Genomic DNA, 72,089 nt, shown 5'->3' with positions numbered 1-72,089 from the left:
CCTTGGTCGTCATGGCTTGCGTCACGGGCACCTCATGAGGTGCCCCGCCTTGATCTCCCCGCCTCCTCGCGAGCCAGCCTGACGAGGCCGTGCTTGAGGAAGCTCCGCGTCGTCCGCCCCGCGAGGCTTGGCCCCTCGCGAGGGTCTTGGATTTGTGTTGGTGAAGATGGACCGTGCTGGCCCCCCCCTTTGAGCCATGCCGTAGGCCGCAGGCAGGCAAGTATGGGGACCCCCGTTCCCAGAACGCCGACAGTAGCCCCTGGGCCCAAGGCGCGCCCGGACTTGGCCGTGCAGGGAGGCGGAAGGGCAAGAGCGAAGCGCCGCGGGCCCTAACAGCCTGCGGCCTTGGGCGCCACGTGGCGGTTGATTGGATGTGGGCGCCTCCACTTCCCCATGGCACCTCGGCAACTGCGCGGACTGGACAAGTCCCTGCATGCGAAGTGGGTCATGATTACCTGCGATCGTGGAGGTCGGCGGTTGGCCTTCGCCGGCCATAAGTACGGAACAGCGCGCGCCCTTCCAGTCTATCCCTCCTTGCTTCTCCTTCTTCCCGGTCCTTGCTCTGTCTTGCTGCGGTGGCTCCGATCCGCCGGTTCTCGACGGCAGAGAAGGGGAAGGCTCCCCGAGAGGAACCAGACCCGCTCCCGCCGAAGAAACGGCTTGTCCTCCGTGGCCCGGACGAGGGGGCCCATCAGGTGGCGTCGAGGCCTTGGTGTGAGCGGGCACCGCCGGGGTTCCCGCTTCCCTTGTACGCCCACATTGAGGGCCCTAAAGGAGCTGATGCTGATCGCCGCGGGCGGCGCCGCCGTCGGCGCCGACGAGTCACGAAGGTGTGGGTCGTCCCCCCTGGGGTCCACACCGAGGGCTCCTCCCGAGAGTTCGTGCTCCACGTCGCCATGCCTCCTCAGTCTTGGATTCGCCTTCCTCCCTTCTTCGCCTCCATCGTCCCGCAGGGAGGACTCCTGGAGCTTTGGCTGCAGCACGCTGGCTGCTGCACCCTCGTGACCGAGGCAGAGATCGCGGTAGTTGCCCCGGGCGAGGTCTTCATGACTTGGGGCTGGAGCGAGATCGCCCGGGTTTGCAGGACAAGGGACGCCCTCGTGATCCACTTGGAGTACGACGGTGCTTCGGTGATGTTCTTCAAGGTCTTCGATGCGAACGGGCGCCGGCTGGAGTGCTGCTCCGGGAGAGGTGGCCAGGACCCTGCTGCGGCGAGGAGTGGGCCTGCCAACCGCTCCCCTGGCGGCTCCTCAGGCGGTGGAGGCGTCGGAGGTTCCAGCGACTCCGGCGAGCTCTTCACGACTCCAGAGACGAGCGACGACAGCTACGAGCCCCCGAGCCGGCGCCACTCCTGGAGCAGGGCGGGCTCGTCAGGCCGCCGCCGACTCTGATCTGGATGGGGTTGGCGCCGGTGCTTGACGGTCCACTGTTGATGATGGCGTCTTTTGCAGGGGCGCGCGTAGTTAGTGTCCCTTTAGGATCTGTTCCCTGCGAGGAATCAAAGACGCGTCCCGTGGGGGTTTGTAAGGTGCCTGTGATCATGTTTTGTTAATATAACTCTTTTCGTAGAATTGTGCGAGTTGCTAGTTCCGTTTTAGCTCAGTCTTCCCTTTCGAACCTCACGAGGGCTTGGTGCTCTGCGCCGACAGGTCCCAGTCCCAAGGCGGCTTCAGCCATCGCTGGTATGCCAGGTCGCGATGCCGTGGTCAAGGCTAGGAGGTGAGCGACCCGGAGTCCGGTAAGAGCCCCTGAGTCGCGATGCTCAGGAGGTCCCCTTTGGCGCTCAAGCAGCCGTCGTTCGGTGAGAAAGGAGAGCGGTGTCGCTAACACGGGATTGCATTAGGTGCGGGGATGATGCCACGGTAGCAGGCGCTCCCGGGCGGTGACTTATCTCGAGAATCAGGGGCCGCTCTCTGGTGTGTCACCGGGCCCGTGCATCGGCAGGCATGAGGTTGCTTGGCGAGGTCCTCGCGTGTCCCTCCCCTCTCGCCTTTGCTCCCCTTTCTGCTCTACGTCCTCGGGTCCCGGCCCTGGAGCGAGTCTCAGCCGTCGCTGGAATGCCAGGTCGTGATGCCGTGGACAAGGCCAGAGGGTGAGGGCTGGAGAGCCAGTAGGAGCCCTGAGTCGCGATGCTCAGGCACCCCCCCCCTTTAACGCGCAAGCGGTTCATGCGGACGAGAGTGAAGGAGACACCGCAAGGGCCTCGCCTGACGCAGCTCCTTCAGGAGATCCTGCAGATCCATCATAGAAAAAATGAGGGGGTTGCCGTGACAATTGACAGTCAGCCGTTGGTTGCTTCCGAGGGGTAATGAGGCACTGAAGGCTTGACGAGGTGGCGCCATGCGGGGCTGCCGCGGCCAGAGCTCAGCCATTCAGGTTTGTCGGCGTTGTAGGGACGGACCCATGCGCAAGCGTCGTGCCGTTTGGGAGCAGTTCCGTTAGTTGAGCGGGCAACTAGGTCAAGCACATTAGTCGCGAGGAGTGGGTTCATTTAAATGGATGCTGGGAAGGCGGACATCGCTGGGTCTGGCCCGAGCGACTTGGGGATCATGCAGCCCGAGGGGCGCCCCCAACAAGGTAAGCTAACAACATGAAATAAAAGGGATACACGCCGCAGGGACGGACCCACGTGGCCTGGGAATAATGCAGCCCTAGGGGGCGCTCCCAGCTGGAAATGAAACTTGAAAGATGTCACCTGATGACGCTGAGGACAAAGGAGTGTTGGTGTAGCAGACTCGGTGGGCAGCGGGAGCCGATCCTCACGAGCCCCCAGGCCCAGGGGCCTCGGGAGGCTCCGGAGGCGCTGGCGGCTCCTCGCGGACCATCTCCATCTCTGCTAGGGCTGCGGAACGCCTGGCCTCCCTTGCCTCCGTGATGCCCCTCATGAGGCGCTGGTACGTGGCAGCCGCGTTCAGCAAGCCGTAAGGCATGCAAACATAGCTGTGGGGTGGACCTCCGCAGCGCCCCACTCGCGAGGGCCAGAGGCGCTCCAGAGAGGCGACTCGGTTGAGCCCTGGTATGTCGATGCAGATGCGCAGCCCACCATCCTCGCCTGGATGGGGAGCCACTGCTGGTAGGCGGCGGCCGCCCTTCATGACTCTTGACTCTTGTAGCTCCTGAATGGCCTTGCTGACGAACTCCTGAGGGTCTGGCTCTCCTTGCCTTGCTCCTTCTTGAGGGAAACGTGCTTCGAAACACGTCTCCATGTGGTGCCCAAGCACCTCCCTCGTGACCCTAGCTAGGTCGGTGGCCCTCCAGGGGAGAACCCCCGAGCCCTGCCTGAGGAGGGCACCGGGCGCGCTTTCCTATGCGATGGAAGGAGGTTCCCCCTGGGCAGGCACGGGCCCAGAGGGGCCTGCCTCCTGAGGGGCCGGGCCGGATGATGTATTCTTCTTCTTGGAGGCGGTCTCGGGAGGCCTCCTGCTTCCGCGATCCGGGTCTTCCAGTGACGCGGCCTGAAAGGCTCGTTCCAGGGAACACACCGCGTCCTTCTCTTCACAGGGCACCATGATGACTCCGCCACTTCCTGGCATCTTGAGGATGTTGTAGCCGTGGTGAGTTACGGCCATGAACTTGGCCAGCGCTGGGTACCCAAGGATGGCGTTATACGGCAGGCGAATGTGAGCGGCGTCGAAGTCGATGAGTTCGGTGCGGTAGTTGTCGCGTGCCCCGAAGGTGACAGGGAGGCGGACCTGCCCAATCGGGACCGTGGAGCCGTCGGTGATTCCAGAGAAAGGCTTGGTTGGCTGAAGCTGGCTGTAGGGCACTTGGAGATTGTTGAATGTTTCCACGGACAGGACGTTGAGCCCTGCCCCGCCATCCATGAGGGTCCTGGTGACCACCACGTTGCTGATGATTGGGGAACAAAGCATCGGGAGGACTCCGGCTGTAGCCGCACACTTGAGCTGATCTGCTGAGTTGAACGTGATGGCGCACACCGACCACCTGAGAGGGCGCGTGGCTTCGAGCCTGGGGAGGACTGCATTCACTTCGCGGGCGAACTGCTTGAAGATGCGTTGAGAGACTGGGGCTTGAGCCCCGCCCAGGATGCAGGCGATCGCGCGCGGCTCCTGGAAGCCCCCAGCCCCCTCATCCTGGTGGCGGTCCTCATTTCTCGTTGGCTGCGGCGGCAGCGGAGGGAGACCTGCGTTGCCTTGCGGGCGATCCTCGCGAGGCTGATCCCTCCAGTCTCCCTCGCGAGGCGGGTCTTGCCAGCAATCATCGCGAGGTTGATCGCGCCACCGTTGGCGCGGGCCACGGTCTTCCCAGTGTCCTGCGTTCCTTCCTCCTCCTTGACTGTAGCCCCGGTCACTGCGGTCGGGGGACGGTCGATCCTTCCTTCTCGCACGGCTCGAAGCTCTTGATATTCGTTGGTGTTGTGGGTGTGGAGGTCGTGGTACACACTATACCGGCTGCCCTTGGAAGGTTCGGGCTGATCTCTGCCCCGCTTGGTGTCTGGTTCTGCCGCGAGCACGGCAGCCCCCTTGCGCTTCACATCCTTGGCCTTGGGCTTCTTCTCTTCTGGGTCTGCGGCCGGCAGCTCGAGGAGGGAGAGACGCCCTTCCTCAGCCCTGGCGCACTTGGTTGCCAAGTTGAACAGCTCCAAGGAAATGCACAGGTCTTCATGCATCGCCAGCTCCTCCTTCATCTTGACATCGCGCACGCCGTCGGAGAAGGCTGAGATGATGGCCTCCTCAGTCACCTTGGGAATCTTGAGGCGTGCGTTGTTGAAGCGCTGGATGTACTTCTGCAGGGTCTCCCCGGGTTGTTGCTTGATGCGGCGCATGTTGCTCACGGCGGGTGGCCGGTCGCGAGTACCTTGGAAGTTGGCGATGAAGCGGGTGCGCATCTCGTCCCAGGAGGAGATCGTGCCTAAGTTCAAATGGACTGAGGAATGTGAGGTTAGTTTCCAGGAGTTGAAGAAACGTTTAGTTACCTCACCAGTGTTGATTTTGCCAGATCAAACCAAGGACTATGAGGTGTATTGCGACGCTTCACATCGAGGACTCGGAGCAGTGCTTATGCAGAAAGGGAGAGTTGTTTCGTATGCCTCAAGACAACTGAAACCTCATGAGTTAAATTATGCTATGCATGATTTGGATTTAGCAGCCATAGTGCATGCATTGAAAACATGAAGACATTTCCTCATTGGAAACCATTGTGAGGTGTACACGGATCATAAGAGTTTGAAATACATTTTCACGCAGAAGGAGTTAAACCTCAGACAGAGGAGATGGTTGAAGCTCATCAAGGATTATGATATGAGATTGCATTATCATCCCGGAAAGGCTAATGTAGTAGCTGACGCATTAAGTCGTAAGAGCCACGTCAATACATTAATGACGGGAGGAATACCAAGGGAGTTAGCAGAAAATCTTCGTGAACTATGTGTGGAAATAGTTCCTAGAGGCTATGTAGCAGCATTGGAGATTCATTCAACCTTGATGGATAGAATCAGAGAAGCTCAGAAGACTGACAAGGAGATTGCCTCTATTAAGGAGAAACTGAGCAAAGGAAAGGCTAAAGGATTTCGTGAGGATGAGCACGACACCCTATGGTTTGAAGACCGTGTTTATGTGCCCAATGACCCGGAGATTAGGAAATTGATTCTGCAAGAGGCACACGATTCACCATATTCGATTCACCCAGGAAATACCAAGATGTATTTGGATTTGAAGGATATTTTCTGGTGGACCGGAATGAAGAAGGATATTGCGGAGTATGTAGCAGTCTGTGATGTGTGTCAGAGAGTAAAGGCAGAGCATCAGAAGCCAGCAGGATTGTTACAACCATTGCCGATACCCGAATGGAAGTGGGATAAGTTAGGCATGGATTTTATCACGGGATTACCCAGGACTCGTTCAGGCTATGACTCGATTTGGGTTATAGTCGATCGGTTGACGAAAGTAGCTCATTTCATCCCGATAAAGACCACTTACACCAGTGCTAAGTTGGCAAAGATATACATGACCAGGATCGTATGTTTGCATGGAGTTTCGAGGAGTATCGTATCAGATAGAGGAACCCAGTTTACCTCAAAGTTCTGGAAGCAGTTGCATGAAACTTTGGGTACTAGGCTAGAATTCAGTACAACTTTTCATCCACAGACAGATGGACAGACCGAGAGAGTCAATCAGATTTTGGAGGATATGCTGAGAGCTTGTGCGCTAGATTATGGATCTAGTTGGGACGACAATTTGCCATATAAAGAGTTCTCTTACAACAACAGTTATCAAACCAGTTTAAAGATGGCCCCTTTCGAAGCTTTGTACGGAAGGAGGTGCAGGACACCGTTGTCGTGGGACGAAGTTGGAGATCGCCAGTTGTTTGGACCTGACTTGATTAAAGAGTCTGAACAGAAGGTAAAGTTGATTCGCGACAGGCTCAAGATAGCCCAGTCTAGACAAAAGAGTTATGCAGATTCTAAACGGAAGGAGACAATTTACGAAGTTGGAGATAGAGCTTATCTTCGAGTATCTCCACTTTGGGAAACAAAGCGTTTTGGAGTTAAGGGAAAGTTAGCGCCACGATTTGTAGAACCATATCGAGTTTTGGAGCATATGGGAGAAGTGGCCTACAGGTTGGAATTGCCTAAAGGATTGTCAGGAGTTCATGATGTGTTCCATGTTTTCCAGTTGAAGAAGTGTCACGCTGAGATGGCTGACATACCCTTGAGAGACACAGTGCCGTTGGAAACAGTTCAGTTGGATAACGATTTGACCTACGAGGAGAAACCAATTAAGATCCTCGAGTTTGCTAGCCGACTCACTCGCAGCAAGGTTATTAAGTTTTGCAAAGTTCAGTGGAGCAACCACACGGAGGATGAAGCCACCTGGGAGCGAGAGGAAGATTTGCTCAAGGACAACCCTCACCTATTTTCTAGCCAACCCGAATCTCGAGGGCGAGATTCATCTTAAGGGGGGTAGGTTTATAACATCCCAAATTTTCAATTTGGAATATTATACATTAGATCATCATTGCATATCATATTTTATTTGCCTTTGGTTTTGATCCTAGAATTTCTACGCAACTCAAGGACCCACAGAGAGAGTTGGGGAATTCATTATTTTCATATTTGCGTTTTCTCAAATTTTGAGAATAGGATCATTTGATTTTATTTATTTTATCATCAATTATTTCTATTACAAAAATTATGAGAGAGGGAATAAAATGAATTTCCCAAGATAAAGAAATATTGAAGATTTAATAATAAAATAAAATAAGATTTTATTTCGGAGTTTTTCGTTATTTTATTTGAATTTAGGAAAAATGTGCGTTTTTCAAAATTGCATTTAGGCCCCAAATAAATGTTCACCTTGTGCGGCTTGATTTTAGAAGCCCGTGAAAATTTATTTCGGAATTTTTGGAGTCCGTTTAGTATTTCTTTTTATTTTTCTTCTGCGTGTAATATTAAAAAAACGAACCGACCTAGGGCCGTGTCCGACTAGGACTCCCGGCCCGTTAGGATATATAAGCCGGGGGGGGAAGAGGCCAAGCCCCAGCCAAACCCTAGCCGCCCCCAGCGCCCGCCGCCACCGGTGCCGCCGCCGCACGCCACCCAAGGTCCGCCGCCGCCTCGATTTTCATGCCAGTTTTTTTTTCGAAAAACCGTTCGGTTTTCGTCGTTTTTTTTTATATAGTTCGGTTTTTTAAAAATAGATCGGTTTTACGGTTTATTTAAATAGTGAGCGTTCGTCCGTTCGTTCGCTCTAGTGAATGTTCATCGTTTTTCTTTTTCTCGGATTTAATCCGCAATTTTTCTGATCGCGATTCCTGATTCGATTTTCTTTTTAGTATAACTTTTCGCTCGTTTATCGGAATCAGGCGATTCAAGCGCCTAGAGTTTCGTCTCGAAACCCTCTATCCGTTTAATCAACTTAAACAAGTTTTTGCTACTGTAAAAATTGCTCTAGATCCAGATTTGTAGAACGAAGTTGTTTTCTTTCGCCGTTTGACTTTCCTTGCTTCGTTTGATTTGATTCTTTTTGCAAATCGGAGTTCTTAAGTTGAACCTTCTGGTTAGATCTCTTATTTGAGTTTTACCTGTGCATTAGATGATTACTTATTGTATGCTTGTTTGTTGTTTGCGATAGAGTACCCAGAGTGCGCCGCTTGTTACTTCGAATCGCTAGGTTTCCCGGATCATCAGCAAGGCAAGTAACACTTTGATCATACCTTTCCTACTACCCAGTTTTATTGCATTAGATCAATCCCCAAACATTGCATGATTAGGATCTAATTAAATTGTGGGATGGGAAGTAGTTGAGGTAGTACCTATTACTTGTTTATTATCAAACCTTTGGGAGTTACTTCTACGTTTGCTTATTATGCCATGCTATGCTAGTAGATGTGGATTGGGTGAGTGATATCCATGACAGATGTGAGTTTGTTAATTAATGGTTTATCTAAGGTGGCAACTTAAACACACATCTGGGTGGATTGAGGCACCTGGGTATTCCAGGACTTGCCTGTTTTCTTTTGGACCGCCACCCAGGCTCAAAGGGATCATGAGACTATTCATACTAGAAACTTCCGTGTGCAGCCACAAGCTATTATGGGCTCTAGCATAGTTGACTAAGTCATGCGAACTGTTACAGTGGTAGACTAGCAGATGTAGGGGATGTAGGTGGTACGGTCTACCCGATCGTAAGGTGCTAGCACTTCTGAAAGACTATGTCTCGATCATCCGTCTTCTCAAACACCATGTAGTGCGAGAAACCAAACGGAGGCGATCGAGTCTTGTGGGGAAAAGTGCGTAAACCTCTGCAGAGTGTAATAAACTAATCATGGTTAGCCGTGTCCCCGGTTATGGACATCTTGAGTATCTAGTACCTGGATTATCATGTGAATCTCAACATGTTACTCTAAATTAATTTTGTTGGGCTTTGTTTAATGATGATCCTAATTAACATGTTACTCGTCTCCCGGATCTACCCAAAGCAAGAACACAAGCAATGGAACAAGAATCAATCACGGTGCAATGCACAAGAAACATGATGCAATACATGGCATGATATGCAAGATATGATATGCAATGCATATGAGTGCTCCGAAAGGGAAAGGATGATCAAGGCATCAACTTGGAAAACCAAGTATGTCGCTGGTAAGATGAGGTGATTTCGGTCGAAATCGATATAAGGATCACCGGAAACGGATGCACGGTTTGCAAATGACAAGCAATACAAGGATGATGTAAATCTGCGATTAACAGCATGATAGCACTTAGAATGCAACAAGAAACTAAGCTACTGCACTCCAACATAGCAAAAAATCATATGGCATTGATGTACATGACATTATTGACAAAAGATGAACATTGAGCTATGGCTAAATCATACTAGAACAGGTTCAAACAAGCGTGGCAAAAGTGCAAAAGATATCAGCTTCACAGGCTTAGTGAAAAAACATGTCAAAAACAACATCAGGATGCAATGTTTAGAGCTAGCAAACAACATGCTACAGGAACTTAACTCAGAAAACAAAGGCATGGCATGATAGTACTAAACACATAGAACAAAACTCCCTTACTGAACATGAGCCAAAAAGGCACAGCACATATGATTATACCCATGCAAACATAGCAAGTTTTATAAATAGATTTAGACTTAAGTGGAATTTCAGGACATGGAAAAAACAGATTCATGATAGCAACGTTGCAAGCTCATGCCACTCACCACAAAGCATTACATGACAACAAAAGCATACCAACAGTAAGAAGACATGTTCATGAAGCTAAAAATGGCAAGCGCAAGTTCATACGGTGCATATATCACTAGAAAATCACATGGCAAAAGTGAATCTCATGTTAACAATTTGCCATGAATAAAATATAGCAAAAGCAGAGCATGGGAATGACAATCTAGATCGCTCCATAATTGCAACCAGAGGCATGAATTGATAGAGCAAAACCACATGTTCAAAACATCCTTACTGAAGTATCTCAAAATAAGCATGGATCTCATGGTAGAACAAGTTTACATGGAAGAAGACCTTTTGTCTCCAGGCTGACATCCAGAAGAGGATGTATGAGGCACATGTCAATGAGAAGCTTGCACGATGTCGCCAAATTGCAATGATGATGAAGCACCTCAACATGCCGGTTCAGAGTGGCTCTGAGAAGAGCATCACCCAAGAGGAGCGTTGGATATCTACCCATAGCACCTGGACTGATGATGAAGCCCCTCCCCAGCCATCCTCCTCGTTTGCAGCAGCTGACAATGCCATGGAAGAATCTGATCACGACAATGATGACGACTCTGATGATGAGGATCCAGATGCGACCGAGGAGTCAGAGGAGGACGCCTGAGCTTTGGGACGCAAGCTTCGCTCTTTTCCTTTTTGGTGTCTTGATGCCAAAGGGGGAGAGGGTTCTATAGGTCTCGGGGATGGGTTTTTCTTTTTCTCGTTTTCTCGTGTTGGTCTTTGTTCGTGGACTTGTTTCGTTCCTTGATGTTTGTGAGACTTGTTACTCCTGTTACCTTTCCGTTCATCGGTCATTATCGTTATTATTGCACTCTAAGCATTATATTGTCAAAGTGGTGAGTCTACAAAATCTAGGGGGAGTCTAGTCTTGAAAGTGTGCCCATGCTTTCTAACAGCTAGTTCCTATTGGGGCACATATTCAGGGGGAGTTCCATGTAGATTTCATTGACTTATCTCTTGCAAATCGTGTTGTTGTCATCATCCACCAAAAAGGGGGAGATTGAAAGGGCATTTCCCTACTTTATGTTTTGGATAATGATGACAACCCTTTGTTGGTCTAATCGTGTGTTATACGTTTGAGGTTCTCGATGCTTAGGCTTATATCGGATTGCTATTGCCTCTCGTAGGAAAAGATCGAAGACGTGTCCTCTACGCTTTTATTCTCTTTGGTCATAGGGAACCCGTACTATCAAGAGGGAATCCTCATTAGAAAGCACCGGGGGAATCTTTTCACGTACACGTTCATCACCCCTCCTTTGTCTTCCTCAGGTGTGAGAGAGTTTTTCCTTGTCTCTTCCCCTATCCTTCCTGCTCACTATTTCTGCCCAGCGATTGTACCGCTCTCTGGAGCGGTTGTACCGCTGGGTCTTGTCGCTCACCAGCTTTGCTCGAGCGGTTGTACCGCTGCCTCCGGGCGGTGGTACCGCCACCATGCTCTGCAAATGCTGGGGCAGTGGTTCCGTCCATGCACCGCTCAAGTACCGCTCACGCTTCTGTTTTGATGCGGTTCTTGGGCGGTAGTGGCCCGGTTGGTCCGGTCGTTCCATGATGACCGGTACCACCGGTGGTCCAAGCGGTTCTTCCGCTCAGAACTTAGCTGCCCAAGAGATCAAGGCCATGCAGTTGTTCCGGGCAGGCACCGCCCAAGTACCGGTCAAGCTCCTGTTTTGATGCGGTGGTTGTGCGGTGGCCAGGCGATTAGTCCGGTTATTTTTCTTAGCCGGTACTACCGCCCGCCTGTCTGGTTGTACCGCTTGGTAGGGATCTACAGATACACCGTGAGTCTCGGTTGTACCGGGACGAGGACCGCTTGTACCGCTGCAGTGCAAAAAACGCAGTAACTGTTGGAATTGAGGGTTACTATATAATTGAGCTTCTCCCACCTACCACTCTCACCTTTGACCTCTCTCACTCCACCATTGATGCACTTCAAGCTCTCTTGCCCGATCTCTCTCTCTAGCCACTCAAACTTGTTGATTTGCTAGGGATTGAAGGAGGAGACCTAGATCTACACTTCCACCAAAGGATATTTGCTTCCCCCATGCTTTCTTGTGTGGATTTTGTTACTCTTGGGTGTTTGAGCACCCTAGACGGTTGAGGTCACCTCGGAGTCATATTCCATTGTGGTGAAGCTTCGTGGTTTCGTTGGGAGCCTCCAATTAAGTTATGGAGAGAGCCCCAACCTTGTTTGTAAAGGTTCGGTCGCCGCCTTCAAGGGCACCAATAGTGGAATCACGACATCTCGCATTGTGTGAGGGCGTGAGGAGAATACGGTGGCCCTAGTGGCTTCTTGGGGAGCATTGTGCCTCCACACCGCTCCAATGGAGACGTACTTCCTCTCAAAGGGAAGGAATTTCGGCAACACATCCTCGTCTCCACCGTCTCCACTCTTGGTTATCTCGTGCCTTTACTTGAGCAAGCTTATTTGTTTCATATCACTTGCTTGCTTGTGTTCCTATCCTTGTTGCATCATATAGGTTGCTCACCTAGTTGCATATCTAGACAACCTACTTTGATGCAAAGTTTAAATTGTTAAAGAAAAGCTAAAAATTGCTAGTTGCCTATTCACCCCCCCTCTAGTCAACCATATCGATCCATTCACCTGCGTTTACAAGAAAGTGAGTGGGAGCTCGGTAGCATTTCTCATATTGTGTAGCCTCCCACATCTGGCCAGCCGACGCCCTGGGGCATCACGATCCGGGCAGGGTAGATCGCAGATCGCGACAGATCACCAGAGCGGACAGAGGGGTGCAACAGCGTCAGAGCACGATACAGGTGCTGACAGGTGGTGTAAAACTCGTGGCGAAGAGCTCGGTTAGCTCTATCCAGCCCATCAGCATGCAGAACCAGGTTCTGATGGTAGAAGGGCTCTCGGGTGACAGTGGAGTAGGCAGCAGTGTAGTATCCCTCCGCACCAACATCGGATGCGATAGCAATGTGCCTGAAGGGGGAGGTATCCAACTCCTGATACTCTCCACGGAGACGTGTCAGAGCAGCATAAGCAGCATCGTGGACCGCCATATCGATAGTCACTCCAACACCATGAGCAGCGTGCAGCACGATAGTGGAGTCATACTCCCGAGAGTAGAGGTGGACGATGGCACGGTACTGCTCCTGGTTGAAGTCCTGATACTCCTCATAGACGGTGTACTCAGGGTGCCAGCGATAACCCAGATAGGTCATCATCTCAACTAACACAGCAGGTGATCCTGAGGCACCAATGGCCGTCGTGTGGCGCACGACCTGCCTCGTGGGTTCCATCTGAAAACAAAGATGTTTTCACGGGAGTCAAATGACAATGTGGATAATGTTCATATACTACTCTAAAGAATAACTAGGGCTTATCCAACTTCTGGGTGAACATGGTCACGGGATCCTAGTGTTAGAGTTAGTAAAATCGTTTAACCCGAGTAGGAGAGAGTTCAGTGTCCCAGAGTAAGGATCGAGGAGTAAAAGAGCCTAATACCACCCAGATGGCGATGTGGGCCCGTAAGGCACACAACCATGTTAGTAAAAGTTTTTGTAATGTCTAGACTCAACTTCGGCCAAGGAGTGTGGAAGGGGAATTCCTACAGGCAGTATATGATATATTTGAAGTGTTATTAGATAGACATTAGAATTACGGAAAAGCTCATAGTCAAATTTGATCATGCAAATATAAATTTTAGTTTACTCTTTGGTGAGGTAATTTGTGTTAGTAGATGCGGATTTTTATCTAATTCGATTATACATGATCATATCTGAAACAAATAATTTTGTAAGATGTATGAGAACTTTGGTAAGGACATTGGCGAATGATAAATGGCCCGCCATGCAAAATCATGGATTTCCGTAATAATATCTCGTTTTCTCTTACACTTTTCATACTTTCGTTCTATTATTAGGATCTTACAGCTTAAATAATTCTAGACTACGTGGAGGTAGCTTCTTTTTCTGTTATTGTTTTAACAATAATATAATAGGTAGATACTTTTTTACCTGTAAAATAATTGCCGTCATCAGTTGTCGTTACAAACCTGGTTAACTTTCCACCTCATTGCTTGCTCTAGGGACACTTATACAGGCTTGGTATTGTTTGTGGAGTGACGACAGCCAGATATCACCTCTACTCAACTTGCTATCATGTAAACTTCCTGGCGAAAAGGATGTTCATAGGATTTTTCGGAGGCTTTAGATTCTTAGGAATTTTTCTTTTCCTACGGAGCTCGTTCGATTTGTAGGATTTCAACCCTTAGATTCTTTTTTCTTTTGCAAAGGATTCTTGCACTCTATTTTTGAGGAATTTTTTTATCCACGCCAACCTCATGTTAGAGTTTCATTGTTATTTATGCGGTATCAAACACTTGTTGATCCTAGTTCTTGCAGTTTTTCTATTAAATTCAAGAGGACATACCACTTCCATCACGCGTTTAGAAATTCCCATGAATAGAAGATGCCCAAATCTGAAACTACTCAACTTAGCTTTGCGTTCTTGGTGGCTCTGGCTCAGTCGTATGGATACTACAAAGATGTGAAAATAGTTCAATGTCTAGCCCGCCTGAGTATTTTTTTTCGTGGATACTTAAAGATTGTGTATCATTTCATCAATAGAAGAGTCAAAACAGTACAAAGACGGTTACACCAGTGCATGTGCGCGAGTCGGCGTGAAGGTGAAGACCAGAGCAGGAAACATGGGTTGCTCAGTCACAGAAACACAAAGGTCGCGCTTGGCATGGCCATTGCTGAGCATCCTCCTGAATTGCATGTACGAGACGCTAAACAGAGAGCCGCAACCCATCGAAGATGCAACTGTAGCAATGATTTCAAAGCCTCAAGGCGGTGAGGAGGATGATGGAGGAGAGCAGTTGGTGATGTGCACTGGGGGCTAGAGAGTAGGACGTGGCCCACTAGTCAACGAGGATCATTGCCGGTGATGGTAAGGCGATTGTGGGACAACACCTCGTGCCAAACTCGGCGAGTGAAGGAACAACTGACGAGGAGGTGCTGGAGATCCTTAGGTATCTGGTCGCACAAGTAACAAACCTCCTCGTGCGGAAGGCCCCGACGGCCGAGACGATCGGCAGTCCAGAATCGGTCCTGAATGACGCGCAACACCGCCCATGCCTTTGAGGTGATCCGCCAGTATGGGTCGGCGATCGAACCCTGAAGTGGGTAAGCTTGTCTCACCAGGGGTATTGTCCCCGGTTTCCAGGCATCTCACACGTCTACGGGTCAAACGTCTAAAGAGCACTCGACCACAGTACACACATATGATGATATAATTTGACAATTGATAGATTATAATTGGCACCTTTCGAGTTTCCACTAATTGAGAAAAATGACATATTTGAGGCGGCCATTCTGACCGCAACTCCAGCCACAAGTCAGAGGAGACGAAGTAGACTTTGCTATCATTCCACAGCCCGAGCGACATATCCTTGTGCGATCACTGATCCTTCTCCGATCTTCCACTAGGGTTAAGTAGGCGTTGGGTCAACTCAAACCACAGCCGCTCATCGCTCATCACATCATCATAGAACCTATGCAAAACATCCCTGCCCATCCTCTACCTTTCCAACACCACTGTCCATATATTGATATACACACACGCACAGTACCACGAACGCACCAGTGGAGGCGCACGGTGAAGTCATGAACGAGCCCGGCAGCGCACTCGTGGCCGAAAGCGAGCGAGGAGCGCAGGCGCAGCGCACACCGGAATGCAGTTTCCTGTCGCGTCGCCGCTGGTCACTCCTTCGAGATGCCCGCACGCCGCACACCGATCGGCATCTAGTACCACCGCCAGTCCAGTCGCCTTCAGGATGGCAACTGCACGTCCAACTGAACTGCACGGCGGCTGATTAATGGCCACTGACAGGATAGCCGAGCCAACCGAATATTACACTGTTGACAGACAGCGGCGTCGCGATTGCGTTTCAGCCGCGCGCTGGAGCAGCGTGCCAGCGCCGATGGAAGGCAACACAGTGGTGCTGTCGTCGTGTTGGCTTTCGCCGCGAGTGGCGCGCTCGGCTGCGGAGCCTCCGAGGTGACGAAATGACAAGGATAAAGTGATATCAGGACACTAGCAGCGGAAAGTAACTTCATCCTGGAGAGGATGTGTGGCACGAGGTTAGAGCATCTATAACCGGACGTCCCGAACCGGCCTCGAAACACCCGGCGATCCGTCCGGTCACTGACCGGTCACGAAAATTTAACTCAAAAAAACGCTTCTAACAGGTTTCAAACGTCCGGCTTGACCGGCACATTTCATATCCAATTTAAATATGAGGCGGATATAGGCACGCACGGTCGCGTCCGTCACGTAGGACTGACGACGAGGTCTTGCAGGGAATAGCCCGAAAACCCGGCGGTCCGACGGACACCTCCGCCGTCGCCGCGGTGTGAACGCCGCGTGACGCCGCTCCGGCTCGCCGCCCGAGGTCAAATCCGGCTATTTAAGCCTGCCGGCGTCCACCGACCCTAGCCCATCCACCTCCTTCCTCTCTGCGCCGCCACCTGCGCCGGTCCGCCTCCTCTCCCATGCTCTTTGGCATCGCCACGGTCCGACGAAAGATTGCCACATACGCTATGCTCACGCCGGAGCGCCGGAGGCAGATCATGGAGGAGATCCAGGCAAGGCGCTCCGCCCGCATCACTGTCGGGCTGCCTCCGGACTCGTCGGAGCCGGAGAAGGAGGAGGAGGGAGAGCAGCTGCCGGAGCCGATGGAGATGGCAGATCCGGAGGAGGACGAGGCGGAGCAATCTACTTCGGGCTTCAACATGGCATAGTTCGCCACCGTCCAAGCCGCGGAGATGGCGGAGCAGCAGGCCATCCTGAAGTCCATCTAAGATGAGGCCTATATGAAGGCCAACCAGCAGGCAGTCGGATGAGCCGGAGCTGCACCTGCCGCCCATGCTGCCGGAGCCAGGCACGGAGATAATCGACATCTCCCTGAGGAGTAACTAGATCATCTACGTAGTACGTAGGTTTTTTAATTTGCATGTTTTTGTAAGGATTTAAGAGTCTAGTGTGAGATGTCTAGATGCAATTGTGCTAATTTAAGGAGTGTCCGGTCACTGCTTGAGGACGCGTTCGGGGCGCGTCCGCGGGGATTTGATGGGTCATATTTATCATATGCGGCTGTCGATGCTCTTACGCGCATTCATTTTTGGGGTGTTGTGGTAGTTCTTAATTACCGTTAGAGAATTTATGCATGCCACTTTTGATGTAGTAAAATGCATGCTCTGCCCATCTCACCTCACATGTTTTTTTCTTTTGAATTTCAGATTTAAAATCATTTAAATTGAAACACCAATTTATGCTTCATTTGCACATTCGTGTTCCTTGCGACGACTTCTTTCAAACAAGACTGCTCTTGATTACATTTTGACAAGTTTTATAAACTCCAACAAGTTTCAACCATTAAAACTTGATAAAAAAAACAAAGGATAAATTCAACAAGCTTCATATTCCAACTTAAACCTTAAACATGATTGCTTGTTTCAATCCACTATCACCAATGAGACTATCCCTCGAGCCTTGGAGCTTGTACTTTCGATTTTACCTGCGTGCGAACTAGCGGTTGTCGTCCTTTCCACCTTCCACTCTCCCTCTTTTCTCATCTATCTTCTTCCTGCTCGCGATCATGCACCACTTTTCCACCTATTCCTCATCCCAATCAGACAGTGCATGATTGTTCACCACATAAGATTAGAGAGCAAACGCCCCACATAAGATTTCCCTGTATAAGAATCTTGCAATAGTAGTGTGGCAATTGATTATTCAAATCCAACCAAACGATAGAGAACTAACCCTTGGTTGGGTGGCTTGTTTTGGTAATTGTACTTCTGGTTTACCAAGGATCAAACACCATGTTTGAGACCAAAATCATATGGTTTTTCAGGGGATGTGGCGATGTTCCCCTCTATAACGGATGTCGAGATGTATATACATGGTGAGTATTTGTAAAACTAGGTTAAACAATGATTGGGTCAACTGCTCAACCACAAAGGATGGTGCTGTGTTTATATTTATGAAGGAGATTTGTACATGCTATCAGTGGCGGAGCTACAAAGAAATTGCTGGGCGGGCCATGCTGAGCAAGAATTTACCCTCACGTATAGATCCTGGACTGGGCTAGTAATTGTTGCAATTCAAATATATACTCACGTACATGTAAAACATTGTCTACTCCATGTGTGACGGCGGGCACATCGACGTCGATCATCTTACATGCATCAACTTTGGCCCCATGCTTTGGATCGTCTTCACACCTAATGTCTACCCCCTCCGTTCCTAAATACTTGTCTTTTTAGACATTTTAACAAGTGACTACATACGAAACAAAATGAGTGAATCTACACTCTAAAATATATCTACATACATTCGTATGTAGTAGTAGTCATTTGAAATGTCTAGAAAAACAAATATTTAGGAACCGAGAGAGTAGAGTCTAGAGTCTAGAATAGGGTGGACTCACATCTTAATGCAAACAAAGTTAGTCATAAATAAGTCCCGGACGCCGACTGATCACCACACGCGTTCCTAATTCATGCAAGCTGGTTGCACCCGTACCCCGTACCAGGGCGGCCCCCCCTCTTTAATCATTGTCCCGAACGGAGCAAGCACACGCAGGACCGGAGAAACAAATACATCCCAGACAGCCTAACAGGCGTCGCAACCATCATCATGCATGCATGCATGGCGCAGTCGTGCAACCCGGGCTTCCGTTGAGGCCCCAGATTAGTACTAATAAGAAGGCCCCAAAGGAAGAAAAAAAATGCCAATGATGCAGGCGTAATGAGTGTCTGCAACAGCACCTCTGAACTTTCAGATTAGTTTTCCTCTTTCATGATGATGTTGATGATGATTTGGTGCTCAACCGATCGGCTGCTTGGTTGGTTGCTCGATCTCTCGCTGCATGATTTCGAGATGAGTGCTGCACCTGATGATGAGACATGCGTTGCCGTATTATAGTAAAGATGTACTATATTCTCGCACGCATAATTTTCAGGAGTTGATTAGTGTTGACCAAAGTGCGAGACCTACAGATTAAATACATACACTCACCACACGTCAGTTGTTGCATGCATGCATGCAACTGCAAAATCACATCCCTCGCAAAAAAAAAAAACTAAACTAAACTTGCAAAGCACATCCTGGCTCAGCGGGAAAGCGGGAATCGATCACCCTCGCTCAGAATGCATTAGTAGAAAACGGGTTTTTAGTCTCAATTTCAAAGAGAAACCGGGACTAAAAGATTGAGACTAAAACCCAAAACCTTTAGTCCTGATTCGCTTACGAACCAGAAATAAAATGACTTCACGTGACCAATGTCTAGAACTTCACCTTTAATTCCGGTTGGTAACACTAACCGAGACTAAAGAAAATATTTTCAAAAAATTATTTTTTTTATTTTCTCCAATTTTTAAATGTTTAAATTATTTGATAATTTAATCTCTAATCTCTAATCATCCTTCATCATTTCAAATAGTCTAACTTCCTGGCCGATCACCCATCCTTTCACTACTCCAGCGTAAGCACGCTTAACTTCCAAGTTCTATTCCCCCTCGTTTCCAAGTCTGCACTTGTTGTTTTCCTGACAATAGTAAGCTGTCAATCCTATTAACCCTTAGGAGTTGAACTTGAGCATGAAGTCACACGTTTCACCGTTTGACTTCGAAACTATTATACTTAAAACCAATAATTATTTAGTAACATTAATATTTCTTGAATAAGTAGTTTGATAAAAAATTCAAAAAAAAACATAAATTTGAGGATAACCTTTTTTCCTTTCAGAATTTGTGGATTCTAAAAATTTGTAAAACGGCCTATGGTCGTCGAAGTCGGATCCGGATTTTCATGCTGAACATTTTGATATATTGTATGGGTTTTTTCGACATCGTATGCAATAGTTATGGCCGTTTTACTTTTTCATAACATTTTTTGCAAAACATGTCCAAATTTATGTTTTCTAATTTTCCTAACTAGTACTTCCTCCGTTCCCAAATATTTGTCTTTCTAGGCATTTCAAATGGACTACAACATATGGATGTATGTAGACATATTTTACAGTGTAGATTCAGTCATTTTGCTCCGTATGTAGCCATTTGTTGAAATCTCTAGAAAGACAAATATTTAGGAACGGGGGGAGTAGATGCAGTCACATAACTTCATCTCGAAGGATTTTAATTTTTGAAGTTTTTGTCATTGTCTTTTGTTTTTTTTCAAAACTGAAATGGCGATACACGGAGGGAGGGGGCGTAGAGTTTGAACCCCTTTAGTCCAGGATGGTGTCCATCCAATCCTACTGTCGACTACAGCTGCTAGCACCGTCCCAGCCAGAGTCACAACTAAGGTTAACGAAGCCAGAGTCACGTTCTATTAAAGTGGCAAAATGAATTACTTTTTAACAAAAAAATAATTGAAAACAATAATTAAAGGACTAAAACAACTATATAAGCAAAGCAGTACTGTTTTAATTAAAATCCTAATTTAAATTAGTCTAAAAATAACATAATAAATTTTACTGTGACAACAATCTGACATGTGACTAGGAGCAAAAAGAAATAAATTAAAACCTATTTTTAAACTCAGATTATTCACAATCTAATGGCAGAACAAGAAACTAGACAAAATTTGAATCTAATGCAAAAAAAAAAATCACTCAAAAAAATCAAATATCTTAAAAGATATAAGCAATTTAAAACAGAAACTAAAAACAAAAAACAGATAGAGAAACAAAAAACAAATTTCAGAACCCTTTAGTCCCGGTTTGAGACATGAACCGGGACTAAAGGTTCCATTTAAACCGGGACTAATGCTCGTATTAGTACCGGTTCGTAATGCAACCGGAACTAAAGGGTGCATTGAGCTTGAACCAAAGTCCTGTTTTCTACTAGTGATGGTTCCTGAAGTCGATAAGAACCAGTAGTGCGTGCACGAGGATTGAGGTGAAAAGTGAGTAGAGGTGAAGCAACAAAATGTTCATCTCTTGCATTCTAGGTTACTACTCTCTTCGTCCCATAATATAAGGGCATCTTTGACACTATCTGATGTAAAAACGTGACAAACCCCACGACCCGGGTAAGTGGAGTTGGGGATCAAAACGGGAAGTCACTGTGGCACACGGTGCTGTCTGTCACTCGCCACCACGCGGCTAGTAGTGTAGTACTACCTAGGTGGATGGTAGTACACTGGTATATAGTGGACAAGTTGCTTGCGTGCGCCCCGCGTATGCGTCGACATGCGCACGAGACGCACCCCACGAAAGAAGACAACGGGTTTAGGTCAAGCTTGTCGCCGACAGGGCACGACTTGAACTTGCGTGCTGTGCGATGCTCGCAGCCATGATGCTTATCTATCTATCTAGCTACCTAGCCAAAGGGTGCATCATCCATAAGTGTGATGCACGACCACTGTGGGTGAAGCAACGACGCCACCTTTCGGCTTCGGGACCTCCGCGTGGAATCGGCTCAAGACGTTAGTATTGCTTTGATTTGCCTCGTAGTACCACTGTACCAGGACACTCGCAGTTCATCAAGTGTACATAGTTTCGTGCAGCCCGGGAGTCCGGGACGGGCGTGATACGAACGAGATAAGCGTCTGTCTGTTTGTTTCTCGCAAAAAAAGAAAAAAAAAAAACGAAGTTTGCGAGAAGCTCATGAGTCAGTGGGCTAGATCATTCCTCCACCAGAGCCTATTTGGTAGATCGAAATGGACAGCAAACGACGAGCATTATGTGCCCCCGGGCTATGTGGCGCACTCGCAGCGCAAGTTCGCCGCACACCAATCCAGATCCAACTTGATCGCTCGGGACGACATGCTTTCCGCCCCGGCCACCCGGATGCACGCGCAACGCATGTGGACGAGTGGTCGACAAGTGTGAAGTGCCCGGACACGCACAAAGTAGATGTACTAGATCCAATCCAAGCCATGCAACCAGGCAAGGATCGTGCTACTGTCTCCGTCTTGATGAATAAGTCATTTCGCGTAGTACGTGGGATCGTATACTCGTCGCTGGTAGTAGGTCGATCTTATCTCGCAGCACCGACACGCGTTGACGCGCGAGCTCGTGCCTCCTACATGATGGCCGGGCGCGGTCGGCTTGCGTCGTGAGTGTGCACGCGCGTGACGTGTGAGAAGAAAATAAAATACCAGGGTCAGCTTTAGCGAGCTCACTCATGATCGATGCATGCGCATGTGATGGATGGATGATTCCTAGTTCTAATCGGCATCGGTCTGCTGAGTAGCGAGTGCTGCGTGTGTGTGTGCGTGTGTTTTGGTTGAGTGCCCGATGATTTGACTTGAACGACTCCACATACAGTTGACTCGCTACATGTACTCCATCCGTTCGTAAACATAAATCTTTCTAAAGATTCTGATAAGGATTACACAGAGAGTAAAACAAGTGAATCTACACTTCAAAATACGTCTATATAGATCCGTATGTAGTTCATATTGAAATCTCTTAAAAAGACTTATATTTAAAGACAGAGAGAGTAGTCGCTAAGAGTAGTTACGTACTTTACAACTACGAATATTTACTGAACACTTCGACATAACGTCGTGGTATTTCCTCGAAAAAAGAAATGGTAAACATCGTAGTATATTAGTTGTATAAATTGAGAAATTTCTGACGGGCTACGTTAACTTGTGCGTTCGCTATCCATGTATATGCGTACACGAAGCCGAAGTAAAATCGTTTTCAGCCATCTCCTTTTGATTATATCTCCTTCTACCCTCGGAACATATATAGCCAGCCAATTTAATTTGGCAGGCTTATCGCTTTCCTAATTCCAACCGTTAAATTCCAAACCAACAAAGTCACGCAATTAGGCTTAATTTAATTCAACTGCCAACAGCACTATAGTACGACCCATCCGACCGGACACCCATGATGGACATGTAATTCTGCCACCCGCAAAGCCCCATCGTCGTCACCCCATCAATACGCCCACACGTACGTGTACGTGAGTTGAGTTCCAGCCGCAAATACATACAATGCGACCGACGATCTTAATTAGTAGAGCTAATCAAATCGAGCGATCTCAGCTAATCATGGTCAGATCGGCGAGTCTTGCTAGACTGATGATGATTAATTAGCTACGTACGTGGTACTAGTTCATTAACTAGCCGAACCGTCCCGGGTCCCGACCGGCTCGTGGGGCTCTACAAATACCCGCGGAGCGGCGACGCACGACGGCACAGAGCGCACGGGATTCGCAAGCGCACCACGAGAGGAGAGGAGCCAAAGCCAAAAGAGCCGGCGAGGAGGAGGAGGAGGAAGGGGCGTCCACCATGGGCGTGAGCCTGGCGCAGGCGGTGGCGGAGCTGGTGGGCAGGTGCGCGCGGCGGCTGTCGCGGGCGGCGCGGCGGCTGCACGTGCGCCGCCCGCCGGGCTCATCCTTCCCGTCGCGCGCCGTCGTGCCGTTCCTCGGGGCGGCCGGGGGCAAGGCCAAGAGAGCGCTGTCGTGGCCGGCGACGTCCTCGTCGAAGAAGGGGAGGGAGGCGGGGCCGACGGAGGAGTGGGGCATGGAGGCGGACGACGGGGTGTGGAGGAAGGAGATACTCATGGGCGAGCGGTGCCAGCCGCTGGACTTCTCCGGGGCCATCTACTACGACGCCGAGGGTCGCCGCCTCGGGGCCCCGCCCACGCCGCGCACGCCCATGCGCAGCCCGCTGCCGGCCTCCCTCAAGCTCGCCGCCAACGCCTGATCGCCCCACCCCCCACGCCGGCCCGCCGTCGTCGCAGCGGCTCGCCCTGCGACTTGGCCAAGATCCATCCATGCCTCTCCCTCTGCCTCACTGCTGTACTGTACATGGTTCTATTGCCGCTCTGTTTTTCCTTCGCTCATCTCCTCTCGAGAAACCTCTGCTTTTGGCGTGCGTAGTGACCAGCTAGTGAGCACCGTGACACCGTGTAAAAGAAGTTTTAATGAACAGTGTTACTAAATCTCAGTCGATGTTATGTTCATGAGATCTTACATGAAAATCGTGCTAAATCTCAATACATGTTCTTCTACCCACTAATGACACCGAAAACTTGTAGAGGCACGCAGATGGGAGAGCGCATATTTGCTCAGTCGTGTCGGCAGCTCGATTGCGCCGTGATCCACAAAGTATTTGGATTCCGCATGGGGCCACAAAGTTTTAGGTTTCAAAACTTGTGTTATTGTTATTAAGTTTTAAGTTTTCGTCGTTTGCTCCTACCAAGTTTCAACAGCTGAAACTTAACAAAACTTTGAAAACTCATTAAAACATATTTAAAATTAATCTTATTGAAAGCCCTCATCGGAAACATGAATATGCAAACAAAACTTAATTTAAAGTTTTGGTTCAAAAGATATAACCGATTAAAAATCAAAAGCCAAAAGAAAAATGGGGATGCGTTCCACCGGCAACACCCATGTGTGCCACAAATCCCCTCCCATGCCCCTTGAATTTCACTACCTCGATTTTCATTTGTGGACTTTCACGTCACCTCACAAGTTTCATCCTAAAAAATTCCTTGTTAACTCTTGTATCTTTGACTTAATAAGGTATCAGGGTTTACCCTCTTTTCGAAGCACAGGTAGATGTGTGGAACAGTAATTTATAGGGACATTGAGAGTTGAAAGAATCTTAGCAGGCACACACACACACAACAAGTTTGTATATGGAGATTGCTCGGGTGTAGTTTGAATAAAACTCATGTACTTGGGTTGGGTGCATGTTTAAAAAAACACGAAACCCCAAACACAACACTTATCAACCACCTTCGAGTTAAAGCCAACCAACGAATGAAGGAGAAAAGTGGTTAATCATGGGATGTAATATGTGGTCTGATACTTAATTAGATATTTCTTGGTTGATGAGACATTACCCACACTTGAAACCTTAGTCTTTGAGGGATCAATGTCGACGATAATCATGCTAGAGGGCAGCCTTCTCCTTCTTGAAGGCATCATTGAAGAGCGCTCCCTCTACACTGGGTTGGAACTGGTCATATTTGGGCCAGCATTGGAGGTTGTTGGTGTGGCCGGATCCGATCCCGTGTTCAATGGGGTGATCGTTTGCAGTCGGTGATGATGGTACCCACAGATGTCGCTTTTCTTTTTGAAGGTGTTTCCGAAGAGCCCACTCACACATCACTTCAGGGAGCAGACATGTTTGGGATGGATGCAAGCTTTGGTCAATGGTATTGCCTTCAATGTCTGCATTGTTTTATTTATTTATTTATTTTTGTCCTGTAAAAAATCTGCGTGACTTTTTTGTTTTTCCTACCTTAAGGGATATTCTTTGATTACAATATTTTTTTTACATAACATTTTCCAACTTGGTCCTTCGGTACTTGATTGGCGCACACACACATTGATTAATGAAAAAAGTCAATTCTATTTTTACCCCATCTTTTGGCATATTTTTACCGAGTTGCTCTATTTATTCAAAATTCATCGGTTTTTACCTCATTTAACCAAACATGTGCCATGTTCTACCCTTCTTAAATTTTGTAGCCGTTCTACCAAGCTGGCCCCTCATGCCAGGGCCGACATGGCATGCCACATGGATGGGTTTTAATTTTCCCTATACGGTTCATTCCCGCTAGACGGCACACTGATATAAATGCTTCTATTGTCTAATAAAAAGCACATTTGCTTTTTTATATAAAAAGAATCCATTCAATCGTTATATAAAAAGCTGATAAAATCACTCTAAACTTAACATAAAAGAAACACTTATATTATCCTATCTGTAAAAAAAAAGAACTCCATCCTAACTATATTAATTGAATCAAAGTTGTACTAAAACGACGACAATTAATATGGATCAGGTGGAGTACTGTATTATACTATTATGCATATACATCCACTCTTAGTATCAATGTTGTACTAAAACAATAACAATTAATATGGATCGAAGGGAGCATTATATTATGCATATGCGTCCGCCCTTATCGCAGATCCCAGTTGCTTTACATATACACTGACCAAACAGAAGAAGGACCTTAGCTTAAACGGGAAGAATTGGTTTGGCATAACAATATCCGGTACAACAACCGGTTGTGCATGCGTTCTAAATGTTTGTTGCGATTCATCATGCCCCAGCAGGCTAGTACCATGGAAACATCCGAGACCCACAGCGTGATTATCAATTAGGAGGCTCGCATGGCTTTCCCCCCACATCGTTCTAAACTAAACTAAACTAAATGAAAACAACATATTGAAAGGAAGCTTATTGTCCAATATATTTTTCGGTATAGATGGAGATGGATATGCGAGACTTGAAACTACCATGCAGTGGACAGCTGGTGGTGACCGCTACAAGGTCCAAGCATAGGAATGATTGATTTCAGTTTTTGCTATTTGCCACCTGCCTGAAAATAGGATCCCAATTGGTCGATTTCGCGTGAAGAGCAACGACATAGCTCCGAGGCTGAGACAGGGGCGAGGCAGGGGGGTGGAGGAGAACGTATCCGGTGAAACGACCGAATTGGTGCACCAGATGCACCAGCTATGTATGGGCCGTTGGATTCGAAAGAAAGGGACATGATTCAGTGCGATGACGGGCCTGATGGTACATTTGCAGACCAGTCCTTGCAGCTCAGCTAAATCCAACGAATTGGCCTCCCCGTACTCAGATCGTCTTCCTCCCCTTTGCCAGATTCTGTACCAGTACATCCTCTTGAAGCTAGGGTTAAGGTCCAGCGAACTCAAAGATTGATCTCAGAGCTTAACGAAACGCGGCTGTCTCTCCCTCTTTTGTACCACTCAGGCGAATTAGGGTTATTAAATTTCGACGGTCTCTCTCAAAAATCCGCCGCCGGCGCCGCCGCCGCCGTCAGCACTATCCAACGATAGCCGCCGCCGTCAGCACTATCCAACGATAGCCGCCGCCGTCAGCACTATCCAACGATAGCAGCTCAAGGATGTAGGTATGTTCGCTTCTTCCTCTATCCATCTTGTTCCAGTTGACTAAAGGGCATGTTTTTGTTGATTAAGAATTGGAATAGTGTGCTGTGAGCACCAAATTTAGGTATGAGCTGCGACTATATTTCTACAATCTGCGTGCCAATTACAAGGGATGCACTCCCTGTTTTCATCCTTTATTGGTAAACAATATTAAAGAGAACGTGTACTTACAGAGTCTAACTGAATTTCGTGAAAGCATTACGAGTTCATCTTATTGATTTTGTTATCTAGTTCGTCCTTTACTCATCATCAATTTATGTTTTCCATAGTTACAAAAACATTTTTAGCTAACTACCGCTGAGCCAAATCAATATGTATCACCAATGGTGCATCGCTACTTCTCTAGTAGTGACTGTCCTTTGTGTTCTAAAAATGTGATACTTTGGAATCCAATGTTATTTCCACACAGAGATGCCTATGATTGTAGCTTAGGGTGTCACTACTAAGTTTAGCTTGGCTCCCCTGATGCCACCATTATTTTGTTTGAAGGTCATTACGGAGTCTCATTGCCCGGAGCCGGTAAATCTGTTGAAGAGCCTGAGCTATGACTGGGTAATCTTCAGAGGAGTCATCTTCATAGGTCTCCAAGATGGCATTGATGAAACTGATAATTTCACCTCTCATACTAGTCCAGATCGTGTATGGCTGTCTCAGGCTTCAGTTTTTGTAGCACCATGTAATCATCAAGAATGTACATTTGCTAGAAAATCTTGTATGCAGGTTTTCTGTAGTTTACATGAGTGGTTGTTGTACAATATACAGATGCTTGTGTTGTTCCGATGTGAAAGATGTGATGTTCTTGCATAGAAGCATCTAAATAAAATGTATTCAGATATCTTTTGGTTGTTACCGGTACTGATTTAGCAGGGCAGCAATAAAAGTTAATTGATATGATAAAAAAGAATACAGTATGAAGTCCCAGGTTGTGCGTATCTTTCCACTAGATATGTCGATCAAAAATTTCCAGAGATAATGGATGTCGGCTGCACAAATCTTGTGATGTATATCACATCTTCTATATATCCACAGGAAAAGATGTAACTGGGTTACAACAAATAAAAGAAACACCATGTATACAGGCTGACATAATCCTACCGTGGAAATTTAGTAGTTTCTCTTCTCATTTTTCTAACCATAATTTTCACATGTTCATGATCTAATTGTTTCTAAGCTGAGAGACGTAAATTATGAAGCTCTCTATTCACATTCTTTTTAAATGCATCTCTTCAGAAATTTGACATCAGGTTGAATGATTAAAAGTTTACAATTACACTGTATCCTCCAGTTCCTTGCTCGGAAATCCCACGAGTGCCCATGTCATAACCAGAACTCAGAAGATCAGGTTTGTCCGGGTCTGGATTTTCTGCTCTGTCATACTAACGATTTGAAAGCAAATATGCAGCAGATGTCACATTCTTCCAGGTGAAAGAAGAATGCATTATGGTCATCCTCATAGCTATGCAAAAAACCTACTCCAGGCTCCAGACTGAAGACTACTATTCCAGGCCAGATGAGCTAATCTGGTCCTAGGTAGGCTTCTCCAGAATCACTACAGGAAGCTCAAGATCACTCTAACTCCATAAAATGTTACAAAACAAAAGCTCTTTTGTTCACTTACAGAAAAAATCATCACGACAGTTACTTGTAAAGTTGCATCTTTTATACTTAATATAACAGAGTTATATTTATCGAGCTTTCCACTTAAACATTACATATTTAAAGAAGCAGTACAGATTTCCATACATCTTAAACATTACATATTCTATTGCATTCTCTATTTTCAGATTTCCTGAACTTCAGGCAAGGGTCATGTCAGAATTTTCATCACTTCACTGCTGCAAAAATGCCTAAAAATATCTATTACAGATGAACATATGTTCTCACTTATCGAAATTCAGATGATGATGCTAAAGCACAGAGCAACAAAAAACAGAGGAAAATAAATGAACGGTGCTCAATACACATAGTAATAAGGTTGCCCTAATTCGGAAAGTGTTCACATGAGCACGACATATAGCAAGCTGGCTACAGCTGCGACAATAACACAGAAAGACAAACCAAATCTTAAAACCTACATTAAGCTAGGCTTAGCAATTCGTTGCCCGGTCATACAATCTTTTCTTCCTGGTTAAACATGGCTAATGGGACAACATGGTTTACTGTTAGCGACTTCCTGAAGCTAACAGTGACCACATCCAGAGTTACAGACATAGAACATATGCATGCTTCAGTGACACATTTGCAAAATGTGAGCTCCTGGAAGCACCAAAAGTCGAAAACCTCATCGCCTATGAATATCACTGCCATTTCCAGCAAGAATGTAGCCAGCTGAATGACTTCACATAATTATTCCAACATCAAATTAGTGAAACCACCGCCCCTACTTATCAGGAACCTTTTGGATGCTATTTGCCCTGTAAAGAATAAGAAAACAACATTAGCAAAATTGTAGAAAGGACATCGACATTTTTTCAAGGTTGCTTACTTTACCTCTTCTTCTTTTGGTTCACTGTTTGCTCTGAACCCCTTTTCAATCTCTTACCACTCCCTTTTGTGTTTGCTACATCTGGTGGATGAATACTGATCACACTTGGGAATGATGTTTCGACGAAGGATTCAAATTCTTGAACTTTACTTTGCTCACTAATGGCACCCATCTGTTCCAATTGCGTGAAGGCATCACCAACAACCTTGTGAAAATATCTCATTTTCTCCTCACAATGTTTCGCTGCATGAAGTGCCAAGCTAAATTTTGAACATGTTTCCGAGTACAACTTTTTTATGGTAGGTGAAAGACATGTAGATGGGCCTTCTAGCTCATGTCCGTTGGCGTCATAGGAAAGCTGACGTGCTGCCATTTTAGTCCACCTATGCAACACATATTGACTAGGAATTTCATTACACTAAGCTGACGTGCAGCCCACATTTTCCGGACCCCCCGTCTCTACACTAAGCAAGCGATATGCTGCAGATGTGCCAACCATTGCTTTATGACATGTAAGTAGTTTGCTCCTCAACTCACTACTTACTTCCCTATTTGACTTGATGAGATGTCTCTTACTTGGCGAAATAAGTTGGTGAATGTGTGATTGAACAAACCGGGCAACCTTATATTTGCCATCATCCTGCCTCCTCAGTCCAATCATAGCCTCACAACCACACCTGGTTAACTTGAATTTTCGTTTAGGTTTTATCCTTTCCTCTTCTGGGGCCTCCTTTCTCCAACCCTCCCTAGCACAAACAAACCTCTTCCACAGTATGCCATGTGCATCTTTGTGTGTCGTCCATGTGCGAACCGAGAACCCGACTTCATGAGCATACATTTTGTAGAATGTCATACCTTCCTCCCAAGTGTCAAATTGCATACCAATTACGGGCTGTAAGTTAGGATCACACTCCGGCTCATATCTTGACCCCTGGATATGCAAAATAAAAAGATGTGCGGTTCATAAACTACAGCTCATGCATTGGATGTGCGAAAAAAAACTACTATACTTACACAAAACGGAAGACTGTTAGTTCGTGTTGGCGTGTGGTAGCTATTTTCATTGTTTTCGACCTGCTGGATCGTGCCCTAGAAATTTCAGAAAAAATCATCAGGTGACAGAAACTGTGCGACGTACGTATGTGACCAATACAACAAATGAATTACCATGGCAAAGCTGTTGGCATCATCTTCAACTCCCATTGCCGTAGTTGACCCAATACTTAGAGCACCACTTGTCATGGACTCCATGGCTGACTATTTTTCATGCAAATATAACACAAAACATCACACGCAGGTTAAAAAGTGGATAATTAACCTCGTACCAGGCAAAACACATCAATACTTTTTACTTAAGAGCATAGGTACAATGTGGACATCAGCAAAACAAAATGAGGAACATGAACAACTAGGATTACCATAGAAAGTTTAATTGAACATTGCAAATGCCGTTCCCATTTCATATCAGCAATGTGGAAGAAGTTCATATAGTACATTACTAGTTCATGTACAAGAACCCCGTAGGAACAACCAGTAACTAACCCACTCTTGCCATGTAGTAGGCTCCTAGGAAGTCATTTATTTCACATACATGCCGAGTTGTCCACCTTACTATCAAGTTAGCAAAGGTATAAAAAAAATTGTATACAAAGGAACAGAACACACAGAGCACATCCCCCTCAACTATTTGCACCGGCTGTTGTGATTACTACTAGAATTTCACCAACATCCAACGGATCAATTTTGTGCCCATACTATTCATATTCCCAAATGCCATTGGCTTCAAACACATGGAAACTGAATGGCCTGGAGGAAGCAAATATACTGTACATGGATAACAGAACAACCAAATTCGATGCTCATACCTTGGATCCTGAGCTATAAAGGACGATAGCTAGGTACTATTCAACTGCACAGCTGCACAAACCTTACTTTAGAGTTTGCATCAATATGGTTTTTCTATACTACAAAATACATATTAAGGTTCAGAACACTAGTTATTCAACTTTGCATAGGCTATTTTGCAGTACAATATCTGCAGTCGTGTATCTCATACAGAAATCAGGTGCTCATACTACTTATTCAAGTCGCAATGATACTAGTTTGGAATAAATTGGGGAAATCCCAAAGGGGAAGAACCCAATATGACCATGATAAATGGATAATGGGATAAGAGAATATACCCTAAAATCCTCGAGGCGCAGAAGATAGCTGACTCCTTTGGGCAGTTCCTCTTCGCCCCCAGGAGCTACAGCACAACTCCTCTACATTTACGTGCTCGCCGGCGGCAATGGCGTCTTCGTCGGGCGCGACTCAGAGGAGAGGAGGGGAGCTCGTCCTTCAACGGCGCCGGAACTAGGTCCAAGATAGAAGTCGGAGAAAGTCCAGGAGAGGGGGCGAGAGAGGCGACGGAGCAGACTTCCCGAACCCTAGCGCGCAGCTGGACGGCCTGGTACAGAGTATGGCAAGGGGAGGAAGACGATGTGGGTACAGAGAGGTCAGATCGCTGGATTTAGCTGTAATGCAAGGACTATTTTGCAAATGTACCGACAGCCCATCATCACACTGAATCCTGTCCCTTTCTTTCAAATCCAACGGCCCATACATAGCTGGTGCATCTGGTGCACCAGTTTAGTCGTTTCACCAGATACGTTTTTTTTTTTGAGAAAAACCAGATACGTTCTCGGGGGGTGGAGAGATGAAATTTTGTGGGCCTAGAGAAAGAAGATGAACAGTGTCACTATTGTGAGAAGAGAGGCCACTAATTTTTTTCCGAGAGCATGCAAACTGTGTGCCTTAGCTTCATAGAAGGCAGATGATAAGAAACAAGAAAAACAAACAAGCTCCCACGACAACCCTGAGAGGCGCAAAATCCTACTCAAACTCGAACACACAATACAACCACAACACGTAGGAGTATGCTCTAAACTTAACAGCAAAGCCGCGTCTCGACCATCTCCAAGAAATAACAACTTCAAAAGAATTATCCTTCCCGACGCACCCACGCTTTGAAGGCATGGCCAATGCATAGCCCCAGGGTGATGCCCCACATGCCATATAGGATCGGATGACAGAAAAAGTAGGTTCGGATGGGGGAGCAGGATCCTCTCCAGAAGACGAGTGCTTAGAGAGAAAAATGTGGTCCGATGCATAAAGTTGGAAAAAGTTGAAGCGAAGAGGAGGGATGCATGTGTAATGAGAGTCACTTTTTATTTTTTTTGATAAGGCCCACTAGTAGTAGCTTGCATTGGGGAGAAAAAATCAACATATATGCCTCAAAAAATTTTTTTATCATGAAGCATCTATATCCATATGCCACCATTGTACATGCCCTGAGTGCCTAAAAGAGAGGCCACTTTTGCGTGTTGTCCTAATGAAATTGACTGAAACTTTTTTTTAATCACCCGACACGTTGGCACTTGGCAGTACCGATTGATTTCCGTGAGAAGGGAAGGATCCATGGCGGCATCACCATGAAGACGGGATGCGATCTCTCAGTCGCGTCACCGCCAGATCGTCCCCGTGTCACGCCTGTACGACGACGCCATGCGCAGATTTTGCTCCATGGCTGCAGCCTGCAGACGAGACGTCAGCAGCAAGAGCGGGAGACGGAAAGCTACTCAAGAACAGCGTTAAATCAGCAGCCACCCAACACTCACGCCTTCCACCCGCCCAATAATCATCATAAGCAATGGTACGATGCCAAGAGCACCCATCCCCGATAGCCCAATATCAAAAGCCATTTTCTCAGGCATTTCATGTGGACTGCCCTTTTTCTTCCACTTCTATAATGCCGTTGTGAGAAATCTCACCATGTTTACAGCAAAATGGAAAAACGATGCTGACAGACATCACCAGGAACCGGTCTATATCGGGTTTACATTACGGTGCTGCACGGTTCTCCACCGGTTTGGTTTCTCGAGCCTGTGCTCCGATTTCCGGATCACCCAAGGCCCTGCTGCCGCCTACCGGATGGTAATGACAAGATTCCTGTCGACGAACTTGGCGCCACCGACCTTCCCCTGCATCGCCGGTGGCAGCTTAATTACGCGCCTCTGGTCGCCGGCTTCGATCAGTAGCTCCGAACCGCCCCTATACTGCATTTTCAGATAAAGGAACAGGTCGGTTTATTATCAGCAACAACACAGACAATACAAATTTAACTTGGTGATCATATACTCTTGCAAAAATCTGGAAGGGTTCTTCGCCACTATTTGGCAAAATTCTCGGATGACATGCAGGCCACTGACTGTAAGATCACAAGTAGCTACATGGCTTTGACCTAAACTAGTGTACATGAAAACCTAGTTTTTTTTGGCATCATGTTGTTTAGAAGCTTCTTCTGTGCTGCAGTCAAGGATGCCAAATTCATTTGAAATCATCTCACAGTTTGTATGGAGAAGTCGACAGACAATTACGGGAATCAGCACACACAGGGAAATGTGCTTCAGTTTTAATATCAGCACAATCGATTTGCGGAACTGGTGAGAAACAGTTGGCTTGGCTGCAAGTGGCATGCACCAAACGAACTAGAACTGCTTAAAGCTTGATTTCAAACTGAAAACAATCTAGAAAAGTATGATAGAGGCCCTTCCATTGTTTTAGTGAAAACTCATTTGATGTCACTTGCTAGGGAAACTGCGCATTAATCTGAACATTATCAGGTAGTTCACCACCCAAGTGAGAATTTTCAAGTTGATGGTGGGATTCTACCTTTCTGGTTAAAAATTTTTATCACTTGGGCGCTAACTAAAAGTGAAACTAACTAGAGATAGCTTCACAGTCGAAATCAATTCAGCATTATCTCTAAACAACTAAAGAAGAGAAACTAACTAGAGATATAGGTCTTGTTAGTCTTGACTGTGTATACAGTGAAGCCAACAAAGAGTGAGGTCAGTAGCTATACCTGATATAGTTTGATTTCAGACTTGTCAAATCCTGGCATGAAAAGGGTCACCGACTTCTGTGCAGAATCAAAACTAACTGAAGGATAAACCTTGCTTGCATTCCTCAACAGCCCCTTTGTATTTTGATTCAATGAATTTAACGCTCTGCCCCAATCCGCAGAAGAATCAGTTGGTACAAATGGCAGAGACGAGAAAGACAATGGCAAAAACTTCTCAGCAACTCCTTGGTGCATTTCAGAAGGGTCTTCAGCATAACCAAATGCTCCACATATTTGCGCGCCAGCTTGGATGGTGCAACCCCAGTATCTTAGCGCAGAGGACACCGAGATTGATCCTCTCGGGTCCATGACGAGGAAGCACGCAAGTTTTGAGGGATCAGCAAACCAAAGCGAGATTTTCTACAAAATTTAGCATCTCAATCTTTTATATTCAGCTCATATTTGAATATGCATCCACTGGGTAAAACAGTTTTTCTTTATTAACTCCAGATAATTTACCTCAAGAAGTTGTTCGATTTCATTCCATATCTCTGCACTCATTCTTACTTCACCAGTTCTACCACTTGGTCTCGCGGCATCATAAATCAGTTTCAGTAACGATGGCGACGCCAGTCTTCCTATGTCAGTCTTCTCTGCTAGCTCCCTCACATACTTCAAGTAAGATCTGTCTTTTGTGTAGCAGCAACATTAAAATGCAGGGTCCTGAGTGAATGCAAGGCTATAGACAAACAAGGATAACCTATACCTTGCCCTCTCAGTAGCACCAGTGAGCCGTAGAAATTCCTCTGTATTATTGCAGTCATACACTACGACATCAAATTCCCCCTGTGGACTATTCGTTCCAACTGAAAAGAAGTTGAGCAGCTTCTGAAGAGACAAGACTGAGCAGATCGAATCCATTCCAGGTAAGACTCCAAGTTCCTCCCCTACAATCTATCCTATGAAAAAGAGCAACCCAGATGACTGCTTTATCCTCATCTCCCATATTATAGCAAAGTTAATCACCTACCCCCTCAAGAACTCCTTGAGTGAGATTGCTCTGGGCATCTACTTTCTTCAACCGGTCAAGGGGCTCAAGTAGCATCTGTGATTTAATCAGAAAACATTTTTCAGCATCAAGGCATTTTCCGATGTCATAAAAGTTCAATATGAAACATCAAAAGGAGATCACTTCACAAAGGTATTTTACTTTACTGGTCTCAAGCTTAATGGTCGAAAGATTAGCAGCACATTCTGTGAGCGAGTTCCCGATCTTACAGCCCATCAATTGCTCTGCTGTCGGGTCTTGTGACTGTATAACCAGGCATGTCTTCAGGCCTTCACTTGCATAATACTGCAACATGGAGAAAAACAAAGTGCCTGAAAATGTTTGCAATGGCGTTTTAACGACTTGTCATACTTTAGAGTGGCATTTTTCTCAACTCAAAAGTGATTTTTTGTAGCTACATTTTTCAAACACGCAGATGTAAACTACCCAACTGAGTGCAATTTAAGGAAATTCTGTCATGAATCAACATTGTGGGAACTGTTAAGATGATGTGCAGTAGTATAACCCAATTGAATCTCGATACACCATTGGCTAAACGAACCACCTCGTAGATTTACCCTATCACATGCTACAGTTTACCCAGCTCAATGCTGGGAGCAGCCAAGCTGCTAAATCATACCCATCTTCTACTCTAAATAGTGTCTACTCGTAGTATACATTGCAGTCCAGCCTTGGCTTTCAGCAACAAATAGTTCTACAGTTTTCTATCAACATAACAGCAAAGACAAGCACTGGAGGATGGTAGTTTTTACCTGAGCGGCGATGGCGGCCGCCGTGGTCTTGCCGGAGCCTCCCTTGCCGAGGAAAGTCACCAGCTTCGGGGGAGCGCCGGCACCGCCGGAGTTGGCGATGACCAGACGCCGCCTACGGCCTCCCCGGCCGGCAACGGCGAGGATTTGGCTCGCCGAGACGAGCAACGAGGGCGCCATCCGCCGCCTCGGCGGCCCCCCTCACAATTCAGTTGGGATCCCGCCGGCGTCTGCTCGGCCTTGGTCTCCCTCTCCGTCGTCCAGCAGTCGGTTCAAGCTTAGCTAGCCGTGTCAGGAAAAAAAGGAGTTTGTATAAGCTCAGGATAGGGTTAACGGTTCAAGAACACACGAAAAAACCCACCTTGGCCACGTCTCCGGCCCATCCACCCCCACCCCACCCCACCCCCACCCCCGAGAGTCCCCGTCGCGGCGGCGCCCGAACCCGTCGAGGCGAGATGTCGGACCGCCGGGAGAAGCGGCCGTCAGACGCGGCCGGCGCCGGCGCCGGCGACGGCCCGGAGGCCAAGCGCGCCCGCGAGCCGGCCGCCCCGGCGTTCCCCACGTACAAGGACGCGCCCGACCTGGCCCCCAAGATCCGTCTCCTTTGCGAGATCCTGGCCTCCTCCGCCTCCGACGTGGAGGCAGCCCTCGACGACGCCGACGTCCGCGTCACCACCTCCGACGTCGAGCAGGTGCTCCGCTTCTCCTACGCGCACCCGCGCGCCGCCGCCGCCTTCTTCCGCTGGGCGGGCCACCGCCACCTGCACCACCAGCACTCCCCCTATTCGTGGAACCTCATCATCGACCTCCTCGGCAAGAACCGCCTCTTCGACCCCATGTGGGACACCGTCGGCTCCATGCGGGCCCAGGGCCTGCTCTCCCTCGCCACCTTCGCCTCCGTCTTCTCCTCCCTGGCGGCCAGCCCCACCAGCTCCCCCCTCAAGGCGTTTGTGGAAATGCCCAGGTACGGCATGGACCGCGACACGCCGGCGCTCAACTCCCTCCTGTCCGCGCTCTGCCGCGCCTCCCGGCTGGATGACGCCCGCGCCGCGATCCCCGTGGCACGTGCCGAGGCCGGCACTCGGCCGGATGCCGACTCCTACGCCATCCTTCTGGAGGGTTGTGAGGCTGCCGGCAACGCGGCCGTTGCGCGTGAGGTGTTCGACGAAATGGTGCACGCTCTCGACTTCGATCCTGCCAATGTGCCTGCCTACGACTCTTTCCTTACAACACTAGTTTCAAGTGGCTCTTCCACGGCACTCTCGGATGCGATGGAATATCTGGCTGTCTTGCGCCGGTACAGGTGTTCACCAGGGGAGAAGTTCCTCCGTGCTGCACTGGCGGCACACCTTGAGGCACGCGAATTGCGCGGTGCTGTGGTTCTCTGGGATGACTTTGTCCTTCGCCGTGGGCTCGTCCCAGATAAGGAAATGTACACCACGATGATCATGTTGCAGGGCACTCTGGGGCATGCCGAGGTTACTGTGAAGTACCTCGATGACATGGCCACCTATGGAGTGTTTCCTGACACAGACACATACAATGTGGTCCTCAAGCTCTTGCTCAAGGGGAGGAAGCTCCGGGAGGCGTCTGCAATATTTAAAGAGATGGTCAAGAACGAGTGTTGGCCAAATGAGGCGAATTGTTCACTTGCGCTCAGCATGTTCTTGGATACTCGTGACTGGGAGACAGGGATCAAGGTGTGGAAGTGCATGGCGGCGAATAGCCTGCCTCCACTGGAGGAGGGTGGTAACATGCTTGTATCAAAGCTGAAGGATGAGATGTTGCCTGAGGCATGCAAGTATGCAGAGGACATGATCGATCAGGGTATCAAGTTGAGCTCCTCAACGCTGGCAAAGCTGAGGCACAGCCTAGGAAAGGTCAAGAAAGGAGACATTCACGACCGCTTACTTGCAAAATGGAAGGCGCACTAGGTTCTTCTCTCTTATATCATATACTGTATGCGTTTGGGTTATGTAGGATTGGGAATAGGAGATGACTCTCTTCAGTTAACGGTTTCATGGTAACTTGCTTTGCTGGAACTATAAGAAGTTGTTAGTCGTGCATATAGTGTTTGCAGATGTGGCAATTAGTTCTGTAAACTAGGTGTGCAATTTAACCTGTCAGGTCAGAATGGTTTAGTAACTGAAGAGTGCAGTCTCCTACCATGGTAATGAACCTCTTTCTGCCGCCATGGGTTTCTTCTTTAGAAATTGCAGTGCTTCGTTTTGAGTTTGATTTATCTCTTCCCCTTCTGGAACATGGTATGTTGCTGGACATGACATACTGTTTACTGGTAAGTAAGGGTAGAAAAGAAATTAACTCAGATGATAACATTAAATTCCACATGTAGCAACTTATGAAGCCAATGGGAATGAGGATCAAATACTTGTACTTTTTCCGCTGTATTCCTGCTACGTTTCTGTTTTGTTGATACTTGAAATTAGTTGAAGATCCTAGGTTTGTCCTAAGTCAAACTTCTGTAATTTTGGCAATGTCTAAAAAAATATGTCAACGTCTATAACACCAGATTTGATTCATTACATTCTTTATATTTCCGTACTAATTTGTTCATGTCGTAGATGTTATCACATTTGTCTATAGATTTCGTCAAACTTGAAGAAGTTCGACTTGGGACAAACATAGAACTTCAGTTAATTTGGAACTGAGGGAGCAATTGGTAAAGGATGAACCTATGTGCAGCAGAGTGGCTACCGGTAATGTGTCATCACAAGATTTATTACTGGGGATGACATCAATATTGCGCGAGCAATGTAGTTCTGAGGGCTGAAAATGACTCTTCTTGAGAAGCAGTCCGTTTTCCTTTTATACAGAGATCTTTGTTTCGGATGCTTGGCAAAAATGTGTTTATTCCGGAACTAGGCCACTGGAAAGCGATTACCAAGCTTTATAGTACATGCAAGGCAATACAGATTACATGCTCACTTATAATGAGTTTGATAACCTCATAATTGTGGGTTGGTCAGACACTATTTTGGCGAGGTGTGTGAATATTAGGAATTCCACGTCATGTTACATCCGCACCCTCGCACGAGGAGTTTTATCATGGAAAGGCTCCTAAAGGACAACCATGGCATTATCAATGATGCAAATTATTTGTTTGTGGCATGTTAAGAGGCTACTGTATGTCAAAAGTATCTTATTCCCAAAATAAAAGTGGTAGACAACATACATAAACCACTTACTGTGATTATGAACATGCAGTCCTCTATGTGAGTAACAACTGGTCAATTGGTATTGCAGTTCCGCTTACCAACGGGACAACATACATAAACCATTGAAATTATGTTTCATGTTGTGAAACGTAGAGTCCAGGATCAGCATATGATATTCTTTTCACAAAGATTTGTGGTTCCGCTTACTAAGGCTTACCATCCATTTTAAAGATTATGTTGCTGGCATGGGTTCAGAAAGCCTTTTGATCTTGGAAATTAGGACTGTCAAATAAACCAACTCTCATAAAAGTAAAATGATATCCATTTTGAGGTAGAATGGTACACTGTGAGTATTGAGGTTCAATGACACCTCATTAGTCATTGAATATTATTTCTATTAAGAGTGGCCTTATGATGTCTCTTAACCTTACAATCAAGGGGGAGAATGTTGGTATCTGGTTATAATAAACTAAGAGATAAAAGAGAATTAAACCTCCACATATGTCTCTTGATCGGTGGCACCGAACTAGCGACTTGGTCTCGATCCCGCGTCCCTAGCACCTAATTTAAAAGGAAAAGGACACCTCTTGGGGACGCACCTAATTTAAAAGGAAAAGGACACCTCTTGTTTGTAACTAACGATTTCACATGGTAGGGCACGTCCTCTCTCTGACAACCGATCCTAATTAGGTGCTAAAGGAGACGAAGACCGACTAACACCATCGGCCACCTCCAAGGCAGTGTTGGTGGCATCTACTCCGACCAGTTGTTGCATCTCCACCAATGGATGTCGTGAGGGCTAAGCCAGCGGCACTCCTGGACTGTTGTTGCTCTTCACCATGCTTGCATCTAGCAGGCAGGGGGAGGTGTCTTTGCCCACGTTGCCCATGGCCATCTCAGGTAACGCTTCCGCTCTTTACCTATGGTGTTCTAATCTTGAGATCAAGATAATATCTATGTTAACCCTAAAGACTATTCTAGCATTGGTATCATGAGTTGGTTTTGATCTCTCTCTAGAACCCCAATTAGGCCTATTTGCAATATGTTTTTTAAGTTATGGCCTAATTGTCTCACGTTAATGCGTTTGATCATGTTTAAAGTTTAATGGCTCTCTCTGAAGTTAATGATATATGATTAGGATCAAGAATTCCGGTGGTAATCGATCAAGTTAATGCAAAATTAGATGGGCTTTTGCAAATTGAATAGATCACTAATGTTTGCCCAAAATTCCCCAACCAAGAAACCCTAAAAATGAAATCCCCAAAAGAAATGAATCGGTCGTCACCTAATGTTGCAGCATCGGCGCTCTCCTCGAGGATCCCGACGCCGGCGACGTTGCAGTCTCCTGGGACGACGCGTGGAAAGAAATAGTCAGCGACGCTACCCTTATGGACGAGAATGTTGCGTGGCACCTGCATCGCGCATGTCGTCGTCGACCACCAAAGACCAGGACCGGTGGTCGCCTCCCCACAGAGGGCCTCGTGCGCATCGCAAGCACAGATTAGCTCCCGTGATCACCATGAGGTCGACATGGCTGGCGTCGTTCGGCAGAGGAGTGAGCGGCCTTATGACCAGGCACACTGCTCCAACTAACGGGGCTTCCGCACTGCCATAGCCAGTGTGCCTTGAGTCGCCGACGAGGTTGCCTCTCCTGTCGGAGCCGCAAATTTTGGGGACACGAGTGGAAATGAGGTAGGGTTTGAGCCAGCGCCAGTTTTGTTCTGCCTCGATTTGATCCAGACCGTCTATTCGATCGAACGGTAAATATCAATGCGGAGCTCACGGCGGGCTGCGGGGGCATAACGGGCCAAGTGTGCCATTGGGCTACAGCCCCAAGTTGTTTCAGCCAACAGGCAAACATTTTTTCTCTCTTTGATGATCTTCTCAGCTCGGCTAAACTTTTAACGGCAGTCGTTGGTATTATGGGCCAACATTGGTGTTATGTGCATTTTTTATTTTATTCAATGCATTTCTAAATTATGATTATCCTGGAATCATTTTTGCATTGTTGTTAACTGAAAATAGCCAGAAAATTTTGTTGTAACTCTTGCTTGAGTTTTCTGAGTGGAATGGAACCAACAAAAAAAAATTGCTTGGAAAATTCATGTGCCTGAAATCATGTAAAATAATGTTAATCATGATAAACTTTTCTTAAATAAAAGACATGGGTTATTATGGGCTAGATTATGTTATTTAGGCAATTCTCTATTTTTGGTGCATTTGATTTAATTGTGTGAAGATATGTTAAGATCATGTTTAAATTTTATGGTAGGCAATTTTGTTTAGGAATTTTTATGTGGTGGCCATGTTAATACCATTTTATGCTTTTTTTAATGATTGTCGTTTTAAGAATGGAATATTAATGTCATAAACTTGTGTTTATTGTGACGAGATTTCCTATGGTTCACTCTAAATTTTCTAGATGTTTTATTTGGAAATTTTATTTGAGTATGAAATTTATATTAATGATGTCCTTATGGAATTTCTTAATGATGTGATCGGTACTAATGGGATGAGGCACCTCATGAAAAATGTAACTGGTCGTGTGGTGTGGTTTATGGTGCCGCACTATGCATCTAATAATGTTGGGCTAGTGTGCTTGTTGAGAAATACTAAGGTTTTACATTGATACATTCTCGATTGTATAATTAAGATATGCACTACTGAGATATGCATAATGGCCCAAAATGGTGTTTATAAAATTGGGATTTCTATTTATGTGCCCCTCTTCGCTTAGTCCTCCTCAGTTTTGCCCACGCTCTAAGCCAGTCCTCATTTTCCCCCTCCACTGCGCGGCCCACCCTCGCAAGAGCCCAAACGGGGGTTTGTCATCGGGTCAAAGTCTTTGACTGTTACTGGGCGTGGTTTCTGGGACACCCCTGTCAGTGGCTGCCCGCTCGTAAATGGTGGGCGCATATACTGATTTGTAGGACACCTCTGTCAGCGGCTGCGCGCTCGTAGATGGTCGGCGCATATTCTGACTTGTGGGACACCTCTGTAAGCGGCTGCATGGTCGTAGATGGTGGGTGCATATTCTGACTTGTGGGACACCTCTATCAGCGGCTACGCGGTCATAGGTGGTGGTCGCGGTTACTGGCGCACGGGACACCTTTGTCAGTGACTTCACAGTCATAGGTGGTGGGCGCAGTTACTGGCGGGACACCTTTGTCAGCGGCGGCGCCAATCGAAAAAAAGAGGTGGCTTATTAAGCCAGGAAGAGTACTCGAACTAGAGACCACGCGCTCAAAGAGAGGCGCAAGAGCGAACTGGCCATGTGTACGTCACTTTTGAAACAGTCCTCACCATTTTATGCACTAAACAAAGTGAAGCATAAACCAATCATTACTCACTATATGTAATATACCTTCGGGATGTTAATATAGTTTTCTTCAAGCCATTTGGTGTGGCGGATGCACTTTAGTCAACCAAATTAGTTTAGTACAGAAATTTGATGAACTAAGACAAGCATTGAGACAATTTTACCTTAAGTCTGGGGGAGTAATTTCACTACCATTTGTAGATGAAAACCCATTGGCTAAACCAAGAATTTTCTGTCTTCCGATAATGACATAAATAATCTTGGTGTTGTCTCATGCATTAATCGTATTTAGATTCATCGAGAAGTGGGTCCAAAAAGAGTAAAAGTCCTATTATTATGACATACATGGAAAATTATGAAAGAAATACATTATGTGTCAGTACGCTTCCCCACCTACTCCTAAAATCAAGGGTCATAGAGTTTGACATTGCGCGTCCAAGAAAATATTTAAAACTAACCAAGTAATGTTGATTCCTTATGCTTTAGTTGTCATAAGAACCTTACATGTATTAAGTATGAATGCACCCTCTTATTTGTGCTTGGGATACTCCCTCCGGTCCTTTTTACTCTGCATATTAGGTTTGTCCGAAGTCAATCTCATCCAACTTTGACCAAGTTTATATAAAAAATTATAGACATTCACATAACAACACCAATATCATTAGATTCATCTTGGAATATATTTTTATATTATATTTATTAGATATTATAGATGTTAATAATTTCTAATATAAATTTGGTCAAACTTAGCAAAGTTTGACTTTCGGCAAATCCAATGTACAGAGTAAAAAGGACCGGAGAGAGTACTTGGCAAAAATGTGTCTATTCCCAAACTAGGCCACTGGAAAGCCGTTATCAAACTTTTTTTACCATGCAAGGCAATACAGATTACATGCTCCCTTATAATGAGTTTGATAACCTCAAAATTGTGTGTTAGTCTGACATCATTTTGACGAGGTGTGTGAATATTAGGAATTCCACATTATGTTACATCCGCATCCTCGCACGAGGAGCTTCATCGTGGAAAAGCTCCTAAAGGACAACCATGGCATCATCAACGATGCAAACTATTCTTAGCATGTTAAGAGGCTACTGAGCAGGTTGTATGTTGAAACAATCTTATTTCCAAAATAAAAATGGTAGACAACATATATAAACCACTTACTGCGATTATGAACAAGCAATCCTCTATGTGAGTAACAACGAGTCAATTGGTATTGCCAAAACCATTGGCACTATGTTTCATGTTGTGAAAGATAGAGTCCAGGATCAACACATTATATTCCTTTCTTGAAGATTTGCGGTTCTACTTACTAAAGATTAACCACCCATTTTAAGATTATGTCGCCGACATGGGTTCAAAAAGCTTTTTGATCCTGGAAATTAGGATCGTGAAATAAACCGACTCTCATAAAGTAAAATGATACCCATTTAGAGATAGAATGGTATACTATGAGTATCGAGGTTCAATGAAACTTCATTAACCATTGAATATTATTTCTGTTAAGAGTGGGACTATGAAGTTTGTTAACCTTACGATCAAGGGGAAGAATGTTGGTCTCTAGTCATAACAAACCGAAAGATAAAAGGGAATTAAACCTCCCACAACAAACCGAGAGATAAAAGGGAATTAAACCTCCCACATACGTGCACTGATCGGGGGCACCGAACCAACGACTTGGTCTCAATACCGCCTCCCTAGCACCTATTTTAAAAGGAAAAAGGACCCCTCCGGTTTGTAACTAACGATTTTACATGGTAGGCCACCTCCTCTCTCTAATAACCAATCCTAATGATGTGCTAAAGGAGACAAAGATCCACTATCACCGCCGGCCACCTCCAGGGCAGTGCTGACGGCATCTACTCCAACCAGCCGATGCATCTCCACCAATGGATGGCATGAGGGCCGTGCTAGTGGCGCTCTTGGACTACTACTACTATTGCTACTACTCTTCACCATGCCTGCATCTAGGAGGAGGGGGTGTGTCTTTGCCAACAATGGCCACGACCGATATCTCAGGTTCTTGATAACGGCTCCGCTCTTTATCTATGGTGTTCTAATCTTGAGATCAAGATTTTATTTATGTTAACCCTAAACTATTCTAACAGAAAAAGGCCCATGTGTGTATGGGTTGGCGAGGAGGACACCATGGAGCAACTAACGAAGGAGCGCTCCTTCGAGAGCCTCCTCAAGGGTCACTTGGGGTGGGCTGGGAGCGCGCCACTTGGCGCGCTCTCGGACGCTGCCGCGTGTCGCGCTCTAGGTGTTCCCTTTGAATTTTATTCTTTTTTATTTTTTTGCACGCGTTTCCGGCTTTTTAGATGCTTTTTTTTGTTTTTTCGGTTTTTCATCAGTCTTTCTTAGCTATAGGACAAAAAAATTATGCGAGAAAACGTTTTTGCGAAAACAGAAAAAACTCATTTATTTTTTTTTCTTTCCACGAGAGGCACGAGTTCGCTTCCGCGAGAGCCGTTGAAAGAACATGCGGTGCCCCCATGTTTAGTTTTGGTAATTGATGACAATCTCTATGGACTAATGGCTTCCTTGAGTTATATTTGAAGGTTTTGTCCATAGGCTTTTCTTGGAGTACATGTGTTGGTTTCAAGGAGAGTTTGTGTCGACCAATGTGCTATTCAAGGAATTATCCAAAGATTGGTCATTTGAGAGTTGAGCTTATTGCAAGCATGTCTTGAAGAAGAAGATTGTGTGATCATTCATGTTTACCTTCAAGACATCATCCAAACAAAGAGAGTTGGAAAGATTTAAGGTTGATCAAGACTAAGCCAAGAGTGAATCAAGTTGATCAACTCACAAAGAGTAGAAGATGTACCGAGAGGGATCAAGTGATCCCATGGTATGGTAAGCATTGTCCATTGCACTTTGTGTACTAACCCATGGTCTATGTGAGAGTCTATGTGGGGTTAGGTACGTATCCATGGGCTTGCGTCAAGAGGATGATATCATACAACCCATGGGAAGGATGACATCAAGTGGTGATCGTCATCAAGATTGTCGTCTGCAATTTCAAGTGGAGAATCACGAAGAGATCAAGTGCTTGAAGCTTGCCATCCATTGTGGTGTCAATGGACTTGTGAAGATGTGCCGAAGAGTGGCTCACCCATAGTGGAGTATGGGGAATCAATCATCTAGTCTTCATCGACCCAACGCAATCAAGAAAGGTGGTCCATCTCGAGGAGGACAAGATCGTCATCATCTAACTCAAGTGGATCATGTGCAAGGCAAAGGTTTTCCCTTGATAGGTTTTCTATTTTACCGGCTCATGGTGGTAGTTGGGAGACCGGGTTATAGGATCGATAGCCGTACTATCAAGGGGGGCTCTCAAGTGAGTAGCTTGATCGTATCATTCATCGAGAGCTCAAACCATTGCATCCTTGCATCATGTTTCTTGGTTCTTGTTTGGTTCTCTTTGTGAGTCTTAGAGCTTATGGCCATCTTGATGACAAGCTTGAGTTCATCGAAAACGGAGTTCGCATGGGTCTTCTATGATGTTTTCGGTGTTGTAGGTTTTACCGGTCTTATCCGAGGAAGGGTCCTCACCATTTTCTTATGGGCCTTTTCTAATTTGCTTCTTATTGATATTTTTTCAATATTGTGTTAGCCCTTGTCTCTAGCTTTCCAACAAACTCGGTTTCATCAAATTCGGAGTCCGTTTGCAAAAGTTGTGGCAGTTTTGGTGTTCTGAAAAGGCTGCAGCGGTACTACCGCGAATTGGAGTGGATGTAATTTTTTACTACCGCTCCAGAGCAGTACTACCGCGGCTCCTACAGCGGTAGTACCGCTCTGGACCAAAAACTCGTCCCAAGTCTTGCGGTGGTAGGCCCGGATGTATTTTTTTAGTACCGCTCGCAAGCAGTAGTGAAAGATCGTGGATGTCGCCTAGACGGGGGGGGTGAATAGGCGTTTTAAAATAATTACGGTTTAGGCTTGAACAAATGCGGAATAAACCTAGCGGTTAATTTGCCAAGCACAAAACCTAAAACAACTAGGCTCACCTATGTGCACCAACAACTTATGCTAAGAAAGATAAGCAACTATGTGATAGCAAGATATATGACAAGAAACAATAAGGCTATCACAAAGTAAAGTGCATAAGTAAAGGGCTCGGGTAAGAGATAACCGAGGCACGAGGAGACGATGATGTATCCCAAAGTTCACACCCTTGCAGATGCTAATCTCCGTTTAGAATGGTGTGGAGGCACAATGCTCCCCAAGAAGCCACTAGGGCCACCGTAATCTTCTCACGCTCTCGCACAATGCAAGATGCCGTGATTCCACTAAGGGACCCTTGAGGGCGGTCACCGAACCCGTACAAATGGCAACCCTTGGGGGCGGTCACCGAACCCGTACACTTTGGCAACCCTTGGGGGCGGTCAGCGGTACCCGTCAAATTGCTCGGGGCGATCTCCACAACCTAATTGGAGACCCCGACGCTTGCCCGGAGCTTTGCACCACAATGATTGAGCTCCGAACACCAACAACCGTCTAGGGCGCCCAAGCACCCAAGAGGAACAAGCTCAAGGGTACCAAGCACCCAAGAGTAATAAGCTTATCAACTTGTAACTTCCACGTATCACGTGGAGAACTCAAACCGATGCACCAAATGCAATGGCAAGGGCACACGGAGTGCCCAAGTCCTTCTCTCTCAAATCCCACTGAAGCAACTAATGCTATGGAGGAAAATGAGAGGAAGAACAAGAAAGAGAACACCAAGAACTCCAAGATCTAGATCCAAGGGGTTCCCCTCACATAGAGGAGAAAGTGATTGGTGGAAATGTGGATCTAGATCTCCTCTCTCTTCTCCCTCAAAAACTAGCAAGAATCCATGTAGGGATTGAGAGTTAGCAAGCTCGAAGAAGGTCAACAATGGGGGAAGAACACGAGCTCAAAGGATAAGGTTCATTAGGGAAGAAGACCCTCTTTTATAGGAGGGGGAAAATCCAACCGTTATGTGCTCAGCCCGCACATGAGCGGTACTACCGCTCCACGAGCGGTACTACCGCTCAGGCAAAGAAAACAGGGAAAAGGAGCAACAAAACATGAACCTTGGGGCGGTAGTACCGTAGGAGACAGCGGTACTACCGCTGGGTTAAGCGGTACTACCGCACCCTTCGGCGGTACTGCCGCGCAGAACGAAGGGTAAAGGGAAAGAGGGAATCGGGCGGTACTACCGCGGAGGAAGGGCGGTACTGCCGCTAAGGAGCGGTACTGCCGCACTACTGCCACAGCGAGGTACCGCACAATCCAACACAGAAAAAGACCCCTCGAATCGACGCGGTAGGGACCTGGTAAGCCAACGGTAGTACTGCTGCGGAGTCACCGCCGGTACTACCGCTACGGAGCGGTACTGTCGCTTGTGACTCCTCAGCGGTACTACCGCTGGGTACCACGGTACTACCGCTGGGTACCACGGTACTACCGCTGGGACCCTGACAAAAACCACACTCAAGAAAATCAGAACTGCCATAACTTCTGCATATGAGCTCCGAATTGAGAAAACTCAAGCTTGTTGGAAACAAGACGACGAGTAGCATCAAAACAGTGACTGGATATAGTAAGAAGAGGCAGGGGAGGTATGCCTAACAAAAAGAGGAGTGAAACCTCCAACCGAGAAGAACCGGCAAAACCTCCAACATCGAAAACATCATAGAAGATGCAAGCGAACTCCGTTTTCGATGAACTCAAGCTTGTCAACAAGATGACCGTAAGCTCTAAGACTCACAAAGAGAACCAAACAAGAACCAAAAAAGATGATGCAAGGATGCAATGGTTTGAGCTCTCAACGAACGATAAGATCAAGCTACTCATCGAGAGCCCCCCTTGATAGTACGGCAATCGATCCTATAACCCGGTCTCCCAACTACCATCATGAGACCGGAAAAATAGAAAACCTATCAAGAGCAAACCTTTGCCTTGCACATGGTCCACTTGAGCTAGATGATGATGATCTTGACTTCCTCAAGTTGGACCACCTTTCTTGATTGTGTTGACTCGATGAAGACTAGTTGATTGCTCCCCCATACTCCACTATGGGTGAGCCTTTCTTCCGCACATCTTCACAAGTCCATTGTCACCACAAAGGACGGCAAGCTTCAAGCATTTGATCTCTTCGTGATGCTCCACTTGAACTTGCACACCGCAACCTTTCTTGATTGTGTTGACTCGATGAAGACTAGTTGATTGCTTCCCCATACTCCACTATGGGTGAGCCTTTCTTCCGCACATCTTCACAAGTCCATTGTCACCACAAAGGACGGCAAGCTTCAAGCATTTGATCTCTTCATGATGCTCCACTTGAACTTGCACACCGCAACCTAACCCCACAAAGAACCCTCGCAAAGACCATGGGTTAGTACACAAAGCATAATTGACAATGCTTACCATACCATGGGATCACTTGATCCCTCTCGGTACATCTTCTATGCTTTGTGAGTTGATCAATTTGATTCACTCTTGACTTAGTCTTGATCAACCTTGAATCTTTTCAACTCTCTTCGTTTGGATGATGTCTTGAAGGTAAACATGAATGATCACACAATCTTTTTCTTCAAGACATGCTTGCAATAAGCTCAACTCTCAAATGACCAATCTTTGGATAATTCCTTGAATAGCACCTTGGTTGACACAAACTCTCCTTGAAACCAACACATGTACTCCAAGAAAAGCCTATGGACAAAACCTTCAAATATAACTCAAGGAAACCATTAGTCCATAGAGATTGTCATCAATTACCAAAACTAAACATGGGGGCACCGCATGTTCTTTCAACGGCTCTCGCGGAAGTGAACTCGTGCCTCTCGTGGAAAGAAAAAAATGAGTTTTTTTTCATTTTTGCAAAAACGTTTTCTCACAAAATGTTCCAGGTGGCATGTATTTGTGAAACTATTCCACATTGTTTTAATTGAAGACCAAACTCGTAACTCAAATATTCATCTTCTGCGATCATATCGTAGAAACTTTTATTTTTGTTACGATGATTCTCCACTTCACTCTGAAATTCTTTGAACTTTTCAAATGTTTCAGACTTGTGTTTCATCAAGTAGATATACTTATATCTGCTCAAATCATCTATGAAGATCAGAAAATAATGATACCTGCCATGAGCCTCAATATTCATCGGACCACATACATCAGTATGTATGATTTCCAACAAATCTGTTGCTCGCTCCATTGTTCCGGAGAACGGAGTCTTAGTCATCTTGCCTATGAGGCATGGTTCGCAAGCACCAACTGATTCATAATCAAGTGATTCCAAAAGCCCGTCAGCATGGATTTTCTTCATGCGCTTTACACCAATACGACCTAAACGGCAGTGCCACAAATAAGTTGCACTATCATTATTAACTTTGCATCTTTTGGTTTCAATATTATGAATATGTGTATTGCTACGATCAAGATCCAATGAACTATTTTCATTGGGTGTGTAACCATATAAGGTTTTATTCATGTAAACAGAACAACAATTTATTCTTTTACTTAAATGAATAACTGTATTACAATAAACATGATCAAATCATATTCATGCTCAACGCAAACACCAAATAACACTTATTTAGGTTCAACACTAATCCCGAAAGTATAGGGAGTGTGCGATGATGATCATATCAATCTTGGAACCACTTCCAACACACATCGTCACTTCACCCTTAACTAGTCTCTGTTCATTCTGCAACTCCCGTTTTGAGTTACTACTCTTAGCAACTGAACTAGCATCAAATACTGAGGGGTTGCTATAAACACTAGTAAAGTACACATCAATAACATGTATATCAAATATACTTATGTTCACTTTGCCATCCTTCTTATCCGCCAATCACTTGGGGTAGTTCCGCTTCCAGTGACCAATCCCTTTGCAGTAGAAGCACTTAGTCTCAGGCTTAGGACCAGACTTGGGCTTCTTCACATGAGCAGCAACTTGCTTGCTGTTTTTCTTGAAGTACCCTTTTTTCCCTTTGCCCTTTTCTTGAAACTAGTGATCTTGTCAACCATCAACACTTGATGCTCTTTCTTGATTTCTACCTTCATCGATTTCATCATCATGAAAAGCTCGGGATTCGTTTTCGTCATCCCTTGCATACTATAGTTCATCATGAAGTTCTACTAACTTGGTGATGGTGACTAGAGAATTCTGTCAATCACTATCTTATCTGGAAGATTAACTCCCACTTGATTCAAGCAATTGTAGTACCCAGACAATCTGAGCACATGCTCACTAGTTGAGCGATTCTCCTCCATCTTTTAGCTATAGAACTTGTTGGAGACTTCATATCTCTCAACTCGGGTATTTGCTTGAAATATTAACTTCAACTCCTGGAACATCTCATATGGTCCATGACGTTCAAAACGTCTTTGAAGTCCCGATTCTAAGCCGTTAAGCATGACGCACTAAACTATCAAGTAGTCATCATATTTAGCTAGCCAAACGTTCATAACGTCTACATCTGCTCCTGCAATAGGTCTGTCACCTAGCGGTGCATCAAGGACATAATTCCTCTGTGGAGCAATGAGGATAAACCTCAGATAACGGATCCAATCCGCATCATTGCTACTAACATCTTTCAACACAATTTTCTCTAGGAACATATCAAAATAAACACAGGGAAGCAACAACGTGAGCTATTGATCTACAACATGATTTGCAAAATACTACCAGGACTAAGTTCATGATAAATTTAAGTTCAATTAATCATATTACTTAAGAACTCCCACTTAGACAGATATCTCTCTAGTCATCTAAGTGATCACGTGATCCAAATCAACTAAACCATGTCCGATCATCACGTGAGATGGAGTAGTTTTCAATGGTGAACATCACTATGTTGATCATATCTACTATATGATTCACGTTCGACCTTTCGATCTCCGTGTTCCGAGGCCATATCTGTATATGCTAGGCTCGTCAAGTTTAACCTGAGTATTCCGCGTGTGCAACTGTTTTGCACCCGTTGTATTTGAACGTAGAGCCTATCACACCCGATCATCATGTGGTGTCTCAGCACGAAGAACTTTAGCAACGGTGCATACTCAGGGAGAACACTTCTTGATAATTAGTGAGAGATCATCTTAAAATGCTACCGTCAAACTAAGCAAAATAAGATGTATAAAAGATAAACATCATATGCAATCAAAATATGTGACATGATATGACCATCATCATCTTGCGCCTTTGATTTCCATCTCCAAAGTACTGTCATGATCTCTATCGTCACCGGCATGACACCATGATCTCCATCATCTTGATCTATATCAATGTGTCATCACGTGGTCGTCTCGCCAACAATTGCTCTTGCAACTATTGCTATCGCATAGCGATAAAGTAAAGCAATTATTGGGCGCTTGCATCTTATGCAATAGAGAGACAACCATAAGGATTTTGCCAGTTGCCGATAACTTTAACAAAACATGATCATCTCATACAACAACTTATATTTCATCACATCTTGACCATATCACATCACAACATGCCCTGCAAAAACAAGTTAGACATCCTCTACTTTGTTGTTGCAAGTTTTACATGGCTGCTACGGGCTTAGCAAGAACCGTTCTTACCTACGCATCAAAAACCACAACGATAGTTTGTCAAGTTGGTGCTGTTTTAACCTTCACAAGGACCGGGCGTAGCCACACTCGGTTCAACTAAAGTTGGAGGAACTGACACCCGTCAGCCACCTGTGTGCAAAGCACGGCGGTAGAACCAGTCTCACGTAAGCGTACGCGTAATGTCGGTCCGGGCCGCTTCATCCAACAATACCGCCGAACCAAAGTATGACATGCTGGTAAGCAGTATGACTTATATCGCCCACAACTCACTTGTGTTCTACTCGTGCATATAACATCAAACCATAAAAACCTAGGCTCGGATGCCACTGTTGGGGAACGTAGTAATTTCAAAAATATCCTACGCACACGCAAGATCATGGTGATGCATAGCAACGAGAGGGGAGAGTGTTGTCTACGTACCCTCGTAGACCGAAGCGGAAGCGTTGACGCAACGTAGAGGAAGTAGTCGTACGTCTTCCCGGTCCAACCGATCCAAGCACCGTTACTCCGGCACCTCCGAGTTCTTGACACACGTACAGCTCGATGATGCACCCCGGGCTCCGATCCAGCAAAGCTTCGGGGAGGAGTTTCGTCAGCACGACGGCATGGTGACTATCTTGATGTTCAACTGTCGCAGGGCTTCGCCTAAGCACCACTACAATATGATCGAGGTGTAATATCGTGGAGGGGGGCACCGCACACGGCTAAGGAACGATCACGAAGATCAACTTGTGTGTCTATGGGGTGCCCCCTGCCCCCGTATATAAAGGAGTGGAGGAGGGGAGGGCCGGCCCTCTCTATGGCGCGCCCTAGGGGAGTTCTACTCCCACCGGGAGTAGGATTCCCCCTTTTCTAGTCCAACTAGGAGTCCTTCCATGTAGTAGGAGTAGGAGACAAGGAAGGGGAAGGGAGAAGGGAAAGAAGGAGGGGGCGCGCCCCTCCCCCTAGTCCAATTCGGACTAGGCTTTGGGGGGGCGCGCGGCCTGCCCTAGGCAGCCCCTCTCTCTTTCCCGTATGGCCCAATAAGGCCCAATACTTCTCCCGGCGAATACCCGTAACTCTCTGGTACTCCGAAAAATACCCGAATCACTCGGAACCTTTCCGAAGTCCGAATATAGTCGTCCAATATATCGATCTTTATGTCTCGACCATTTCGAGACTCCTCGTCATGTCCCCGTTCCCATCCGGGACTCCGAACTCCTTCGGTACATCAAAACTCATAAACTCATAATATAACTGTCATCAAAACCTTAAGCGTGCGGACCCTACGGTTCGAGAACAATGTAGACATGACCGAGACACGTCTCCGGTCAATAACCAATAGCGGGACCTGGATGCCCATATTGGCTCCTACATATTCTACGAAGATCTTTATCGGTCAGACCGCATAACAACATACGTTGTTCCCTTTGTCATCGGTATGTTACTTGCCTGAGATTCGATCGTCGGTATCCAATACCTAGTTCAATCTCGTTACCGGCAAGTCTCTTTACTCGTTCCGTAATACATCATCCCGCAACTAACTCATTAGTTACAATGCTTGCAAGGCTTAAGTGATGTGCATTACCGAGAGGGCCCAGAGATACCTCTCCGACATTCGGAGTGACAAATCCTAATCTCGAAATACGCCAACCCAACATGTACCTTTGGAGACACCTGTAGAGCTCCTTTATAATCACCCAGTTATGTTGTGACGTTTGGTAGCACACAAAGTGTTCCTCCGGCAAACGGGAGTTGTATAATCTCATAGTCATAGGAACATGTATAAGTCATGAAGAAAGCAATAGCAACATACTAAACGATCGGGTGCTAAGCTAATGGAATGGGTCATGTCAATCAGATCATTCAACTAATGATGTGATCCCGTTAATCAAATAACAACTCTTTGTCCATGGTTAGGAAACATAACCATCTTTGATTAACGAGCTAGTCAAGTAGAGGCATACTAGTGACACTCTGTTTGTCTATGTATTCACACATGTATTATGTTTCCGGTCAATACAATTCTAGCATGAATAATAAACATTTATCATGATATAAGGAAATAAATAATAACTTTATTATTGCCTCTAGGGCATATTTCCTTCACATAGTTGTTTATCTTGCTTAGTATAAGTTGTTGGTGCACATAGGTGAGCCTAGTTGTTGTAGGTTTTGTGTTTGACAAATTAACCGCTAGGTTTATTCCGCATTTGTTCAAGCATAAACTGTAATTATTTTAAAGCGCCTATTCACCCCCTCTAGGCGACATCCACGATCTTTCAATTGGTATCAGAGCCTCGTCTCTCTTTGTTAGGCTTAACCGCCTAGAGAGTAAAGATGTCGACTAGGGGCTTAGGATTCTCTCACACTCTTAGTTTCGATGGCACAAATTTTGATGTTTAGGTAATTCGCATGCTTAATCTCTTTAGGGTCATGGACCCAAATTTAGAGCGAATTGTAGATGTGGGTTTTTCTCCTCCAAAGGATCCTCAAATATTATCTTTAGAGGATGAGAAAAACTCTTATCTCAATTCTCAAGCTTCTAATGTGCTTTTCGATGCTTTGAGCAATGTAGTTATATTTCAACTCATGCCGTTCCGGGATGCTCATGAGTTGTGGACAAAGCTTCAAGATAAATATGGCGTGTCCAAGTTTTGTGGGGATGATTGTTCTCCCTCCACATCCGGCCGTATAGTCTTCTCAACTTCTTCTACTTCACCTACATGTGGCTTGCCACAAGGTAATGATATGGTGAGTAGTGTTGGTCATTGCAATGATGATAGTATGTTTATTGTGGATGATCCTTCATCACTATCTTATTGCAATGCTCCTTCTTTGGGCTTTAACACTTCGAGCTCTCCAAATGTTTCACATGCTTGTGTTGATAGTCCTTGCATATCATGTAGAAATTGCTTGACTAAATCCCATGATGATATGTTTACTATGTCTTGTTGCCATGATAAAAATGCATATATGTCCTCGAATTGTTGTGCTAACAATGTAGAGGAAACCCAACACCCCATGGAACAAGATGTGGTCTTGAATGGTGCTTCAACGGATCCTTCATCATCATCTATTGCATTTTGCCTTATGGCCAAGGCTTCAAAGGTATCTCCCACTTTGAATCCCAATATATCTTGTGATGATGGCAAGAGTGATGATGATGTTGATTATGATGAAGAGAATGATAATGTTGCCTCCTTAAAAACTAAGGGGGAAATGATTTTTAAAGCTCTTCACAAAAATAAACTTGCTCGTTCCAACTTCATGGAAATCATGTCTCTTGCCATTGAAGGCAAGAAATACATTGAGGAGTTGGAATCTCATCTAGAGGAGCATGAGGTCACCATTGAGAAAATGGAAGCTCATGAGCATGATTACGCAAATGAGATTTTGGAGCTATCTCAAGCTCTTGAACATGAACAAACCACATCCGAATCTCTTGAGGAGACCTTTGCTCTAGAATTATCTAGAATAAAGGAATCTCATGATAGAGCACTCGAGGTGGCCAATGATTTCAAAACTAAAAATGCTAAGCTTGAAGTTGCTCATGCTAGACTCCTTGAGGATTTTGAGCACCTCGAAAATGGCTCAAGGGTCATCAAGGGTGAGCTCATCAAACTCACCGAGTCTCATGCTCAACTTAAAGCTTCATATTCAAAAGAGCTTGCCAAGTTGTCTTCTCCTCTTGTTGCTAATGATGATGCTTGTGCTACTAACTCTATCTCTTGTGAAGCATCCATATTAAAGGAGAATTTTGAGCTAAGGGCTCAACTTGAGTTGCTATCTAGCAATTATGGGATGTTGGAAGAAAATCATGTAAACCTCACAAGCTCTCATGATGATCTTCTAGTATCACATAATGTGCTAAAGATAGCTCACGAGGCCATGCTTGCTAAGGTAACATCTAGTGAGCCTCATGTGGATACTAGCACTATTTTTGGTCAAAATGCTATATTGCCTTGTGCTAGTCCTTGCGATTCATCCATGCATAATATTGGTACATCTTGTGATGAATTGCTTTCCTTGCCTTGTTGCTCTAACGATGAAGCTTATACTTCCTCTAGTACTTGTGTTGAGACTAACCATGCAGAGAAAATCAAAGAGCTCAAGGCCCAAGTCACTTCTTTGAAGAAAGACTTGGAAAAGAGTCATGAAGGAAAATTCACACTCAACAATATCTTGAGTGTGCAAAAATCCCCCAATGACAAAGGTGGACTTGGATTCAACTCCAACAAGAAGAAGAAGTCCAAAGTGAACAAAAGGAAGGGCCAAGAACAAGTAAAGAATTCGGCCAAGATTGTTTGCTTCAAGTGCAAAGTAGAAGGGCATCATGTTAGATCTTGCCCATTGAAGAAGAAGTCCATTAGTGACAAGCAACAAGGGAAGCGGACACAAGTTCGATCTCATGCTCAACCACAAGTTGAAGAAAGTCCTCTTCCCAAGAACCCTCAAGCTAATGCTTCTCAAGTTGAGAAATCAAGTGAGAAGAAAGTGAAGAGTAGACGTTGCTACTTATGTCGTGAGAAAGGTCACCTCGCCTCTTCATGCACTAGTGGTAACTTATCCAACCCAATTATTATTGATGATATCTATTCTCTTGGGAAGGATAAGGTTGGCAATGTGTTTGCCAAAGTTGTTGTTACTCAAAGTGGTGTCAAGAAGAGAACCATTTGGGTAGCCGAGCCTATTGTGACTAACCTCTTAGGACCCAACTTGGTTGGGGACCAACAAGCTCAAACTTGATCAATAGGTGTTGTTGGAGGGCACTGGAGACTTGGCTACTTTATGAAGAATTAAGGGGACTTCATCATTCTAATTGTCTCAAGCCAAGTTATTCGAATTATCAAGTTTCTATCTTATATCCAATGTTTCTCCATGCGGTAACTCGTGCTTAAAGTGTTTATATTGATAGTTACTTACCCCTTTGCATGTTTGGTTTTGTTCCTTGCATGTGTTTGTATATGTTGTGCTTCCAACTTGATTATCTTGTGCAATCAAGTATGTGTGTGTTGGTTTGCACATCATGTACGTGTGTGTCATGCATTGAGCCTCTTGCATCTTGTTCTTTTCTTAGTTGGCTCTTGTGAGAGATTAATGGAATATCCCATTATGGGGGAGTGATGTGCTTTGTGCACCTCACAATCCTATATATGTGTGTACATGAGTAATACCATCTAGTATTGATATTTCAAGATTATCTAGTCGCTATGTGGTATGTCTGTTGGAAATATGCCCTAGAGGCAATAATAAATAGATTATTATTATATTTCCTTGTTCATGATAATCATTTATTATCCATGCTAGAATTGTATTGATAGGAAACTCAGATACATGTGTGGATACATAGACAACACCATGTCCCTAGTAAGCCTCTAGTTGACTAGCTCGTTGATCAATAGATGGTTACGGTTTCCTGACCATGGACATTGGATGTCATTCATAACGGGATCACATCATTAGGAGAATGATGTGATGGACAAGACCCAATCCTAAGCGTAGCACTAGATCGTGTAGTTCGTATGCTAAAGCTTTTCTAATGTCAAGTATCATTTCCTTAGACCATGAGATTGTGCAACTCCCGGATACCGTAGGAGTGCTTTGGGTGTACCAAACGTCACAACGTAACTGGGTGACTATAAAGGTGCACTATGGGTATCTCCGAAAGTGTCTGTTGGGTTGGCACGAATCGAGACTGGGATTTGTCACTCCGTGTAAACGGAGAGGTATCTCTGGGCCCACTCGGTAGGACATCATCATAATGTGCACAATGTGATCAAGGAGTTGATCACGGGATGATGTGTTACGGAACGAGTAAAGAGACTTGCTGGTAACGAGATTGAACAAGGTATCGGGATACCGACGATCGAATCTCGGGCAAGTATCGTACCGCTAGACAAAGGGAATTGTATATGGGATTGATTAAGTCCTTGACATCGTGGTTCATCCGATGAGATCATCATGGAACATGTGGGAGCCAACATGGGTATCCAGATCCCGCTGTTGGTTATTGACCGGAGAACGTCTCGGTCATGTCTGCATGGTTCCCGAACCCGTAGGGTCTACACACTTAAGGTTCGGTGACGCTAGGGTTATAGAGATATTAGTATGCGGTAACCCGAAAGTTGTTCGGAGTCCCGGATGAGATCCCGGACGTCACGAGGAGTTCCGTAATGGTCCGGAGGTAAAGAATTATATATAGGAAGTGCTATTTCGGCTATCGGGACAAGTTTCGGTGTCACCAGTATTGTACCGGGACCACCGGAAGGGTCCCGGGGGTCCATCGGGTGGGGCCACCTGCCCCGGGGGGCCACATGGGCTGTAGGGGGTGCGCCTTGGACTGTATGGGCCAAGGGCACCAGCCCCAAGAGGCCCATGCGCCAAGAGTAGAGGAAAAGGGAGAGTCCTAAAGGGGGAAGGCACCTCCGAGGTGCCTTGGGGAGGATGGACTCCTCCCCCCCTTGGTCGCACCCTTCCTTGGAGGAAGGGGCAAGGCTGCGCCCTCCCCCTCTCCCTTGGCCCTATATATAGTGGGGGGAAGGGAGGGCAACCATACCTAAGCCCTGGCGCCTCCCTCTCCCTCCCATGACACATCTCTCTCCTCCCGCAGCGCTTGGCGAAGCCCTGTTGGAATCTCGCTACTTCCACCACCACGCCGTCATGCTGCTGTATCTCCATCAACCTCTCCTCCCCCCTTGCTGGATCAAGAAGGAGGAGACGTCGCTGCTCCGTATGTGTGTTGAACGCGGAGGTGCCATCCGTTCGGCGCTAGGATCATCGGTGATTTGGATCACGACGAGTACGACTCCATCAACCCCGTTCTCTTGAACGCTTCCGCGCGCGATCTACAAGGGTATGTAGATCCACTCCTCCCTCGTTGCTAGATGACTCCATAGATAGATCTTGGTGACACGTAGGAAAATTTTGAATTTATGGTACGTTCCCCAACAATGGCATCATGAGCTAGGTCTATGCGTAGTTTCTATGCACGAGTAGAACACAAAGTAGTTGTGGGCGTTGATTTTGTTCAATATGCTTACTGTTACTAGTCCAATCTTGATTCGGCGGCATCATGGGATGAAGCGGCCCGGACCGACCTTACACGTACTCTTACGTGAGACTGGTTCCACCGACTGACATGCACTAGTTGCATAAGGTGGCTAGCGGATGTCTGTCTCTCCCACTTTAGTCGGATCGGATTCGATGAAAAGGGTCCTTATGAATGGTAAATAGCAATTGGCATATCACGTTGTGGTTTTTGCGTAGGTAAGAAACGTTCTTGCTAGAAACCCATAGCAGCCACGTAAAACATGCAAACAACAATTAGAGGACGTCTAACTTGTTTTTGCAGGGTATGCTATGTGATGTGATATGGCCAAAAGGATGTGATGAATGATATATGTGATGTATGAGATTGATCATGTTCTTGTAATAGGAATCACGACTTGCATGTCGATGAGTATGACAACCGGCAGGAGCCATAGGAGTTGTCTTAATTTATTTATGACCTGCGTGTCAACATAAATGTCATGTAATTACTTTACTTTATTGCTAACCGTTAGTTGTAGTAGTAGAAGTAATAGTTGACGAGACAACTTCATGAAGACACGATGATAGAGATCATGATGATGGAGATCATGGTGTCATGCCGGTGACGATGATGATCATGGAGCCCTGAAGATGGAGATCAAGAGGAGCAAAGTGATGATGGCCATATCATGTCACTATTTGATTGCATGTGATGTTTATCATGTTTATGCATCTTGTTTGCTTAGAACGACGGTAGTAAATAAGATGATCCCTCACTAAAATTTCAAGAAGGTGTTCCCCTTAACTGTGCACCGTTGCGAAAGTTCGTCGTTTCGAAGCACCACGTGATGATCGGGTGTGATAGATTCTTACGTTCACATACAACGGGTGTAAGCCAGATTTACACACGCGAAACACTTAGGTTGACTTGACGAGCCTAGCATGTACAGACATGGCCTCGGAACACAAGAGACCGAAAGGTCGAGCATGAGTCGTATAGAAGATACGATCAACATGAAGATGTTCACCGATGTTGACTAGTCCGTCTCACGTGATGATCGGACACGGCCTAGTTGACTCGGATCATGTAATCACTTAGATGACTAGAGGGATGTCTATCTGAGTGGGAGTTAATAAGATGAACTTAATTATCCTGAACATACTCAAAAGGTCTTCGCAAATTATGTCATAGCTCGCGCTTCAGTTCTACTGTTTAGATATGTTCCTAGAGAAAAATTAGTTGAAAGTTGATAGTAGCAATTATGCGGACTAGGTCCGTAAAGTTGATAGTAGCAATTATGCTGAACCTCAAACGTTGTCTATGGATGTTGCGAACATCTGACATACACATTTTGATAACTACGTGATAGTTCAGTTAAACGGCTTAGAGTTGAGGCACCGAAGACGTTTTTGAAACATCGCGAAACATATGAGATGTTTCGAGGGCTGAAATTGGGATTTCAGGCTCGTGCCCACGTCAAGAGGTATAAGACCTCCGACGATTTTCTTAGCCTGAAAACTAAGGGAGAAAAGCTCAATTGTTGAACTTGTGCTCAGATTGTCTGAGTACAACAATCGCTTGAATCGAGTGGGAGTTGATCTTCCAGATAAAATAGTGATGGTTCTCCAAAGTCATTACCACCAAGCTGCTTGAGCTTCGTGATGAACTATAATATATCAGGGACATATATGATGATCCTTGAGATATTCGCGATGTTTGACACCACAAAAGTAGAGATCAAGAAGGAGCATCAATTGTTGATGGTTGGTGAAACCACTAGTTTCAAGAAGGGCAAGGGCAAAAAGGGATGCTTCATGAAACGGCAATTCAGCTGCTGCTCTAGTGAAGAAACCCAAGATTGAACCCAAACCCGAGACTAAGTGCTTCTGTAATAAGGGGAACAGCCACTGGAGTAGAATTACCCTAGATACTTGGTAGATAAGAAGGCTGGCAAGGTCGATAGAAGTATATTGGATGTATTATGTTAATGTGTACTTTACTAGTACTCCTAGTAGCACCAGGGTATTAGATACCGGTTCGGTTGCTAAGTGTTAGTAACTCGAAATAAAAGCTACGGAATAAACGGAGACTAGCTAAAGGTGAGATGACGATATGTGTTGGAAGTATTTCCAAGGTTGATCAAATATCATATGCTCCCTCTACCATCGAGATTGGTGTTTGCGTTGAGCATAGACATGATTGGATTATGTCTATCGCAATACGGTTATTCATTTAAAGAGAATAATGGTTACTCTCTTTATTTGAATAATACCTTCAAATGGTCTTACACCTGAAATGAATGGTTTATTGAATCTCGATCGTAGTGATACACATGTTCATGCCAAAAGATAGTAATGATAGTACCACCTACTTGTGGCACTGCCACTTAAGTCATATCGGTATAAAAAGCATGAAGAAGCTCCATGTTGATGGATCTTTGGGCTCACTCGTTTTTGAAAGGTTTGAGACATGCGAACCATGTCTATTGGTGTATATGCATGAAGAAACTCCATGCAAATGGACCGTTTGGACTCACTTGATTTTGAATCACTTGAGACATGCAAATCATACCACATGGGCAAGATGACTGAAAGCCTCGTTTTCAGTAAAATGGAACTAGAAAGCAACTTGTTGGAAGTAATACATTTTGATGTGTGCAGTCCAATGAGTGCTGAGGCGTGTAGTGGATATCGTTATGTTCTTACTTCATAGATGATTTGAGTAGATGTTGAGTATATTTACTTGATGAATCACGAGTCTGAATTATTGAAAGGTTCAAGTAATTTCAGTGTGAAGTTGAAAGATCATCGTGACAAGAGGATAAAAGATCTATGATATGATCATAGAGATGAATATCTGAATTACGAGTTTGGTACAGAATTAAGACATTGTGGAAATTGTTTCACAACTGATACAGCCTGGAACACCATAGTGTGATGGTGTGTCCGAACATCATGACTGCACCCTATTGGATATGATGCATACCATGATGTCTCTTATCGAATTACCACAATAGTTTATGGGTTAGGCATTAGAGACAACCACATTCACTTTAAATAGGGCACCACGTAATTCCGATGAGATGACACCGTATGAACTATGGTTTAGGGAAACCTAAGCTGTCATTTCTTAAAAGTTTGGGGCTGCGACGCTTATGTGAAAAAGTTTCAGGCTGATAAGCTCGAACCCAAAGCGGATAAATGCATCTTCATAGGACACCCAAAACAGTTGGGTATACCTCCTATCTCAGATCCGAAAGCAATAAGGGATTGTTTCTAGAATCGGGTCCTTTCTCGAGGAAAAGTTTCTCTTGAAAGAATTGAGTGGGAGGATGGTGGAGACTTGATGAGGTTATTGAACCGTCTCTTCAACTAGTGTGTGGCAGGGCACAGGAAGTTGTTCCTGTGGCACCTACACCAATTGAAGTGGAAGCTTATGATAGTGATCATGAAACTTCAGATCAAGTCACTACCAAACCTCATAGGATGACAAGGATGCGTACTACTTCAGAGTGGTACGTAATCCTGTCTTGGAAGTCATGTTGCTAGACAACAATGAACCTACGACCTATGGAGAAGCGATGGTGGGCCCGGATTCCGATAAATGGCTCGAGGCCATAAAATCCGAGAGAGGATCCATGTATGGAAACAAAGTGTAGACTTTGACAGAACAGCTCGATGGTCGTGAGGCTGTTGAGTACAGATGGATTTTAAAAGGAAGACGAACAATGATGGTAAATGTCACCATTAAGAAAGCTCGACTTGTCGTTAAGATGTTTTCCGACAAGTTCAAGGAGTTGACTACGATGAGACTTTCTCACTCGTAGCGATGCTAAGAGTCTGTTGGAATTATATTAGCGATTACTGCATTATTTATGAAATCTTGCAGATAGGATGTCAAAACATTGTTTCCTCGACGATTTTCTTGAGGAAAGGTTGTATGTGATACAACCGGAAGGTTTTGTCAATCCTGAAAGATGCTAATAAGTATGCAAAGCTCCAACAATCCTTCTGAGGACAGGAGTAAGCATCTCGGAGTTGGAATGTATGCTTTGATGATGATCAAAGATTTTGGGTTTATACAAAGTTTATGAGAAACTTGTATTTCCAAAGAAGTGAGTGGGAGCACTATAGAATTTCTGATGAATATATGTTGTTGACATATTGTTGATCAGAAATGACGTAGAATTTCTGGAAAGCATATAGGGTTATTTGGAAAATGTTTTTCAATGGAAAGCCTGGATTAAGCTACTTGAACATTGAGCATCAAGATCTATGAGGATAGATCAAAAAACGCTAAATGGTACTTTCAAATGAGCACATACCTTGACATGATCTTGGAGGTGTTCAAGATGGATTAGTCAAAGAAGGAGTTCTTTCCTAAGTTGTAAGGTATGAAGTTAAGACTTAAAGCTCGACCACGGCAGAAGAAAGAGAAAGGACGAATGTCGTCCCCTATGCTTTTGTCATAGGCTCTATACGGTATGCCATGCTGAGTATCGCACCTGATGTGTGCCTTGCCACATGTCTGGCAAGAGGGTACAAAGGTGATCCAGGAGTGGATCACTAGATAGCGGTCAAAATTGTCCTTGGAGTAATAAGGATATGTTTCTCGATTATGGAGGTGATAAAGAATTCGGCGTAAAGGGTTACATCGATGCAAGCTTTAACACCTGTCCGAATGACTCTGAGTAGAAAACCGGATACGTATAGTGGAGCAACCATTTGGAATAGCTCCAAGTGGAGCGTGGAAGCAGCATTTACAAGATGACATAGAAATTTGCGAAGTACATACGGATCTGAATGCTGCAGACCCGTTGACTGAAACCTCTCTCACAAGCATAACATGATCAAACCCAGAACTCTTGGGTGTTAGTCACATGGGGATGTGACCTTGAGTGTTAATCACATATCGATGTGAATTGGATTATTGACTCTAGTGCAAGTGGGAGACTGTTGGAAATATGCCCTAGAGGCAATAATAAATTGATTATTATTATATTTCCTTGTTCATGATAATCGTTTATTATCCATGCTAGAATTGTATTGATAGGAAACTCAGATACATGTGTGGATACATAGACAACACCATGTCCCTAGTAAGCCTCTAGTTGACTAGCTCGTTGATCAATAGATGGTTACGGTTTCCTGACCATGGACATTGGATGTCATTGATAACAGGATCACATCATTAGGAGAATGATGTGATGGACAAGACCCAATCCTAAGCGTAGCACTAGATCGTGTAGTTCGTATGCTAAAGCTTTTCTAATGTCAAGTATCATTTCCTTAGACCATGAGATTGTGCAACTCCCGGATACCGTAGGAGTGCTTTGGGTGTACCAAACGTCACAACGTAACTGGGTGACTATAAAGGTGCACTACGGGTATCTTCGAAAGTGTCTGTTGGGTTGGCACGAATCGAGACTGGGATTTGTCACTCCGTGTAAACGGAGAGGTATCTCTGGGCCCACTCGGTAGAACATCATCATAATGTGCACAGTGTGATCAAGGAGTTGATCACGGGATGATGTGTTACGGAACGAGTAAATAGACTTGCCGGTAACGAGATTGAACAAGGTATCGGGATACTGACGATCGAATCTCGGGCAAGTATCGTACCGCTAGACAAAGGGAATTGTATACGGGATTGATTAAGTCCTTGACATCATGGTTCATCCGATGAGATCATCGTGGAACATGTGGGAGCCAACATGGGTATCCAGATCCCGCTGTTGGTTATTGACCGGAGAACGTCTCGGTCATGTCTGCATGGTTCCCGAACCCGTAGGGTCTACACACTTAAGGTTCGGTGACGCTAGGGTTATAGAGATATTAGTATGTGGTAACCCGAAAGTTGTTCGGAGTCCCGAATGAGATCCCGGACGTCACGAGGAGTTCCGGAATGGTCCGGAGGTAAATAATAATATAGAGGAAGTGCTATTTCGGCTATCGAGACAAGTTTCGGTGTCACCGGTATTGTACCGGGACCACCGGAAGGGTCCCGGGGGTCCACCGGGTGGGGCCACCTGCCCCGGGGGGGCCACATGGGCTGTAGGGGGTGTGCCTTGTCCTGTATGGGCCAAGGGCACTAGCCCCAAGAGGCCCATGCGCCAAGAGTAGAGGAAAAGGGAGAGTCCTAAAGGGGGAAGGCACCTCCGAGGTGCCTTGGGGAGGATGGACTCCTCCCCCCCTTGGCCGCACCCTTCCTTGGAGGAAGGGGCAAGGCTGCACCCTCCCCCTCTCCCTTGGCCCTATATATAGTGGGGGGAATGGAGGGCAACCATACCTAAGCCCTGGCTGTTGGAAATATGCCCTAGAGGCAATAATAAAAGTGTTATTATTATATTTCCTTGTTCATGATAATTGTCTTTTATTCATGCTATAACTGTATTATCCGGAAATCGTAATACACGTGTGAATACATAGACCACAATATGTCCCTAGTGAGCCTCTAGTTGACTAGCTCGTTGTGATCAACAGATAGTCATGGTTTCCTGGCTATGGACATTGGATGTCGTTGATAACGGGATCACATCATTAGGAGAATGATGTGATGGACAAGACCCAATCCTAAGCCTAGCACAAAGATCGTGTAGTTCGTTTGCTAAAGCTTTGCCAATGTCAAGTATCTCTTCCTTTGACCATGAGAGCGTGTAACTCCTGGATACCGTAGGAGTGCTTTGGGTGTATCAAACGTCACAACGTAACTGGGTGACTATAAAGGTGCACTACAGGTATCTCCGAAAGTATCTATTGTTTTATGCGGATCGAGACTGGGATTTGTCACTCCGTGTAAACGGAGAGGTATCTCTGGGCCCACTCGGTAGGACATCATCATATGCGCAATGTGACCAAGGAGTTGATCACGGGATGATGTGTTACGGAACGAGTAAAGTGACTTGCCGGTAACGAGATTGAACAAGGTATTGGATACCGACGATCGAATCTCGGGCAAGTAACATACCGATAGACAAAGGGAATTGAATACGGGATTGATTAAGTCCTTGACATCGTGGTTCATCCGATGAGATCATCGTGGAACATGTGGGAGCCATCATGGGTATCCAGATCCCGCTGTTGGTTATTGACCGGAGAACGTCTCGGTCATGTCTACATGTCTCCCGAACCCGTAGGGTCTACACACTTAAGGTTCGATGACGCTAGGGTTATAAAGGAAGTTTGTATGTGGTTACCGAATGTTGTTCGGAGTCCCGGATGAGATCCCGGACGTCACGAGGAGTTCCGGAATGGTCCGGAGGTAAAGATTTATATATGGGAAGTCCTATTTTGGCCACTGGAAAATGTTCGGGATTTTTCGGTATTGTACCGGGAAGGTTCTAGAAGGTTCCGGAGTGGGGCCCACCTGCATGGGGGGACCCACATGAACGTGGGTAGTGGGGTAAAGGCCCCACACCCCTGGTCAAGGCGCACCAAGATCCCCCCTTAGAAGGAATAAGATCATATCCCAAAGGGATAAGATCAAGATCCCTAAAAAGGGGGGATAGCAATCGGTGGGGAAGGAAATGATGGGATTTCTTTCCTCCCACCTTTGCCAACGCCCCAATGGACTTGGAGGGCAAGAAACCAGCCCCCTCCACCCCTATATATAGTGGGGAGGCGCCTGAGAGCTTCACCCCTTGCCCCTGGCGCAGCCCTCCCTCTCCCAAGTGCTCCTCCTCTCTCGCGGTGCTTGGCGAAGCCCTGCAGGATTGCCACGCTCCTCCACCACCACCACGCCGTTGTGCTGCTGCTGGACGGAGTCTTCCTCAACCTCTCCCTCTCTCCTTGCTGGATCAAGGCATGGGAGATGTCACCGGGCTGTACGTGTGTTGAACGCGGAGGTGCCGTCCGTTCGGCACTAGGATCTCCGGTGATTTGGATCACGACGAGTACGACTACTTCAACCCCGTTCTCTTGAACGCTTCCGCTTAGCGATCTACAAGGGTATGTAGATGCACTCTCTTTCTACTCGTTGCTGGTCTCTCCATAGATAGATCTTGGTGACACGTAGGAAAATTTTGAATTTCTGCTACGTTCCCCAACAGTGGCATCATGAGCTAGGTCTATTGCGTAGATTCTTTGCACGAGTGAACACAAAGTAGTTGTGGGCATTGATTTTGTTCCATATGCTTACCGTTACTAGTCCAATCTTGTTTCGACGGTATTGTGGGATGAAGCGGCCCGGACCGACCTTACACGTACTCTTACGTGAGACAGGTTCCACCGATTGACATGCACTTGGTGCATAAGGTGGCTAGCGGGTGCCAGTCTCTCCCACTTTAGTCGGAACGGATTCGATGAAAAGGGTCCTTATGAAGGGTAAATAGCAATTGGCATATCACGTTGTGGTTTTGCGTAGGTAAGAAACGTTCTTGCTAGAAACCCATAGCAGCCACGTAAAACATGCAAACAACAATTAGAGGACGTCTAACTTGTTTTTGCAGGGTATGCTTTGTGATTTGATATGGCCAAGAAGAATGTGATGAATGATATGTGATGTATGAGATTGATCATGTTCTTGTAATAGGATTCACGACTTGCATGTCGATGAGTATGACAACCGGCAGGAGCCATAGGAGTTGTCTTTATTTATTGTATGACCTGCGTGTCATTTAACAACGCCATGTAAATTACTTTACTTTATTGCTAAACGCGTTAGCCATAGAAGTAGAAGTAGTCGTTGGCGTGACAACTTCATGAAGACACGATGATGGAGATCATGATGATGGAGATCATGGTGTCATGCCGGTGAAGATGATGATCATGGAGCCCCAAAGATGAAGATCAAAAGGAGCAAAAAATGATATTGGCCATATCATGTCACTATTTGATTGCATGTGATGTTTATCATGTTTATGCATCTTGTTTACTTAGGACGACGGTAGTAAATAAGATGATCCCTTACAAAATTTCAAGAAGTGTTCTCCCCTAACTGTGCACCGTTGCTACAGTTCGTCGCTTCTAAGCACCACGTGATGATCGGGTGTGATGGATTCTTACGTTCACATACAACGGGTGTAAGACAGTTTTACACAGCGAAAACACTTAGGGTTAACTTGACGAGCCTAGCATGTGCAGACATGGCCTCGGAACACGGAGACCGAAAGGTCGAGCATGAGTCGTATAGTAGATACGATCAACATGAAGATGTTCACCGATGATGACTAGTCCGTCTCACGTGATGATCGGACACGGCCTAGTTGACTCGGATCATGTAATCACTTAGATGACTAGAGGGATGTCTATCTGAGTGGGAGTTCATAAGATGAACTTCATTATCTTGAACATAGTCAAAAGACCTTTTTGCAAATTATGTCGTAAGCTCGCGCTTTAGTTCCACTGTTTAGATATGTTCCTAGAGAAAATATAGTTGAAAGTTGACAGTAGCGATTATGCGGACAGTAGAACGCTTATGTCCTTAATGCACTGCTCAGTGTGCTGAACCCCAAATGTCGTTTGTGGATGTTTCGAACATCGAACATACACGTTTTGATAACTACGTGATAGTTCAGTTAAATGGTTTAAGTAGAGGCACCAAAGACATTTTCGAAACGTCGCGGAACATATGAGATGTTTCGAGGGCTGAAATTGGGATTTCAGGCTCGTGCCCACGTCAAGAGGTATGTGACCTCCGGCGATTTTCTTAGCCTGCAAACTAAGGGAGAAAAGCTCAATCATTGAGCTTGTGCTCAGATTGTCTGAGTGCAACAATCACTTGAATCAAGTGGGAGTTAATCTTCCAGATGAGATAGTGATGTTTCCCCAAAGTCATTGCCACCAAGCTGCTAGAGCTTCGTGATGAACTATAACATATCAGGGATAGATATGATGATCCTTGAGGCATTCGCGATGTTTGACACCGCGAAAGTAGAAATCAAGAAGGAGCATCAATTGTTGATGGTTGGTGAAACCACTAGTTTCAAGAAGGGCAAGTGCAAGAAGGGATACTTCATGAAACGGCAAATCAGCTGCTGCACCAGTGAAGAAACCCGAGATTGAACCCAAACCCGAGACTAAGTGCTTCTGTGATAAGGGGAATAGCCGCTGGAGCAGAATTACCCTAGATACTTGGTAGATAAGAAGGCTGGCAAGGTCGATAGAAGTATATTGGATATACATTATGTTAATGTGTACTTTACTAGTACTCCTAGTAGCACCAGGGTATTAGATACCGGTTCGGTTGCTAAGTGTTAGTAACTCGAAATAAAAGCTACGGAATAAACGAAGACTAGCTAAAGGTGAGCTGACGATATATGTTGGAAGTGTTTCCAAGTTTGATGTGATCAAACATCGCACGCTCCCTCTACCATCAAGATTAGTATTAAACCTGAATGGTTTATTAAATCTCGATCGTAGTGATACACATTTTCATGCCAAAAGATATAAGATAGTAATGATAGTACCACTTACTTGTGGCACTGCCATGTAAGTCATAATGGTATAAAACGCATGAAGAAGCTCCATGTTGATGGATCTTTGGACTCACTCGTTTTTGAAAAGTTTGAGACATGCGAACCATGTCTATTGGTGTATATGCATGAAGAAACTCCATGCAAATGGACCGTTTGGACTCACTTGATTTTGAATCACTTGAGATATGCAAATCATACCACATGGGCAAGATGACTGAAAAGCCTCGTTTTCAGTAAGATGGAACAAGATAGCAACTTGTTGGAAGTAACACATTTTGATGTGTCCAATCCAATGAGTGCTGAGGCATGCAGTGAATATCGTTATGATCTTACTTCACAGATGATTCGAGTAGATGTTGAGAATATTTACTTGATGAAACACAAGTCTGAATTATTGAATGGTTCAAGTAATTTCAGAGTGAAGTAGAAGATCATTGTGACAAGAGGATAAAATGTCTATGATATGATCATAGAGATGAATATCTGAGTTACGAGTTTTGGCACACAATTAAGACATTGTGGAAATTGTTTCGCAATTAATACCGCCTGGAACACCATAGTGTGATGGTGTGTCCGAACATCATAGTTGCACCCTATTGGATATGGTGCGTACCATGATGTCTCTTATCGAATTACCACTATTGTCCATGGGTTAGGCATTAGAGACAACCACATTCACTTTAAATAGGGCACCACGTAATTCCGTTGAGATGACACCGTATGAATTATGGTTTAGAGAAACCTAAGTTGTCGTTTCTTAAAAGTTTGGGGCTGCGACGCTTATATGAAAAAGTTTCAGGTTGATAAGCTCGAACCCAAAGCGGATAAAATGCATCTTCATAGGAAACCCAAAACAGTTGGGTATACCTCCTAATTCAGATCCGAAAGCAATATGGATTGTTTCTTGAATCGGGTCCTTTCTCGAGGAAAAGTTTCTCTCGAAAGAATTGAGTGGGAGGATGGTGGAAACTTGATGAGGTTATTGAACCGTCTCTTCAACTAGTGTGTGGCAGAGCACAGGAAGTTGTTCCTGTGGCACCTACACCAATTGAAGTGGAAGCTTATTATATTGATCATGAAACTTCGGATCAAGTCACTACCAAACCTCGTGGGATGACAAGGATACGTACTACATCAGAGTGGTACGTAATCCTGTCTTGGAAGTCATGTTGCTAGACAACAATGAGCCTACGAGCTATGGAGAAGCGATGGTGGGCCCGGATTCCGATAAATGGCTTGAGGCCATAAAATCCGAGAGAGGATCCATGTATGAAAACAAAGTGAAGACTTTGGCAGAACGGCTCGATGGTCGTAAGGTAAATGAGTACGGATGGATTTTAAAAGGAAGACAGACAATGATGGTAAGAATTACCATTAAGAAAGCTCGACTTGTCGTTAAGATGTTTTCCGACAAGTTCAAGGAGTTGACTACGATGAGATTTTCTCACTCGTAGCGATGCTAAGAGTCTGTTGGAATTATATTAGCGATTGCTGCATTATTTATGAAATCTTGCAGATAGGATGTCAAAACATTGTTTCCTCGACGATTTTCTTGAGGAAAGGTTGTATGTGATACAACCGGAAGGTTTTGTCAATCCCGAAAGATGCTAATAAGTATGCAAAGCTCCAGCAATCCTTCTAAGGACTGGAGTGAGCATCTCGGAGTTGGAATGTATGCTTTGATGATGATCAAAGATTTTGGGTTTGTACAAAGTTTATGAGAAACTTGTATTTCCAAAGAAGTGAGTGGGAGCACTATAGAATTTCTGATGAGTATATGTTGTTGACATATTGTTGATCAGAAATGACGTAGAATTTCTGGAAAGCATATAGGGTTATTTTGAAAGTGTTTTTCAATGGAAAGCCTGGATTAAGCTACTTGAACATTGAGCATCAAGATCTATAAGGATAGATCAAAATGCTTAATAATACTTTCAAATGAGCACATACCTTGACATGATCTTGAAGGTGTTCAAGATGGACCAGTCAAAGAAGGAGTTCTTGCCTGAGTTGTAAGGTACGAAGTTAAGACTTAAAGCTAGACCTCGGCAGAATAGAGAGAAAGGATGAAGGTCGTCCCCTATGCTTAAGACATAGGCTCTACAGTATGCCATGCTGAGTACCGCACCTGAAGTGTGCCTTGCCATGAGTCAGTCAAGGGGTACAAGAGTGATCCATGAATGGATCACAGACGGCGGTCAAAGTTATCCTTGGTAACTAGTGGACTAAGGAATTTTCTCGATTATGGAGGTGGTAAAAGAGTTCGTCGTAAAGGTTACGTCGATGCAGGCTTAACACCTATCCGGATAGCTCTAAGAAGAGATACCGGATACGTATTATGGGGCAACAATTTAGAATAGCTCCAAGTAGAACAGTTATTTGGAATAGCTCCAAATAGAGCGTGGTAGGTACATCTAGGAGATGACATAGAGATTTGTAAAGCACACACGGATCTGAAAGGTTCGGACCCGTTGACTAAAACCTCTCTCACAAGCAACATGATCAAACCTAAAACTCTTGGGTATTAGTCACATGGCGATGTGACCTGTGAGTGTTAATCACATGGCGATGTGAACTAGATTATTGACTCTAGTGCAAGTGGGAGACTGTTGGAAATATGCCCTAGAGGCAATAATAAAAGTGTTATTATTATATTTCCTTGTTCATGATAATTGTCTTTTATTCATGCTATAACTGTATTATCCGGAAATCGTAATACACGTGTGAATACATAGACCACAATATGTCCCTAGTGAGCCTCTAGTTAACTAGCTCGTTGTGATCAACAGA

General features: G+C 45.5%; 3 protein-coding genes and 2 long non-coding RNA genes across 5 annotated transcripts; 3 read left to right on the top strand and 2 right to left on the bottom strand.

Annotated features, from left to right (window-relative positions):
* Nucleotides 1-22,874: 22,874 nt before the first annotated feature.
* On the top strand, nt 22,875-23,641 carry LOC123130846 (uncharacterized). The gene has a single exon (XM_044550645.1). It carries the CDS (start codon nt 22,982-22,984, stop codon nt 23,396-23,398), a length of 417 nt encoding a protein of 138 aa, XP_044406580.1. The 5' UTR covers nt 22,875-22,981; the 3' UTR covers nt 23,399-23,641.
* A 2,169-nt stretch (nt 23,642-25,810) lies between these two features.
* LOC123130845 (uncharacterized) lies at nt 25,811-27,466 on the top strand. The gene is made up of 2 exons (XR_006464024.1): nt 25,811-26,594; nt 27,121-27,466. It is a non-coding gene; the product is annotated as an uncharacterized lncRNA (long non-coding RNA).
* A 1,090-nt stretch (nt 27,467-28,556) lies between these two features.
* LOC123128163 (uncharacterized) lies at nt 28,557-31,624 on the bottom strand. The gene is made up of 5 exons (XR_006462942.1): nt 31,300-31,624; nt 30,284-30,373; nt 30,131-30,205; nt 29,122-30,047; nt 28,557-29,045 (listed from the first exon to the last, which is right to left on the bottom strand). It is a non-coding gene; the product is annotated as an uncharacterized lncRNA (long non-coding RNA).
* A 1,224-nt stretch (nt 31,625-32,848) lies between these two features.
* LOC123128162 (uncharacterized protein At1g26090, chloroplastic) lies at nt 32,849-36,148 on the bottom strand. Its single transcript, XM_044548098.1, has 7 exons — nt 35,823-36,148; nt 35,212-35,355; nt 35,032-35,106; nt 34,768-34,955; nt 34,521-34,686; nt 34,023-34,421; nt 32,849-33,213 (listed from the first exon to the last, which is right to left on the bottom strand). The coding sequence occupies exons 1-7, from the start codon at nt 35,997-35,999 to the stop codon at nt 33,082-33,084; spliced, it is 1,281 nt and encodes a 426-aa protein (XP_044404033.1). The 5' UTR covers nt 36,000-36,148; the 3' UTR covers nt 32,849-33,081.
* A 61-nt stretch (nt 36,149-36,209) lies between these two features.
* On the top strand, nt 36,210-38,061 carry LOC123128161 (pentatricopeptide repeat-containing protein At1g77360, mitochondrial). The gene has a single exon (XM_044548097.1). The coding sequence runs from the start codon at nt 36,275-36,277 to the stop codon at nt 37,751-37,753; it is 1,479 nt and encodes a 492-aa protein (XP_044404032.1). The 5' UTR covers nt 36,210-36,274; the 3' UTR covers nt 37,754-38,061.
* The last annotated feature ends 34,028 nt before the right edge of the window (nt 38,062-72,089 follow it).

The sequence above is a fragment of the Triticum aestivum genome, chromosome 6A, assembly GCF_018294505.1.
Source record: "Triticum aestivum cultivar Chinese Spring chromosome 6A, IWGSC CS RefSeq v2.1, whole genome shotgun sequence".
NCBI lineage: Eukaryota > Viridiplantae > Streptophyta > Magnoliopsida > Poales > Poaceae > Triticum > Triticum aestivum.
The sequence above is the reverse complement of the archived record's forward strand: the minus strand, read 5'-3'. Positions and strand labels throughout refer to the sequence as shown.

Coding starts and splice junctions, on each gene's coding strand:
- LOC123130846 (XM_044550645.1), top strand. CDS start 22,982: ATGGGCGTGAGCCTGGCGCAGGCGGTGGCGGAGCTGGTGGGCAGGTGC.
- LOC123128162 (XM_044548098.1), bottom strand. CDS start 35,999: ATGGCGCCCTCGTTGCTCGTCTCGGCGAGCCAAATCCTCGCCGTTGCC. Junction 34,422..34,520: donor AAATCGAACAACTTCTTGAG/GTAAATTATCTG, acceptor TAAATTTTGTAG/AAAATCTCGCTTTGGTTTGC. Junction 33,214..34,022: donor CTGAAATCAAACTATATCAG/GTATAGCTACTG, acceptor CTGAAAATGCAG/TATAGGGGCGGTTCGGAGCT.
- LOC123128161 (XM_044548097.1), top strand. CDS start 36,275: ATGTCGGACCGCCGGGAGAAGCGGCCGTCAGACGCGGCCGGCGCCGGC.